At 40.0% G+C, this 72,089-nt stretch overlaps 8 protein-coding genes across 8 annotated transcripts in view; all 8 read right to left on the bottom strand.

The window, feature by feature from the left end:
• Positions 1–1,664, bottom strand: part of LOC139479742 (multiple epidermal growth factor-like domains protein 11) — a 3,826-nt gene extending 2,162 nt beyond the window's left edge. Inside the window, exons 1-3 of the mRNA XM_071262601.1 lie at positions 1,619–1,664; positions 691–1,071; positions 412–603 (exon numbers count right to left, since the gene is read on the bottom strand). Of these exons, the coding sequence (XP_071118702.1) occupies positions 412–603; positions 691–1,071; positions 1,619–1,664 (619 nt within the window). The remainder of the gene's footprint in view (positions 1–411; positions 604–690; positions 1,072–1,618) is intronic.
• A 12,215-nt stretch (positions 1,665–13,879) lies between these two features.
• On the bottom strand, positions 13,880–18,808 carry LOC139479574 (cell death abnormality protein 1-like). Its single transcript, XM_071262410.1, has 4 exons — positions 18,784–18,808; positions 17,493–17,919; positions 15,317–15,455; positions 13,880–13,894 (listed from the first exon to the last, which is right to left on the bottom strand). The coding sequence occupies exons 1-4, from the start codon at positions 18,806–18,808 to the stop codon at positions 13,880–13,882; spliced, it is 606 nt and encodes a 201-aa protein (XP_071118511.1).
• A 2,535-nt stretch (positions 18,809–21,343) lies between these two features.
• LOC139479573 (multiple epidermal growth factor-like domains protein 10) lies at positions 21,344–24,897 on the bottom strand. Its single transcript, XM_071262409.1, has 4 exons — positions 24,819–24,897; positions 23,179–24,144; positions 22,588–22,699; positions 21,344–21,941 (listed from the first exon to the last, which is right to left on the bottom strand). The coding sequence occupies exons 1-4, from the start codon at positions 24,895–24,897 to the stop codon at positions 21,344–21,346; spliced, it is 1,755 nt and encodes a 584-aa protein (XP_071118510.1).
• A 2,802-nt stretch (positions 24,898–27,699) lies between these two features.
• LOC139479572 (multiple epidermal growth factor-like domains protein 10) lies at positions 27,700–32,958 on the bottom strand. The gene is made up of 5 exons (XM_071262408.1): positions 32,923–32,958; positions 30,401–30,491; positions 29,391–30,176; positions 28,481–28,595; positions 27,700–28,249 (listed from the first exon to the last, which is right to left on the bottom strand). Exons 1-5 carry the CDS (start codon positions 32,956–32,958, stop codon positions 27,700–27,702), a joined length of 1,578 nt encoding a protein of 525 aa, XP_071118509.1.
• A 5,354-nt stretch (positions 32,959–38,312) lies between these two features.
• Positions 38,313–39,289, bottom strand: LOC139479747 (uncharacterized). The gene is made up of 2 exons (XM_071262608.1): positions 39,177–39,289; positions 38,313–38,900 (listed from the first exon to the last, which is right to left on the bottom strand). Exons 1-2 carry the CDS (start codon positions 39,287–39,289, stop codon positions 38,363–38,365), a joined length of 651 nt encoding a protein of 216 aa, XP_071118709.1. The 3' UTR covers positions 38,313–38,362.
• Positions 39,290–39,467: 178 nt separating this feature from the next.
• LOC139479571 (scavenger receptor class F member 1-like) lies at positions 39,468–41,326 on the bottom strand. Its single transcript, XM_071262407.1, has 2 exons — positions 40,291–41,326; positions 39,468–39,496 (listed from the first exon to the last, which is right to left on the bottom strand). The coding sequence occupies exons 1-2, from the start codon at positions 41,324–41,326 to the stop codon at positions 39,468–39,470; spliced, it is 1,065 nt and encodes a 354-aa protein (XP_071118508.1).
• Positions 41,327–47,226: 5,900 nt separating this feature from the next.
• LOC139479746 (uncharacterized) lies at positions 47,227–50,757 on the bottom strand. Its single transcript, XM_071262607.1, has 3 exons — positions 50,462–50,757; positions 48,705–48,810; positions 47,227–48,402 (listed from the first exon to the last, which is right to left on the bottom strand). Exons 1-3 carry the CDS (start codon positions 50,724–50,726, stop codon positions 47,835–47,837), a joined length of 939 nt encoding a protein of 312 aa, XP_071118708.1. The 5' UTR covers positions 50,727–50,757; the 3' UTR covers positions 47,227–47,834.
• A 16,799-nt stretch (positions 50,758–67,556) lies between these two features.
• LOC139479570 (scavenger receptor class F member 1-like) overlaps positions 67,557–72,089 on the bottom strand; it is a 6,580-nt gene continuing 2,047 nt past the window's right edge. Inside the window, exons 4-5 of the mRNA XM_071262406.1 lie at positions 71,007–71,106; positions 67,557–68,259 (exon numbers count right to left, since the gene is read on the bottom strand). Of these exons, the coding sequence (XP_071118507.1) occupies positions 67,911–68,259; positions 71,007–71,106 (449 nt within the window). The 3' untranslated portion in view covers positions 67,557–67,910. The remainder of the gene's footprint in view (positions 68,260–71,006; positions 71,107–72,089) is intronic.

Below are 72,089 nucleotides of genomic sequence, written 5' to 3'. Positions count from 1 at the left end.
ATAATAATATTATTATTAATAATAATAATAATAATAATAATAATAATGGCGCTACATTATTATTATCCTTGCTATTGATCAGTGTGCTCTCAATTTGCATTCTCAACGCCCTGGGGAGTATTCAATCCATTCTCCCGGCTGTTTTTGGTTGACAATCACAGCTACCGTCTCACCCTACCCGATACCCATTCATGGCTGGCGGGGGGCAGGGGCGGTACTGGAATAGGACCAAACATGTTCGATAAAAAAAATTATATTCGTGGGTGTAATGATATGATACAATCATTTCTGCACTGTGATTTCATAGTTAGTATAACTGTCATCAGAAACGATTAGTTACCTCCAATAACAAAAACAGTTATGTTATTCCTGGTCTTAGAAATTTTAGAAATAATTACTCATCTTTTTTACCTGATTTACATAGTCCAGACTTGCAGGTAGCGTTACAGAACTCCCCTCTGTTACCTCGCTCACAGCTGTCGCAATGGCCGGTGTCTTTCTCACATCCTCCTACACAGCTGATGGGGCAGTCTTCCTTACAGTACTTCCCTCTGTACCCCTCTTCACAACTATCGCACTCCCCAGTTTCTTTCTCACATCCACCTACACAGCTGATGGAGCAGTCTTCCTTACAGTACTTCCCTCTGTACCCCTCTTCACAACTATCGCACTCCCCAGTTTCTTTATCACACCTATCTCTACAGTTGGAGGGGCATGACTTCCGACAGTTCAGTCCATAGTAGCGGCTGTTGGAACACTCTCCTGTACAACCATCACCATAACGTTCACACTGTGTACAGGCTGACGGACAGTTCACTTCACAGTTATCTCCCTTTTTGCCAGCCACGCATCCCTCTGTGCACACAACACGAGAGTTATTTATCTGACAGCGAGAGTTGATACATGTGCCTGGACACATGTTTTTACACTGTTCTCCATGGAACCTGGAATCTCGACACTGCAGACACTCTCCAGATGATGTCAGGTTGATGCAACGAGGTAGACACTCACCGTCGACGCAGGTGGAGTTGTTTCCGTCGCAAATGGTGCAACCTGCACCTGAAGATGTAACTGTGTTAAAAAAAAAGATGTAAGAATGTAATACAGGTGTGGATGTTCCTATTGATATCATGTACCATTAAGGTACACCCTACCCCTAAAAGGCAGTGTTATTTCAGAGGTGTGAAGTTGAATAACATTTCATTTATGGCTGGTATCTAGAGCTATCCAGTAACAAGAGTGATGAGGTAAATCCCAGGGAATCACACAGGAAAATAGTGTTCCAATGATCTTATGAAAGGTGATCTAGATTTGATTGGTAGATGGTCTTCATCTTGTTATTTAATAGTATCAAGCATCATATTGACATATGTGATTACTTGCATGTTTAATAGTTGAACTGATTTGTTATTTTTAATACTAATGCTATTTTACTTCCTTCGTGAGGTAATAAATGAAGATTTAAATATATTTACAAGCCCTGTAAGATGTGATGTAAAATGTTTACCCGCTTACTCACTCACACCTACTCTTAACAACATATGCAGCAAAAGGTTAGTCTACTTACACGCCTTACCCTACAACAATAAAAATACCAGAAGTCACAAACATCACAAACCTGCTTTTAGAAGAAGAAGCAAACTGAACGCCATCAGATAAGCCATTGTGTGACGGCCCTGGTCTTATTCATAGGCGGAAGCGGGTACAAAGTAAAGCTTCATGTCTCAAACTGCACTTTTAAGCTGAAACAGGGAAGAGAGAAGACACATATATATGTGTAAAACTAACTCAAATTGGATACCGTATGGTAGGTAGTGTTTTACATTCACTCTAGGTTTAACATGTGTCGTTAACATTCTTAACAGTACGTTAGTATACAGTCTGTCATGGGACTATGAAGAGTGCAAACCTACAATTCTTGAAGAGTAGAGATGGTCACTAGTGGATACAAACGGTTCTTACATAATGGACTGCATTGTTCGCCGTGCAACCGTTGGATTTATCATTGTCAGGATAAAGTAATCATGGACCGAGGAGTAATGTCCCTTTGTACGTATGGAAGCGTTCCGAGACGATGTTACCTGATGTTCGGGCGATATTACAATGTACACATTAAATAGCCATGATTAAACATATATTACTTCTATAAATAAATATAAAGAAGCTATGTGAAGATTCCAGATTCTCAACACTTTCGTCCCCACTCCCCTTTGACAACCTCTTGATAGGAGTATATGTAAGTTAACTTTTGATATTTGCATGCAGTGCAAAATATGTGCATCTCACTGGATAATGTCAGACAAATACGACTTACTATTAACAATAATTTTCCACCCAAAACGAATCAATAGGCTCTACTGGCAAAATAAAATATGAATATTGACTGACCTTCATGAAGCTCTGCACACATCAGAATCACCTTGTGGGCAGCGGGTCCCCGTCATACTGAAACTGAAAGGTCAAATCGTATGAGCGTTTCAACACAAGCTCCACACAAGCCCACCTGATACCTTTCTCTTTAGTTGTAGCAGTGTGTATTCTTATATTAGAAATGCATATCCTAACCAGTTGAGGGGATTTCAGTTATTATTTGTTTCATAGTGCGTATGTGCTCTTTTTGCATTTTCATTGAGTGCAGGACCGCCTCCGTGGTCTAGTGGTAGAGCGTCCGCCCCGAGAGCGGAAGGTCCGGGGTTCGATCCCCGACCGCGTCATACCAAAGGACGTTAAAAGATGGTACTTGTTGTTACCCTGTTACCTTTAGGGGCTAAAACAAGGACTGGTCTGCTCGCAATCAATATACTGAGTGGGGTATTCATGTTAAACTGCGGCATGGTATCTCAGTGAGCTAGCACTATAAATCGGCAACGGTCCGGACAAGTACAAGCAGTACACACACGTGCATGCACGTCGCTATATAAGTGCAATAATCTTGGACGCGACGTTAACCCCATTTCACCTCACCTCACCTCATTGAGTACAGAATAGCATTATTATATGCCAGATTCCATAGTCCATAGTTTACAGTGAAAATGGGAAGTCATTGTATTGTCTACTACCAACTTGTTATGGGGTCTGTGGGTGACTACAAATTGGGCAATTTAAATGAGCATGACACATTTCCTGACCGATGTGATTAACAGAACGAGTGGGTAAATAGGTCGTTACTGCATCACATCATCAACATTTTGACGGTGATGATACTGATCTCAAATGACGTTAATTGATGAGTATACATATGAATTAATAACAGTAGCATCAAATCTTGATATACCTTGGTAGTATAACCTTATGTCAAACAGAGACCGCCTCTGTGGTCTAGTGGTAGAGCGTCCGCCCGGAGAGCGGAAGGTCCGGGGTTCGATCCCCGGCCGCGTCATACCAAAAGACGTTAAAAGACTGTACTTGTTACCCTGTCTGGCGCTCGGCATTAAAGGGCTAAAACAAGGACTGGTCGGCTCGGAGTCAGTATACTGTGTCTGAGTGGGGTATTCATGTTAAACCGCGGCATGGTATCTCAGTGTGCTAGCACCATAAATCGGCATCAATCCGGACTAGTACAAGCAGCCACGCTATACAAGTTCAATTAAGTTCTATATCGCCCACTTAGGGTGACGCCTAGTCATGTTGGTATTGCTTGTAACACACGAGCTGATGCTGCAGCTAAAGCAGCTCTTGATAAACCAATGTCGCATCTTACCCTTCCCTACAGTGATTTTAAACAAGGCATCAAGGAATATATTCGTAGTTTGATGCAGAAAAGATGGGACACCCAAGTAGGTATAAATAAACTTCATGAATTTAAACCCAAATTAGGCTATACCTACTTGGGTTGCCAGTCCAGACACGGCGAAGTTGTCCTGAGACGATGTCGCATTGATCACAGTCGCTACACCCACGAGTATTTATTGAAAGGTGAGGATCCTCCGTTTTGTGTCCCTTGTGATGAAAGAATCACGGTCAAGCATGTCCTGCTTGAATGTGTTGATTTTTCCATCACAAGGGATCAATATTTCAAAACATCATCTATTAAGGATCTTTTTACTAGTATCAACTCTCGTTTAATTATAGATTTATAAAACTTATTGAATTGTTTTCAAAATTTTGATTAATAATACTGTATAAACACTATGTTTTAAACTTGGTAGAATAAATTAAAAACTGTGATTGTAAATGGCTGTATCCTCGAAGGGGGTTGAAGTATCGTAAAACTATTGTCCCCTGGAGAGGATACATAACTTCCATTTCTTTCAAAGTAAATTTATAGCTATCACATTTTTAATCGTAGTATATTTGTTCGTTTTAATTGGTGGTTACTCTTGCCTACAATCACCAGCGACTGAAGGGATGGTGTAAATCCTGCTGGGGAGCCGTGCAGGTAGCAAAAGCATCGTAAGTCCCCTCGGTCCCTAGTGTGGTGGCCTAACTTTTGTTGCTGGCGATCTATAACCCGTTTTTATATTGTGTTGTTGAATTGTACCATTGTTCTTTTATATACTCTCAAACTAGTTTTAACTAAAATCTGTGATACTCTAGTAATTGTACTGTCCTTTGTCGACAGGTTTTATAGTTCAGTTTTGTGTTTCATGACTATATAACTTGATTTAGTCACGATATGGCTGAAATATTGCCGATGTGACTATAAACCATAACTCACTCACTTAGGGTGACGAAAAGCTTTCGTACGAAAGAGTTCGCTTCAAATTAAATTCAAGTGACACCATACCCACTCACTCACTAACTCATGCGTAGGTCTAGAGTACCATGCCAACGTACACTACTGCCTAAAAGTTCATTCCCCTAACACGCGTTGAGAACGCGTGTAACACGCATGTGACACGGGTGCTCAACGGGTTGCACACGGGGTGAGCACCCGTTGGACACGGGTGTGCAACGGGTGTGCGTCGCGTGTGCAACCCGTTGCACACGCGTGTGCCACGCGTGTAACACGGGACCGGGTTCCAGTTGAAGTTGACAAATTTATCAAATGAATAGTGAGATAAAACAAAACAGTGAGATGTGAAATTTGAGTTAATGAGCGGCCATTGAGCTGTGCTCACCAGACCGTAAATACAAGGTCGGCCCATCTTAATTAGTGTTCGGTTGCTAGACTTTTATGGCATGAACCATTCCACTAGGGTCCAGTCTAGCCATTGTGGCTAGCCGACAGTAGAACAGTAGTGAATTTAGATGCGAGTTTAATGCTAGGGGAACCCCCGTGTTGACACGATTGTCGCGGGTTGGTAAATGTTCGCCATTAATAAAATGATTGTTTGTGGATTGCGAACATATTCATTTGCCCACACGAGTCATTCCATTTGATTGCAAATATAACGTTTTTCGTTCGCCAAATTTATGCTTTAGACAGTACAATTATGATATAGCCGTCACCACTACTAATGTCTCATTATTTCACGTAGGAATATGTCCCATTTCCCCACACCCCACTTTCTTTTTTGTATTTTGAAAGAATAAATAAAAGAAGGTTTTGTGTGGGACACTTTTATACTATTTATAAGAGGATGTTGTAAATGAATATGAACAGCCATGCTGTCTGACAGTTGACAGAATTTGAGATCTTCACAATCACCGGGTGTGACCATGTTGACAGAATCTCGTTAGGGTTTGTGATTTTTACATTTGCCCAATGACCATGGTGAGTATTGCTGGGGATACCAAACGTAACAGTTTATTATTAGAGGTTGTGAGTACCTATACCACGTAGATAGGATATCTTTAGGATTTTAATCCTTCTTTGAGAGGCATTTAGAAGTTGGAGTACTACGTTAGGAGAAGATTTATGGGTGACTTTAATCCTTTCTTTCTCTTTGGGTAATCCTTTCATGTTGATTGGAGGAAGTCACTCAACCAGGTCATGACAGGTCGTGAGTTTACTCACTAACTACTGTGAGCGTTTTTGGCATGACATCTTTTCTTGTGTAAACATAGAAACGATGCTCACTCACTGTTAATCTTCTGCAGTTTGCTGGCAAAGTGGGGATAAACCTCAGTGTCAAAGACGATCAAATTTATTTCGAATCCTTGTTTATATGTGACATCTCCCAAATGGGGACATTTTCATAAACTTGGCAAGAGATGATGAATTTTAATATTAATATTATTATAGTTTATGAAATTGTTAATAAAACTTTAATAAAATTGTGCTTCACTCTCACGAAAAATATATTGTCTGTGAGTAAATTTATATGTCACGTTACATCGGCATTTTTCAGTGATATTGGGACTACATGAAACATGGCTGGTTTTACATTTCTGATACAGGTGCTTGACTGACTGAGTAGTTCATGATCAATAAGATATGTTTAAATCAGTCAAGTTTGCAACAATAGATGAATAAGTTGATACATTTGGACCGCAGTTACCGATTACCAACTTAAGACATAGAGACAGGGAGGAGATATATAACCAAACCTATGATCCTGTTGAGACAGTTGACAGTTAGAACGTTGGATTAAATGACAGTAACTAATTTGAACATTCCCCAGTTATATCATAAAATACATCATAACTCATAACAGTCCGAGAGACAGCTTCCAGACTTATACTAGTATTGAAGGGACAATAGCTTTTGACAGTTTAAAAGTAAACTCACCTTAAGGTGCTTGGCAAGTCAAAACTTACCTCCCTGTATATGTTTTTTAGGTTTGACAGCAACTATGCTTGTAGATTTCATAGATAGACATGACTGGTTAGCTAGATGTTATTACAATAAGCGAAAATGTCTTAAAAGTCCACAGTTTGTTTAAAAGTACAAAAAGTGTGTTATAGATCTATCAACGTTTTCTTTTATTGAACATAATATTTGCACTATATTGCTGTAAGCTGTAAATAATCTAGCCTCCCGATGTACGTAACTTACATATATTTATGTATGACCAGAACAGCAAATAAAGTTCTGGTAGATAGGTACCTCGGAGATTTAACGTGCGCTTTCCGACTTTAGCCTATCTCGCACACGGGGAAGCGTAAAAAAGCGTAATGATTAAATAAAGAAGTGCAAACACCCCCACCCCCCCCCCCACACACGCAAAAATTAAAAAAATTAAGTTTAGTCCTTGTAGTAGTCTCTTGGTCAGCTTCTCATCCTGGGGGTCGGGATTCTGGTAGAGACTCTTGGCAAGGAGGGCGGCGGTATTGGCGACGAAGTGGTTTGAGGTCGGTACGCCACTACTCTGGAAGAAGTGGTACAAGTCTGTGTAGTTTGTGATGTCGTACTCGATGTCCTGTCCCCCCTTCTTGTGCACCATGACGAAAGGGACTCCTTGTTTGGCGTAGAGATATTCCTTTGGGGTGTTGATCTGGTCAACCTTGAGATCCGCCCGGGGCTTGTAGTGGTTGATCGGAATGTCTGATTTTTCCACTAGTAAATAAAGTTCTTTGGTATGACCTCTTTTATCCCTGCTGACGTTATCCTAATGTTCAATATCAGTCTGCCTCACCAAGCGTAAGAAAGCATTGTACATGATAAACCACACTGATGCAATTTTCTATACATATATTTGTAGATATGAAGCATTCTAGTTAATTGTGGATACACTGGGCAGACAGAATTGTGTTTATTTCCAGGCCATCCTGATCGTCGTTTACTACTATAAGATGTATGGTTGGAGGCAAGATCAAAGGCGCCGCACAGCATTTATTAGATAACAGACGGGGTCGTCCGTTTCGCTTTGAACAACCACCCCACCTGTCTGTAGGAGTTATATAATCAGTGCGCAAATAACTGTGTCAAGTCCACTGCCGGGCTGATGCGGTGTCAGTGTCAGCGATGAACATGAATGCCCAAATCATAGACCTGTAGCACTCACAAGTTGCTTAGCCAAAATATTTGAAAAGTGTATATTCAATTCTCTGATAACAGCAAATATAACCTTAGAAAAAGATTCAACATACAAACAATCAAATGTAGAACACAGACCTATGCTTATTATCATTTCTTCTGGATATGATCAACCTGCGGAACCCTCTATCCGATGAAGTAACTAATGCTCGCTCATTAAAAGAAATCAAATCCTTAATTCATCGTTCTGATGCAATTATTAATAATTTTGACTTCAAATATTTTCATAGATCATGCCAAATTGTCCACTGTCGCCTTAGGCTCGGCTGCAGTGACTTAAACGCTGATCAGTTTAGACGACATGTATCAGACATACCAGACTGCACTTGTAGATATCACCTTGAAGATGCAATTCACTTTTTTTTTCTATAACTGTTAAAAAATACGATAATATCAGAAACACTATGTATTTCTACACACATGGGTATGGTCTAAACATGATATTACATGGCAGTAGTTAAGCAGTTCTACAAACATGACTCTTCTTAAATCAGTTCATGACACCATTGTCAAAAGCAAAAGGTTTGAGTAGCTTAATTTTATGCATGTAGTAAAGGAAAACTGCATTACCTTATTTCACAGACACCACTTGCTTCAGTGTATTGGCTTCGTGTATTTCATTTGTGCATTTTGTATGTTTATGTTCATCACTCTCTTATATATATATATATCCAGCTGTTGTTAAGTTGTTACCTGGAGAGGTATTACATAAGCAAGTTTTGCTTGTTTACCGATCCAGATTTCTTTTCAAATAAAAATACGTTTAAGCCAACACAGCTAACCCTAAAACACATGATTGTAAACTATTCAAAAAGGAGCACTAATCTCTGGCTTCTTCTCGGGTGTCGAACTCAAACTCAAACTCATTTATTCTTAGAATAACATGACATACAATTATCTACAATTTTTATTATGTACAATTTAACTAAAATAATAAAAATAGGATACGTGGATACTAATACAATTTACCAATTTTATTGTACACATTGTTAAGGAATTTAGATAGGCCTTTTAGATTTCTTACACTGTTAGTGGTCATAATTTTCTTAAATGTTTGGAAACTTAAGATATTGCTTATTTAAGAGTTCATATCGCCGTTGGTGTAAAGCTTCACATCGGAATGAATAATGCAATTCATCTCCCACAGCGATAGAATCACAGAGTGGACACTGGCTGTCTTCCCTGGGAATGTTCAGCCATCGACCAGTTTCAACTGGTAATCCTTGGTTAGAAAGTTCTGAATTTTAGTATTGGGAGAAATATTGATTTTAAGAGCAGTAGATATTTCGCAAATGAAGGTTGATTCTTCAGGTAATACGACCTTTGGATTTCCGCTTGGGCTTACTAGCTGCCGTGAGTCAATTTGCTCGTTAACGCAACCGAGCGTGACAAGAGACTGGGCTACCAGTCTGCAAGGACAGCTAAATAAACTTACGCATTTTTGAAAACTGATTGGTTACCCGTGATCTATGAAGATTTCAACAAAGGGCGCATGGTAATTAATTTCTTCAGCCTAAACAAACAGACAAATAACGGCGAAAGCTCATCGGATGTCGTTATTTGGAAATACCCCTGATTGTTACAGTTTGATAATAAAAAAAAAAGTATCCCTGAGTGAAAGCATTTGCGGATTTTGGATTGCTTGGATGATACAATTACCACTCCCTTGTTGTCATTCACATTTTCTGGTATAACCCTACACTTCTGTATTTGTCGTAATTCACATGCTGCTCAGTTAATGAATTTATATTATGTATACTCAGTTGTAGCACCACTCAGTTTACCGGATAAAGGTTCAAATTTGGTCTTTCTTGTACCTGGGGTAATTATTTAATCTAAATCCAGGTTTGAAGTGAGGTGGAATGTGAATTATGCACGTGGCAGCCCAGCAAGAGATGTATGATCAGTTGATTTACTTTTTTTGTAAATCAACTGATCATTCCCAGACATCAAAGGATCAACAGGAAATACGTTGATTGATTAATTACTGTTATCTTGCACAGTGGATATGTCAAAAGTAAGTGTTTACATGTGAAGGTAGGGTTACTAAACCTAGGGAATACACTCATATCATGGCGTGAAGTACAGATGTAAAAACAACATACTTTGTTCAAAGGGTAAGCGATAATACACTGACTGGTTGTTCATTGTTATCTAACTCAATGTATGTTTTTAAGAACCGTGGACATTATAAAAATAGTTGTCACGTGTGCTTTCTCAGCTAACTTGGCACCTATGTGAAACAATTGAAACAAACTAAGTGATCAGTTAAGAAACAAACACGGGTTATAATATTCGATACATTTAAATAACGTTTAAAAACGATATATTTAAATATTTTAATATATTTCATATATATTCCAAATATTGTTTCCAAATAATTATTATTAGTGTATTTGATTCTCACATAGACATTTGACATCGAATAAGTATTTTTGTACAGCTGCAGACGCAATGGATATTGTTCCTTTATGTTGATATTCCCGGATACATTATAACTTTGGTAGGTTGTAATAATGATATTTGCATTTTGTTTTCATTCATTCGCTGCAGCTTTGAACAGAATCATTCTTGTTCCTTTCCGTTTGGTTAGGAAGTTTTTCGATGCGCGATAGACGTTGTTTTCACAAGTATTTTCTTTTGTAAGCGTGTATATGTTACAGTCAATGTGTAAAATATGATTCACTCAGGCAATTTATTAAATATCTAAATATTTCAGTCATTTTACAAATTGACTGAATAATCCATTCATTTATTTAACCGACTGACTAAAAATGATAAAGACGACCAAAAGAGCTTAAACACATCACAATATATTAATTATGCTAAGAAAAGAAGCCAAACAATACAGAACTGTACTTGGTGATGATATTAAACATAAACAAATATTTGGAATTCGTTATCATATTAATAAAGATGGACATATTTTTCAGTTAATTTGTAAAATAAACTGAATATTTAGGCTTTTAATACATTTCCTTAGTGAAATCTGTTTACATTTTGAATGTAAACATATACACACGGTAAAATAAGCAATGTGCAGATGAAATATTTACTTTGTGTTGCAAGTCAAAATAGTGTACACGAAGATCGCACAATTACAAAGCAAGTGACTTATCAAAACTGCATCACCATTACCGATGCTCCCCACAAATATACCTACATTTCAAAAACTGTATTTCATTTTTGTTGATCAGTGTGACCATATGTCCTTCTACTTTCAATAAAAATGCGCTTACGAATGGCGAGCACAGGTCGCGAACAAGTCTAGATTTCTGCTATATCATCCGGGTTCTCACTGAGAAAATACAGTAATGCACAGGTAACAACTACTCCCGCGGAATTGCTTTAGATCAGTGCTCTTTTGTACGTTGAAATACTATATATTGTGAATGCCAAAGTGATGTATCAAGGATCAAGTAGAAGATACATTGACCGTTGCACTGGGAGTTTATTCAACAGACCGTGAAAATAACACTGCTGTATCTTATTATTTATTTTAGATGACGCAGTCAAAGCTCACTTCTCCTGGCGGCCATTATCGAACGGCCAGCTAAAACACAACCCCGCGCTTACGTCTACAGGTCTCTTCCTGTAGTACGGTAATTAGTATTCTCTCCCTCAAGTGTATCCTCAATGATATAACCCACCCTCATTAATTACATGCTGCTCTTTTCCAGCCTTGGAGCTGTGATAAAGAGTCCAAGTCATCATAAAGTAATTAGGGTCCAATAAAAACAATGCGCCGCCAAACCTCATACATATTATCACTGAAAGTCGTACTACAGACGGTTAATGTCAAATCACAATAAAAGCATTTCAATTGCAATAACATGTTCCAGGACCATGTATTCTCTTAACACCATCGGATTTAGAAGCAATGGTCGTATAAAACAAAACACATCTATTTGATCACAACAGTATTCATGTTATTCCCACAAAATCACATAAAGAAAGGAGACATTAGGAAATACATGTGCATTATCATTTTTCGTCAGGATAACAAAATTTTCTCTCCTTGTTACCACCTCCAGGTTCAGCTTAAGACGGGTCCTCCTTTGGTCAAAAGTTTGTTCCCCCTCTAATGAGTGTGTCACGCGTTGCACACGAGTGGCGGACGGGGTGCACACCCGTGTGCAACGCGTTGCACACGGGTATCACACGCGTGACCAACCCGATGCACACTGGTTGCGTAACGCGTTGCCCATGCGTGTAAGGGGAATGAACTTCTAGGCAGTAGTGTATATGTGAATGCAAGTATGAAAAGGACTGACCTACCACTTAGGACAAACACGATCTTGTAAAGTATTGTTTCCGCATGCACAAATGAACCTGTAATACTCCTGTCCTTGACACACCATAGCATGTGTTTCATAGAGGTTTAAGGAAGAAGATAATAATTTCTACCCTCAGGTTAACACTAATGCAGAGTAACATTGTAGTCAACATAAAGCCTTCCTTCGTATTTGTTTTGCAGTTTTCTAAAAGCACAAGCTGCACATTATTTCCTTCTGTGGTAGTCACAAACGCTGGCTCATAGTATCCGGGGGGCACGGGTGGCCCAGTCGTCTAAGGCGCCAAAATTCGCTGTGCAGAGTTGCGTCCCTTGGGCACGCCAGAAACCTGTGATTGTGGGTTCGAATCCCGGTTCGCTCCAATTATGTTTCTAGGTTTGTCAGCACCATACCCGTGATAGTGGGTTTCAACGAAGTGGTAAACGTCTGAGACCTGCATCACTTCGGGCTTTCCTCCCTCATTAAGCTGACACGCCCTGATATAACTGGAATAATGTTAAAAGCGGCGTTAAATCCAACTCACTAACTCACTCATAGTATCCATGATGTATGGGACTATTAATAATTTTCTTGGTTTCTCTAGTCATCTGTGCAATAATCCAACTCTTGCGAATTGTTTTCTGAGAGGTGTGAAATACATAAGGGACAAGGTTATTGAATTAGGGTTAAAGGCATATCGATGAATGTTAGTTAAATGCTTTACTGTGGATAGGTTAAACATGAGTGTGTCTACAGAAAAAAGCAGTTGTATCTTAATCGTATTCTTATCGCATAGATGGAATCTTCGGCTAAAACAATGACTGGTTGGCTAGGAGTCAGGATACTGTGTCTGAGTAAGATATCCATGTTTAACTGCGGAATGGTATCTCAGTGGGCTAGCACTATCAATCGGCATCCGTCCGGACTAGTACAAGCAGCCACACACACACACGCACACGCACACGCACACACACACATACACATGAGCATGCACGTCGGTATAAGCGCAATAATTTTGGACGCGACGTTAAGCCCCGTTTCACCTCGCATTGCAGTTGATGTAATCATGTAAATTCGTAATTAAGATCCATTGAAACAAAGAATGCACAGATTGTATACCTGTACTACATTACACTATGCTAATTTCAATGCAAATAAAAGTTCATGAAATGAGTGAGTTCGTCCTGTCCTCAGAGGAAACCAAGTAACGTTGTAAGGTCATGACCACAGCTTAGGAGTCTATAATGAAAAGAGTGAGTGAGTATGGTTTTAGCGATACTCCGTCTTTAATTAGTTATTCAACATCAACAAGATTGCAATGCATAGTACGGTCAGCAAAACAAAGCCAGTGATTGTTAAAAATGAACACAGTTTATGGTTTTCCTTGGATTGAATACAATAATTTCCTTAGCTTACGATAACAAGTAAATATTAATACTAGGAAATATTTCAGTTTCCCTTACCTCACGAAACCTCTTTTTTTATATATGCCTTCAATGAATGCTTTGACATGATATTTATCATGCATGCAAGTGGGTTAGGTTTCAGGTTCTTGTGTATGTTGTATTATTGCCTCCAATAATAAAACAAACGATTTAGAGAGGGAAATAGTATTCATGCGGTTGTCGACATATCACTGAATGTATATTTAATCAATTAGTATGTGTATTTAAAACATGATTCGTAAAGATCCGGATTAGAATAGCTCTTCAACAACCCTATGCTTGTATAAACATTGCTACTGTTAATCCCTGGTGGCCTGGTGGCAAAGTGAGGATAAACCGTTTAGAGGCTTCTAACGGGATCGGGTGGTCAGGCTCGTATCCCTATTGCTTAAGATCGATGATGTCAATCACCGTATTGTCTGGTCCCGACTCGATTATTTACAGACCGCTGCATAAATCTGAAATATTGCCGAGTGCGGCGTCAAACAACTACACAACAACTTGAATAATGTTCCCAGCACATATACACCTGCAAAGGCGACCACAATAATGGAACTTAATATGTACCATGTTATTTGTGTCTACCTCAATCATTTTGTCATTAGATGCTATATTGCTGCTAATGCATAACATGAAATATTCATGGAAGAAGCAAGATTTGCTTTGATGTTTGCAACTGCATCCTCGTTGGGTTGTCAGGAATCACTGAGGACATTTTGCAAAGGTGATTACAGCATGGTGATTGTGTTAGAAGTTCTTCTATATATGTCGAATCCCGTTGAGCAAATTTCAAACATAAACGAAAGTGGTCGGTCGTTTTGTTTTACTTCTTAGACTAAACAGTATGTTCATAACACAAGACCCGTGAAGATCCGTGGTAGAATAGATCTTCAGCAAACCATGCAAACCAACCAATCATAACACTAATGTTTCAGTGACGGTAGTCCATGTTTTATTCACACATATAATCATGTGTCATAACATCCTGCATGTAGTTGTAAAGGCACAGGAAAGTGTACAAGTCATTGCCGAAGACAATAATAGAAGAACTCTTCCAGAGTCATCAAAACAAATCAGGAGGCGAGATCTTAGAATGGAATGATTCAACAGTTCAGATATGTCTGTATTTTGTTTTTGACCCAGGATGATCCATAAACTCTCCAAACAGGAATACAATTATATCTACCATTATTTAAAAAACAAACATCAATAACGTATTCAACAAGGTTTATACATCATTATTAAGGTCTGATTTCAGACTGGATGTCAACCTTCCCAGGTGTGAGATATCTCACATACTCTTGAGACAAGTCACAGTTTCGCTCTATTAATATGATTGAATTGGTCTTCCTGATCAATTGCTGGGTGTTTGATGATAGGCAGTTAAGACTAACATAACTATTTTGGACCAATGTCTCCCTTGATTCAACCAAGTCGGAAAGTGACGATGACTTCCACAAATACGGTTTTTGGATTGCTCGACCTCCAGACGTAGTATCAGGTTGACCTTCTGCAATTATGTTCGCCTCTGGATTCATATTCAGTCCACCATGCTTGAAACAGCCGTCCATAGTTTCCTTTTCCCAGTGATGTCTTGTTTTGTCCGAATCAGACTGCACGGCGGATGGGTCAGTTGACACAGATGGGGACTCTTGACCAGTGGACTTTTGCATCCTCATGACGTCGCTTTCATTAACACTGGTCACTGTTAGTCCATTTAAAGACAAAATGCTTACATACGAATCGGTATCTGTGGCTTTATCGTGTATTTCCCAGTACTTGTGTGCCCAGTGACCACTGCCATCGCTCTTCGAGACTTTGTGGTCGGCCTCATCTCTCCCGTCTGTGGCCTCTTCTCCGGACTGGGTGGTCTTTCTGTAAAACAAAAGGTTCACACTCTTAATTGTACAGTTAGATTGTTTATATAACAAAGAGGTATTACTCAAGGCTTGCCCTCATCTGGCCTACACCTTATATCGCCTACACCTCATATGGCCTTCACTAAATATAAATGGTTACTTCCACACCCCTGTTGTGTAAAATGGTACAGTCCATTAACCCATTAATGATTTCATTCATTAATATGAATTAATGACCAGAGTACATGGGCCATTGAACTAATCCGATGTGTTCATAGTGGTAGCTGATCCTTGAACTTATTTTGACTGTTTATACAGGATTACTGTTATAATCCACTTTGATCATTTAACAGGTCTACTCATCTCAAAAGTTTTGTAAGTGTGTATGCATTACCTTACCTGAAATAATCCAATCTGAGCATTTTAACAGGTCTACTCATCTCCGAATGTCTGTAAATTACAGTAATTTTGCTAGTAATGATGTAGCGCTAATGTTATAAAACATGAAGATGATGGATATAAATGTACATTGCTATGATAATACATGTGTACTTATGATATTTGATGTTGTGAAAACATTTGAGTTGTGAAGATGATCTCATATACAAAATGAAATTACGGTTTCAAAAGACATTTACATTCTTTGTTATCTTGTTGGAAGAGTTCATTTTACTTAAGGGATAAGGGTACAAGTGTGATGTGCACTCATCCATAAATTTGTTTTGATAGTAGTGTAGGCGATCTGAGGTGTAGGCCAGATGAGGACAGGCCATTACCAAGGTTTAGACACAAGTGTGTCGGCTAGTCTCAGTGTCAGGCAACTTCTGTCCCCAGTACGTCCCTTTCTCTCCTCTTCGTTTGATAACGTGATGGTTATCATGACGGCGTATGGGTTTCAACGCATGGAGACTAGTCTTTGGACAAGCTTTTTCAACTTCAGTTCGCCGTCTAGAGACTGTAAGATGCTTTTAAAACTTAGTTATTATTAGAGGTAGGGAAAGGGTTAGATAACACTCGATTGACGCAAATTGGCATTTGTTAACATTTATCATTAGACATAAATTATTACCTCTTTCGACATCTGGTCTTTCGTCTTGCTAGATTTACCACAACGCAGGCTGACCCAATAAGTACAATCACTGCGAGGATTCCCGATACAACTAGTAGGCTGTGATATGTGCGTCCTACATAAAGAACAATATACATGATAGAAACATTATACACTTACAAAACAAGATCTCAATTCACAATGCATTATTGACAAAATATTTAATTTGTACAAAATGTTGGAAATTGTTTCGTCGTCTTTGTGACTAGTTGTTCAGAAATGGATCAACTTTGACAACGACATTTTTAAATATAGAATTCTTAATGATTGTAAAATCAGGTATATAAGAAAATAATAATGAAGCTTATGATGAGTTCAATAAACATTACTATGTCATTCCGTATAAACGATCTAATAATAAAGTTTACCATGATATCTGCAATAAAATAAACTAGTTACGTGTCCCACAGGGAGAGTTGTGGCAGTTGTCGCCAATGCACTGGAAGCACTGTCCGTCACAGTAGAGGAACTGGGGTCCACATCTGAGACACATCTCTTCACTACTGACAGATGAATTTGACAGTTTGGTAATTTCCAACAAATTTAATTTTGTAAACGATAACGTTAAATATAAAACTAAATAAGTTATCAAATGACGTATTCCATATACTTTTCCTTTGTTTTGTTTGCTGTTTAACGCCTCACTCAGCAATATTCCAGCTATATGACGGCGGTCTGGAAATACTCGAGACAAGACAATCCAGTGATGGACATCATGAGAATCGGTCCACTCAATTGGGACACGATGGCATGTATCAACCAAGTCAGGGAGGCTGACCACCCGATCCCGTTAGTGCCTCTTACGACAAGCATATTCCACATACAATTGTTTATATTTTATCTTTTGTATAATGAATGCCGCGTACTTGATCAACGATAATTTATATCTATCTGCATGAAATACTATTCAAAAGAAGTTAAAGTTTAATATACTTTATCTTGTACCTTCCGTTGTAGCCTGAATCACATTTGTCACACTCCCCTGTGTCTTTATCACATCCACCTCGACAGCTGGAAGGACAAGTCGTCCTACACAGGGGACCGTAGTACCGAGGGTCCTGACAACGTCCCATACAGTCATTGCCATAACGTTCACACTGCGTACACGCGGCATCACAGTTCACACCACAGTTATCTCCCTTCTTGCCGGTCACACATCCCTCTGTACACACAACACGGGTGTTGTCCAGCTGACAGCGAGAGTTGAGACAGGTGTCTGGACAGTCCTGTTCACACTGTTTACCATAGAACCTGGGGTCCCGACACTGGAGACACTCTCCACTGACACAGCGAGGTAGACACACACCGTCGACACAGGTCGCGTTGTTACGGTCACAGTTGGTACAAGGTTTACTCGACGAAACAGCTATGGCTACAGTGAGAAACATATCTTCATTAGAACTCCACTCAAAGAATAGGAAACATGTATTCCTTGATATACTCAGTTTATACAACACCTTCACTCTTATCAGGGGCGATGTGGTAGCCTAGTGGTTAAAGCGTTTGTCGTCACACCGAAATCCCGGGTTCGAGTCCCCACACGGGTGCAATGTGTGAAGCCCATTTCTGATTCCCCTGCTGTGATGTTGCTGGAATATTGCTAAAAGTGGCGTAAAACAATACTTATTCACTCACTCTCTCTCTCTAAAGTTCCTAACTGCTCTGAAGGTTTATACAACGGAAATCTTGTGTATTTATATTAGTTTACCTGTCACATGGACAGTAAACAGATTCCAAAAAAATGAACCCTCACAATACATGTACATAAACTACTGTTTCAATGTCGATTCCAAAACTGATGTTATTTGATCGCATCACCAGGTACACGATCATTCAGTAGTTCTAATTTTAAGTTGGTGTTATCCCAAACTCTCTTGTTTCGTTCACGTTGCAATAACGAATATCCTTTAGGGGCTTGTTTTTTAACGCCGAACTCAGCAATATTCCAGCTTATATGACTGTGGTCTGTAAATAATCGATTCTGGACCAGACAATCCAATGATTAATATCATGATCATCGATCCACGCATTTGGGATCAATGACATGCATCAACCAAGTCAGCGAGCCTGACCACCCGATCCCGTTAGTCGCCTTTTACGACAAGCATAGTCACCTTTTACGGTTAGCATTGGTTGCTGAAGACCTATTCTACCCCGGAATCTTCACGGGTCGAATATCCTTTAGGGGTTTGCCGTAAATGCAAAGCAATAAACTTTTCTGCATCAAAGTACATACCTGTTATGAAAAACAGCAGCTTCATTATAACCAGCATGGCTGACATGAAACTTATCTTGTGCACCAGGTCCTGTAAGTGCTACATACGGGTTTCTGAAACGGTCGTGAAACTAATGACGAGGAAGATTTAATGAAATTATTTAATAGGCGAGTAGTCTAGATCTTTTATGTTGTAATCCGCCAACATCTGTTCACACTCTTGAACTACTGGGGCGGTCGGGTAGCCTAGTGGTTAAAGCGTTAGCTCGTCACGCAGAAGACCCGGGTTCGATTCCCGACATGGGTACAATGTGTAAAGCCCATTTCTTGTGTCCCCCGCCGTGATATTGCTCGAATATTGCTAAAAGCGGCGTAAAACCATACTCACTCACTCACTCACTTGAATTACTTGTTGTCATATATTTACTTCAGCTTCCAATTATATTCATGGTAGATACAGCTAGCTGTCGGTAATGCTTTGTTCAAGTAACAATTGGTATCTCTGTGAAAAGAAATCAATAAAACTAGTTTTTTAAGTTAACGTAAAATATACGGAATGAATACGATAGTCCTACACACAAAACACTTCTTCTAGAAACATATACATACGTGTTAAAATGAAGGGGTGAACAAATGATATGGACATGTTGAAACGAGCAATGCTAAGTGCTACGCACATTTACAAAATCAAACTGATTTCGTGTACTTTTAAATATGTGTACAAGCAACTTTCAACTGTGTGATAACTAACATTAGACAAAAGAATCTTTTTTAATTGATTTCCTGAGTTAAAAATGATTTAAATAAGAGGATGGACGTACCTCGTCACCACAAATCTAGCCACGAATGTTTCTGTTTCCATGTTTTTATTCATGTTTCATATTCATGCATACATGGTGATTAATCATATACCAGGAAATAAATTATGTAGTTGATGTGCATAACACGTGTTAATGCTGACCTCAACATCATCTTGTATGAATAATATTAGCTGATTATGTAAATCAAAGCCATATATATATGCATTGTAAGTTTTAAAAGACGGTTTTAAAAAACATCGTGTCCGGTTATTGGGTTAATTTCTTCCTTGTTTCTTGTGTTATTTCACTATGCACTGTTTGAGATACTGAAGTACTTTCGTGAGTTTACGTTGAAATATATAATGTCTACTGAATAAATTGCAATGAGGTCTTTATCTATATGTGTCACTGATATTCGGATACATCCCTCGCCATCAGTCATGCAGATAATATACCCGTCTTTCATACCATGTCGTATGGTTTAATTCAGTCTTTGAAAGGCATTTAGAAGTGATACACATAAGGAAGAGAATTTATGGATGTCAAGTTCTTTATTATGATGTAAAGTTCTTTATTATGATCATAATAAAGAACTTGACATCCATATGCAGTGAAAATGAAATTCAGTGTGAAGACATTGACAGGTGTATATTATTATATCAAACTTTGCTACAATAAAAGTCCATTTGTATTACGGATTTTTCTTGCTCAAAGTGCACACTTTCACCGCGGTCATTGGATTACGGTGCATTCCATTTTCATTCTCAGCTCCCTGGCGAGAGTCCAACCCAAGCTGGGCCCGTGAAGATTCCGAGATAGAATAGGTCTTCAGCAACCCATGCTTGCCGTAAAAGGTGACTATGCTTGTCGTAAAAGGCGACTAACGGGATCGGGTGGTCAGGCTCGCTGACTTGGTTGATATATGTCATCGATCCCAATTGCGTGGATCGATGATCATGTTATCAATCACTGGATTGTCTTGTCCAGACTCGATTATTTACAGACCGCCGTCTTATAGCTGGAATATTGCTGAATGCGGCGTAAACCAACCCAAGCTGCCGGTGATGCGCCAGGTTACCATGTCATCCTACCGGGTACCCATTCGCTGCTGTGTGGACAATGGCGTATTTCGAACAAAGCCACCTGTATGCTTCATGTGCTTCAATGTGAGGCAGGATTAAAATGATAGACACCCAGGCGTCACAGGCGCCGAACACGGTCACCCATCCAACTACTCTCCGCAACCAACGTCGCCTAACTTCGCCTGGTGACCTGACCACTTTGCACAGAGACTATTAGTGGCAAAATGTTTCTTGTTCTGTTTGTATGAACTAGCATAGCATGTCGTAGCTATGCAAAGCATTCTGTCACAAGGGAAATAAAATCGTGATATTTCTCCTCCTCTACTCGAACAAAGTGTTTCTTGATTGTTTCGCAAATTTAACACCAAAGTTCGTGGTAAAACTGGCAACATCATTTTTCTCTTTTTGAGAAAAAATTTTAAACCTTGTTGCCAAGATTCTAGCCAAATGTATCGTGTTCTGTCATTAGCCGATATACTAACGGTGAATGTCACATAGAACGCAATGTTTTGGGATAGGACACAGTTCTCTCATACCTTTTATCCATGGTATTCATGGTATCCAACGTGGTAAAATTATTAACAAAAAGACAACAACTTAAATAGCATATGACGTGATTATATTTTATTTTATATTTATAAGTATACATTTTCTATTTCTCTCTGTACAATGTAAAGGGACACGACCATGGTTTAAGTGTTAAGTTTTGGACTTTGGGGTCAGATATTTGACGTTGACTTTGGACATGTCACAGTTTTGCTCTATGAATAGGACCGAATCAGTCTTTTTAATCAACCTTTGGGTATCAAGTGACATATGACAATAATCAATATCATTTTCACTTTTGGCTGAGACAAGTATTGGATCGCCTTCAGTGTTCAGAAAAGAGATGTCCTCTACTTTCTCAGCAAAGGGACACAAGCCATCATCATTATCATCATCATGAATTACTGTAGGGCGTGCTTCGCAGTAGGAAGCAGTCATTGTCAATCCTGCCCCAGTGTTAGACCCCTGAACTGTTTCAATGAGAGTCCCTGAGACAGATATAGAGTTGGCGTTTTGTTCCTCTATGTTGTCTGACACCCGTCGTTCATGTTCCGGTTCCTCTGGTCTGCCTTCAGCGTGGGTTGTTCTTGCCATTGTACGGGGATTACGCGAAGTGGGCCGAGCTACTTCCTCTAAACATTGATCCGAGTTCACATCCTGTTCATTTATTTCCCAGTATCTGTGTGTCCAGTAATCGCCACAGTTGCATCGACGTGTTGGTTCAGCTCGGCAAGCGGCGGCAGGAACTCGACTATCAAATACAAATATAGAATGTGTTCAGTACTTGTTTCACAACTGCTTTATCAGTTAAAGTCACCAGACAACTTATCTAACCAACTGAATACTAGTCAAGGAACGGAATAACGTTGGTTGGTTGGTTTGTTGTTTAACGCCGCACTCAGCAATATTACAGCTATATGACGGCGGCCTGTAAATAATCGAGTCTGCACCAGACAATCCAGTGATTGATGTCATGAGCATCGATCCACGCAATTGTGATCGACGACATGCATCAATCAAGTCAGCGAGCCTTACCACCCGATCCCGTTAGTCGCCTTTTACGACAAGCATAGTCACCTTTTACGGCAAGCATGGGTTGCTGAAGACCTATTCTACCCCGGAATCTTCATGGGTGGAATAATATAACGATTAAATGGAACATGTATCATTGTAAAACTATACAATGTGATAAATATCTGTATTGAAAGTATCTTCTAAATTTTCCTGACATAATATCTAAAGTAAGATCAGAAAAGCGGGTTAGTGATATAAGTAGGGCACTGATATGAACATGTTTAAAGTATAGATTATATGATGTAGTTGAATCGTTTTAAGCGACACGCCGATTTAATGAGGTAATGATGTTTAACTTATATGACTACAGACCATATACCTACCTATGATGGCTTCTATAACGCTTCATCAGCACCGACCCAGCTATAGACATGCCCAGCAGCACCACCACAGCTAGTGCGCCACAAACGACTTTCGTAGTCAGCCTCGGGTCACCTAAAATGATATATATGAATGAATAATCATTGCTAGTTGAAAGTTCAATAAGGATTATATATTCACAAATATTTCGCATCAATTAGAATGACAAACGGAACCATTGCAATAACATTAAAAGCGACAGCGCCTCCTCCATATTCAATAGAAATCTCTTCTAAAAGCAGAGGTGGTTGTACGATTCCTACTATATCACGACCATGTGTTTATGAATCTCTATCAAATAGTGATGATACCAGGTGTTCGCGAAAAGGTGAGCGCATCTTGCCCCATCAGTGACACCAGTGACAAACACATGCAAGGGCGCTGGTGCCATTGCTGTAAAAAGGTAAAAAGATTATATTTCCAATTTGTTTATCCCGTTTAATCTTTACTGCCTGCATTACATTCATTTTTAACAAAAAATGAATATCAAATACGTTTTAACATTTCTAAAGAAAATCCAAAGGGGTGTAAACAGTATCCTGTAATAACTTCACCTGGATTACATGCTCCATTGCTACACTGAAGCTTGCAGTATCTCCCTCTGTAACCAGGTTTACAGTTGATGCAGTCGCCCGTCAGTCTGTAACAGCCATCCTTGCAGTTGACTGGGCAGTGGTGTTGGCAGGATTCTCCATAGGACTTACGATCAGTACAGGGTTCCACACACTCATCAGCAAGACGCGTACACTCTGTACAGTTTACTGGACAGGTAACGTTACAATATGTGCCTCTAAACCCCGGTACACAACCATCACATTCCCCCGTCAACTTCTCGCACCTCTCTCTACAGTTGGATGGGCATGAGAGATTACAATATTGACCGTAATTCCAAATATTCACGCAAGCTCCGATACACTTATTCCCATGGCGCTCACACGCTGTACATAAGGCTGGGCAATTAATGTTACAGTACTTCCCGCGGTACCCTGACTGACAAATGTCACAATAATCCCCACTGTACCATGACCTGCAGCTGTTACATGCCCCTGTGACCCGATGACACCCATCCTTACATCCCGAGGGGCATACAGTGGTACAGTGCTCCCCCATGTAACCTACAGAACATGATTTGCATTTCCCTGTGTTTTTATCGCAGCCACTATTACAGTCCTCGGGACATGGTGTTTTACATTTAGGACCAAAATACCGGGGGTTCAAACATGGACCTATACATTCATCCCCTACACAGTGTGTACAAGATGGCGGACAGTCCACGCCACAGTTATCTCCCTTCTTGCCAGCCACGCATCCCTCTTTGCAAACAACATGGGAGTTGTTCATCTCACAACGCGAGTTGAGACAGGTGTGTGGACAGAGGGTTTCACACTGTACACCGTGAAACATGAAATCACGGCACCTGAGACACTCTCCAGAGGACGTCACATTGACACAGCGGGGGAGACAGATACCGTCAGCACAGGTCACGTTGTTACTGGTGCAGGAGGAGCACACTGCAGAACCTTTCACAAAAAGTGATAAACTATATTAAAATAATTACTCTTGATAGGTCCATATGCGAAAACAAGGACCCGAGGATCTGACCCCTGAGATCGTCTGGGCAGATCGACGAATGTGCCGGGTCCGAAGCTCCTTGTTGTCGCATAATGACCTTGTCAAAAGTAATCAGTTGTTTTGTTATACCGAAATTCACTTTCAAATTTATGAAGCCATTAAGCCGTTATGTGTTCCTTTACAGTAACTTAGCAAAGCGGAAAATGGTAGTATACAAGACGCCATCTTGTTTCTAGCAGAAGAGTCAATATTCATCACGTGAAGGGTCAATACTGATCATGTGACAAGTCAGACGAGACATGATTTGGAGGTCTACATTGAAATGCATTGTTTCGGCACCTGGTACTTTTTTAATCAATGGAATTTCACAATTCTTAATAGAGGCATAACAATGACACTTTGTACATTAAATCATTAAATTGTCTCCGTTGAAAATACAACCTTTGAGCTCGGAAACCAGAAATGACTACAAATTGTTTATGTATATATCGCAATCTGCAATATTTCGAATAGGCAATATGAACCATATATTTGTAATTTTCAGCTTTAAACATTGTTTACTAGAAAGTATTCATGATCGTTTCTCTCCATTTATCATAAATTATTGGTGTTAAAAACAAACCTGCTGTGACGGGTACCATGCAGATGGCCGCTATCACACAGAACACCGGGTGTCGCAATATCGAACCGAAAGGCGCCATATTTCTAAACGAAAACACAGTAATACACGTCAAGTAACAGAACTATGATCGTTTATATCAAACAGTTTCATAATAACACTGCCCATTTCTGGTGTCCCCCGTGGTGATATTGCTGGAATATTGCTAAAAGCGGCGTAAAACCGAACTCATACTCACACACTCATAATAACACTATGATCATGAGATCGAATACATTTTGTCCTTTTTTGTTTCCTACCCGTGCCTGTGGGTTTCATAAAAGAGGTTACCGTACGTATGCATTCCTTCGTGTTTCCTCTCACGTTAATTTTACTAGCCGTGATATAACTGAAATACTCCCCAAAGCGGCATTAATCCAAACTCACTCACTCACTCACTCATAAAAGAGGTTACCGTACGTATGCATTCCTTCGTGTTTCCTTTCACGTTAATCTTACTAGCCGTGATATAACTGAAATACTCCCCAAAGCGGCATTAATCCAAACTCACTCACGAGTTCAAAATTTAAAACTTTTCCAAAAATATGTTATCATCCCAAATCAAACGCACAAAAGGTTCTGTCACAAAGCAATCAGAAGGTTATTTTCACCATCTTATTCACTGTATTTGTTACTTGAATATACCCGCAACAAACCTCATTATATTATACATAAGGGGGCACGGTTGGCCCAGTCGTCAAAGGCGCAGCGATTCGCTGTGCAGAGTTGCGTCCCTTGGGCACGCCAGAAACCTATGATTGTGGGTTCGAATCCCGGTTTGCCACGATTATGTTTCTAGGTTTGTTAGCACCATACGCGTGCTCGTGGGTTTCACCGAAGTGGTAAACGTCTAAGACCTGCATCACTTCGGGCTTTCCTCCCTCATTAAGCTGACACGCCGTGATATAACTGTAATACTGTTAACAGCGGCGTGAAATCCAACTCACTCACTCACTATTTTACATAATACTAAGTTATAATTACCTTCATCAATCTGATGTATCCAAATGGTTACTGGTAATTTCAACTAGTTACGACTGGAAGTGAGCAGCTGTCTTCTTAACAAACTAGTTGCTTGTTTTACTTTCCTCCTCCAAAACAAACATTGTGAGGAAACGGCAAAGGCAACCACTGTCAGGAGAGGCATATGTTTGTTCAAATACACAAATCTTAAAAAAAATATTGAAGCCCCATTCTGACGCAATTTTTCTACGTGCCTACAAGCACATATATGACTCATCTGAACTTTTGTAAAACTATTCTGTCCGTTAGCCTGTGTGACCTTCGTTGCAAGGAAATCCGAACTGAAACTAATGTTTTTATGTTCTATTAATGTAATATTATCACGTGAATACACATCAACAATCAATAGCTGTTGTATTGTCTTTATTATCTTTCAAGATTGATCAAATTAAGTGTCGACATCATTACATCATTATGTATACAGTCAATGTGGGATTATTATTAAATGCATTTTATATGCTACTTTCCAACCAGTGAGATATGACTTAACTCTGAAATAGTGTTCGTGTCAGATGATTGTATTCTGAGGTCTTCCTCGTGTAGTCTGATAAGCAGTGGAAAACATATGCAGTCAATGTGTAAAATGACAGAAATATTAAGGCATTTTATATATTGAGATCACATTTTAAACACCAACTGTAACATAAACACTATGGCATGTTCATACACCCGTGAGATATACACATATTATGGTTAAGTATTACATACCTTTGTGTGTGAGTGTGTGTGTGTGCACGTCTTATAAAACATGGCGTTCGATGATATATAAAAATGTATGTTTCACAAGTTTCATTCACTTGGTAAATGTTCAGGTAAATGTGGGCCTCTTGAAAAAATACATCACATATCATTGTCAAAATTATGGTAGAGCCTTGAAAGTAGTTTAAAATATGTAGTGTTTAACATTTCAGAATGAAATTAGCGTAGTCATCGTTTTCATTGCCTTGTCAAAGAAGAACTTGCAACAGTGACTGTTTCGTAAATTACACACTACAATGGAATACTTCCGGTAGTAATGGAGATTATAAGGGAGATGTATGACATACACAAAAACTGTAGTTTTAATTGATAAGTTGTTTAACGTCTTATCATGTTCGTGTTTGCGGATCCTACATCCAACCTACATCAACCTTATCTAGATTTCAAGGGATAAGAAGCATTGGTATTTCCAAATTTGACACATCAGTGACAAAAGTGATGTCCATTGCAATTCCCTATTTTGATTTGTACCTTATGTTCCCGTGTATTTTCCGGTGAATATTTGACTTGTCTTTACATGTATTTATGACGGATGCCATCGGTGGGACAGGATACGCTCACCTTTTCGCGAACATCTGGTATCATCACTATGTGATAGTAATTCACATGTTTGTGATATAGTCGGAATCGTACAATGGACAATGGATTATGATTATCGAAGGGTTTTTGTTAGATGTATATGGAAATGCATATATCACAAACTTAGTACAAAGTATAATATTGTACCCGTGAAGATGCTTGTGTTAAGAAGCGACTATGCTAGTCGTAAGAGGAGACTAACGGGATCGAATGGTCAGGCTCAATGATTTGGTTGATGCATGTCATCGTATCCCAATTGCGTATATCGATGCTCATGATGTCAATCATTGGATTGTCTGGTTCCGACTCGATTATTTACAGACCACCGTCATATAGCTTGAATATTGCTGAATACGAGGTTAAACTACGAACAAAAAAGAAACAGTAAAATATTGACAAAGATTTATTGCAACGTATGAAGATACTCAAAACAAGCATATTTTGATAGAACATCTAAAATGGTTCCACGATCCTTTTGACGCAATTATAACGTATTTGAACTGGTGTTAACTTTGTCAGGTGTAAGATATTTGACATTGATATTTGCTAAATCAAGATGTTGTTCAATAGCTATTATGGATTCCGTCTTTCTGATAAGGTGCTGAATATGAGGTTGCATGGGATTCTTCATGACTCCGCCCCCTTCCTGTTTTGTCCGAGGACCAGAGTTACTGAGTGTCGTACCCATGATGTCCTCCTCTGCTGCATCAGCCACGACACTGTCCACCACGTCTACCTGTGGCGATTCCACAACAAATGGTTCATAAGTCGAATCATGTCCATCCTGGTGTACCACAGCCGCCGGTGACACGTCAGTATCATACGGCATTGGTTTCCTTACTGTGACATTTTCCAGGGGGATATCCTTGGCTTGTACAGATCGTCTATAGGGTAACTGGGGCACAGGTGAGATGTTGGACCCAGATTCAGAGCCAGATTCCTTGTCATGTATTTCCCAGTATTTGTGGGCCCAGTATTCATTGCTGTCACTCTGACCAAGATCCTGTGGAATGTCTGGACGCGGAGACATCTCACTATTGAGAAGAAAAGTGCAGTTTAGAAAATAGTTCCCTTAGTGTTGATGGATTTTACACGAAACATTATTCAAGCACATTATTCTGAATAATTTAAACACTTTCAATTCTCAAGTTTCAGGTTCACATTTACAACTGTGTCTGCATATGAGAAAACAAGAAGCTAATATTATGGACGTATTCTGCACATGTATTTGCTATGTGATTTTGATATTACATCAACATTCTTACCGGTGTTGACATTTGCTCTTGCGTCTGACCAGAATGACCACCGCCAAGATCGTTCCAAGCAACACAGCCATCGCCAGCACTCCAGCTGTCACTTTCAGAGTCAAAATCGTGTTACCTGTAGTAATACAAATATGAGTACAACGTTTTTTATGTTCGAAGCGAGGTGTAGCCTAGATGTAAATAAAGCTACAGAATCCCTTCCATATCCAATAGAAATCTCTGCACAAAGCAGAGTCGATTGTTCCGATCCCTACTATATCATGAGCATGTGTTTATGAATCACTATCAAATAATAATGACACCAGGTGTTCGAGAAAAGGCGAGCGTATCCCGCCCCACGGGTGGCACACGTCACAAACACATGCAAAGACAAGTCAATTGCAAGTCAATAAAGACTTGCGCCCGTAACGCAGAAAGCCCAGGTTCGATTCCCAACACGGATATAATGTATGCACTTCATTGTAATATTGCCCTCCCTTTTTAATGCAAGGACAAGGTGAAATATTTAATTTATCGCACATCTAACATTTGAAACGTCTTAATAGAAAAACGGTTACATGTACATTGTACATCATATCACACACATGTATACCAATGTAAATAATATTATATCGGAGACAGTGACAGTAGGTACTTTGGTTATATTCTAGTCATTTTGTTTCTTTTTAAAGGCATCGTTTTATCTTAACCTGTTTGTCAAATACTCACTAAAACGAAAATTACATATCAGATAAAATAAAAGCGACAAAACCCTTTCCGTATTCAATTGAGGGCGTTTCTTCGATTCCGACTATGAGTATGTTGATATGAATCACTATCAAATAGACGTATGTCGAGATCCTTTAATATGATATTGAATAGCATATGAACATGTTTGATGTTTAGGCAAAAGTTCATGTGTACCACCCACCTGAGTCACAGTCACCCTTCTGACAGAGACCGTCTGTACACTGTGTGTAGCCATCGGCACAGAGAATGCATCTCCCTGTCGTCTTGTCGCATCCCGCACAACTTGCAGGGCATTGTATAGAACAGAAAGGGCCGTAGTACAGGCTGTCGGGGCATGGTCCAATGCACTGCCCAATATGTTGCTCACATGGAGTACAGTTGGAGGGACAGGTTTCATTACAGAACGTCCCCGTGTAACCTGCCACACAGCTGCCACAGTCACCCTTGTCTTTATCACATACGTCCCGGCAGTTTTGAGGACAGGCAATGTTACAGGACATCCCCCTGTAGCTCACCACACATCCATTACAGTACTCTCCTGTGTAACCGTCAACGCAGCTTTTGCAGCTTCCCATGTCTTTCCTACAGCCATCCAAACAGTTATCAGGACAGGGAGTTTCACATTGTGAACCGTAATACAGGTCGTTTTGACATGGTCCAATACAGGAATCTCCTGTCTGTTCACATTGTGAGCAAGACGAAGGACAAGAAGAGGCACAGTTATCTCCCTTCTTGCCGGCCACACATCCATCTGTACACACAACACGGGTGTTGTTCATCAGACAGCGAGAGTTGAGACAGGTGTCCGGACAGTCATGTTCACACTGTTTACCATAGAACCTGGAGTCAAGACATTGGAGACACTCTCCAGATGACGTCAAACGGACGCAACGTAGTAGACACACGCCATTGTCACAGGTAACGTTGTTACCGTCACACTCGTTACACAGTGTCGTTGATGTAGGAGCTGTCGTTGCAGTGAGAAAAAGGCAGAGATAACACAGGAAAGAGATGTCAGCACAAAAGAAAACACCTTGCAAAATGGAAAAATAAAATAAATGTAATCAAACTATCTAGCATCCGTTTACTCCTTCAAATGAAACACTATTTCACTCCTCGAAACGTTTGAATTCATGAGTCCATGATCTACCAGGCTTCTGACTACATGTGAAACATTATTCCTTTACTAACCTTCAATGGGAAATAACAGCAGAATACATGTCAGGACCACTGAGTTCCGGACCACCGAGAATGTTGTCCTTGATGGCATCACTGAATTTCCCTTCAATGAAAGGAATAATCATGATGTAAGATTGAAACATTACATTTCAAATAATGCCAAGCACTTAAAATATGCTGTCATCAGCAATCGATGCCACTACATGCACCTAAGCATTTTAACATAATATATCCAGAAAGCAGAGATCAGATTATCACAGACAAAGCGGTTTTCAAAGGCTAGATTGTTCTAGCAGTTTTCGATAAAGTCTTGATGTACATGAAGAAATACTTTTTTCAGGATAAGACATAGATGGGTTGGTTAAGGCAAACTGCAAAAGCAAAACTATGCAAATGAATTCATGTGGGTACTACATTTAATGCTCACAAAGAAACATGGCATCGCCTTTGTCTATTTTTGATCGATTGAATTGACTATCGGAGATCTGGACATATTATGAGAATTATGATATGCCCTATATCACAACAACAAATTTAAATTGAAACTGATGTATCATTTACCTTGTTAGCTACTATATCAATGTGCACATCCCAGAAACATCTGTACTGCTTAGGTACCGTATGTGAAAGATGCGAATACTTTTGTCGACGATATAAAAACAAAACGACAAAGAAGAAGTGTGTTTTGTGATGGTAAATATCCTGTATTAGAAAACAAACTATGTATTTCGCTTTAAGGTTCACCAGATAAAATTACTTGTTTGTACACTGAGTATTTAAAATTCATTGAGTTATCGTTAAGAACAATAAACAGTAAACAGTATGTTTATAACTCCCTAGACTGTGACGTATTGTCCGCAAAACAGTGCTGCATATTCCTTGTGATTTATTACAAGATATAACTTTCCACTTTTCTCAATTGAAATAATAGCACTTCCTGATATGTTAGTGGTAAATATTGTTTCACTCAATTGATGCATGTTTAAGACAAGATTAGAAAGTGTTTTTCTTATAAATATATACTCTTTATACAATTCAAAACGTTCAAAACGAATAGGAATAGGAATTATCTGCCGAAGCATATTCCATTTGCCATTTATGAAAATTATATGTAAGATCACTGAAAAAAGCGATGACACCAGGTGTATTTGCAATTACTTCTAATATAGAAATATAGACTTTCACTCTCTGACATTCGAGGGCCAGGGTCCCGTTCCACAAATCTATCTTAACAATACGACTATCATAAGCCTATCTTAAAGTATAGGACTTCGTTTTAGTGATATGGTCGCTTTAAGGAACGGGTCCCGTGTATATCAAGAAATATACCGTATTCGACGTAATCAGCGCCCCTCTCTAATAAGCCCCCACGGCGATATTTGCTAATATATTGGCTAGAGAACAATCCCAATTAGCACCCCTTCCGATTGATCAAGGTACAAAAGACTTATTTATTACGCACTCGTGTGTTATATGCACCCTTAATTAAGGGCAATAAAATTCTGGAAAAAATATATCTGTCGTATTTAAACATTTCAGGCTGTCAGCATTAACCACAAAATTTATATTTCAACTCTGTTGTTTTTTTCAACAAAATAATACTTAATAAGAGCCCTGGCCGCTTATTACGTCGAATACGGTACATCATCTTAACAAATGCCAAACGCCCTTAATACACATTCTAAGACATTGATAATTGCACTAACATCCCGAGAAAGGCAAGCTTGATTAGAAAATGGTTTTGAAGGGGTTTACTTACCAACTGTCAACTGCAACTGTCATTCATTCAACAGGTCGCTTATGATACTATCTGAATGAATCGCTGGACATTGTCAGTGTAGCCAAGTGTGTCAGCCGGGACAGGTCGAGGTGTATAGCTGGTTTCCTTTATATAGGGAAGTTAAACGTTTACACCTCAACTGAAACACACATGTTCTATTTAGTACGTCTTATAACGAAAGTATTATTCTCGTTTCGGTTTTCGCTGCATGTGTACCATAAAAGAATTTTATCAAAATATGCATTTTATCAATGTGAAATAGTCTTTGTGTAGGTATTACATGTTGAGATTTTGTTAAACTTTAAAAGTATAATTATAATGTTGTGATTGAACATATCAAATCTATCCTGGTTTTAAAGCATGTTGTTACATCAGTTCGATTCTGTGTAACTTTGATGAAGACCTAAACATTGTATTGCAGCCAAACTATGAGCCATAAATGCATCACCTCTATGGCATTGATATTCGCCTACATTTTATGAAGCATGCATGTTTATTGCCAAGAATGCACACAAATGTGAACACGTAAATGTTCAGTAAGGTTCGTTTCCTTGATTAACTTCAAAATCATCTTGAAAGCTTGATTCACGAACATGTTAATAATAAAAGAAGCTAAAGCAAGAAAAACTACATTATATACATATACATAGTTATCATACCAAGAAGCGGGTTTTATTCTGAAACATCAGCATGAACTTAGCTTAGGTTACTTAGCTATTTGGTGTATATGCGTGTTTAGTTTCATGGGACATACCTGTGCCAGAAGAACGATTTGACATAGAGATGGCATTTACGTTTCTATCCATTTATGACTTAACGGATAACTTCACGGACACAGTCAGAAGACGTGAATATACTGTATACATTTAGGCAAAAGGCGGTTATTAGAAGTCGCATTGTTTCGGCATCATGTGGCAATCTCTAAGCCAAAAGTGGCAATATTGTTCTGAATAAGTATTAAAAGAATGTTTAGAGAACACGCGTTGGTTGGTTGGTTGGTTGTTTAACGCCTCACTCAGCAATAGTACAGCTATATGACGGCGGTCTGTAAAATAATCGAGTCTGGACCAGACAATCCAGTGATTGACATCATGAGCATCGATCCACGCAATTGGGATCGATGACATGTATCAACCAAGTCAGCGAGCCTGTCCACCCGACCCGTTAGTCGCCTTTTACGATAAGCATAGTCACCTTTTATGGCAAGCATTGGTTGCTGAAGACTTATTCTACCCCGGAATCTTCACGGGTCTCAGAGGACACGCGTATAAGGATTTGATTTACACACATTCAAGAGCAAACATGGCAATTGGGGTTTTGTGGCACATGTTATTGTGTTATTGTGTTTGGTATTCCGGGTTGACGACGGAATATGATACAGAAGTTTCGAGGTCCCCAGTTATGCAAGCACATCGTAAGAGCTAACTTCAGACAGAGCACCCAGATATTGAGATCACGTAGACACATGGCTGGGTGAATATGACATCACACTGCGACAGGAAAGTTAAGCACTTGTTTGACTTTTTATACCTTAGTGACAGTTTCTTAAAACCCCGTTGACTAGTTATATAGCCTCGATTCACATAAGAAAATTATCACATTTATAAACGTTTCTGAATAGAGACGTTATCTGAATCCATGTCATCGTAAGCATGCTGAATAACTGTCAATATACACATTTTTTTCTTTCGCTAAATAATTAGATATGTGATGTGATTGTGAAGGATAAATCTGCATTTATTTTTATTTGTGAGTGAGTGTATGAGTGTGGTTTTATGCGCAATTAGCAATATTCAAGCACTATCACGGCGAAGGAGTAGTAGTAGTAGTAGTAGTAGTAGTAGTAGTAGTAGTAGTAGTAGTAGTAGTAGTAGTCAATAAAGACTGTATCTATCAAATGATGTGTAAGTTCCATATTCGTTGAAGTGTGTCTCGTTATAACATTTATATGTATTGATAAAGTTAAAGTTATTTATCGTCATACCTTGCTCGCTAATACACTGTGGTAATATATACTTCCTGTGTCTGTTTACAACGGGAAACAGCTCGACAGCACTGTGAAACATTGACCTCATGCATAGATCAGATTTATTTTACACAACAGTTTAATGATATACCTTTAGACCACATTGTTAATATAGACGCTACGATTTTGCTTGCATGGCATTGTAGACAGCCTCATGAACACAGCACAACAATTCGTTTCTGGCTGGAATATAATTATCCTATCTCAGTTCAGCACACAAGGTACATTAACTCGATACACTTTCCTCGTAAATTAAACAATGGAAGGAAAACAAATTTTAGAAGAGCGTCTGCCAATAACTTGCCGGTGTTTGACAAGTCATTCATTGAAACAGAACTGCACTTTGATTTTTCAGATACTGCATTTTTAGCATTATTATTTCAACCGTAAACCAAAAGCTAGCTATATATCAGGAAATAAGTTGAGTGAGTGAGTGAGTTGGGTTTAACACCGCTTTTAACAGTATTCCAGTTATATCACGGCGTGTCAGCTTAATGTGGGAGGAAAGCCCGAAGTGATGCAGGTCTCAGACGTTTACCACTTCGGTGAAACCCACTATCACGGGTATGGTGTTGACAAACCTAGAAACATAATCGGGGCGAACCGGGATTCGAACCAATCATAGGTTTCTGGCGTGCCCAAGGGACGCAACTCTGCACAGCGAATCGCGGCGCCTTAGACGACTGGGCCACCCGTGCCCCGAGGAAATAAGTTGACTTTCAAGACTTTGAATGACACTTAGAAGTGATACACATAAGAAAGAGAATATATGGATGTCAACTTCTATATTATAAAGGAAACACAACATTTCCGAGTATATGCTTACTGCTTCATCAGGTGAATGAAGGCTATGAGGCACAGAGCATATTGTCCAGTTGTTCAGTTGTCCATAACCATGTGTCCAGTATCTTTTGCTTATCACCCATCAGCGGAAAATATCTGTTGGCTTCCCCTGTTAGTTTCCACCGTGGTTATCTCATTACTTTTGTTTTCCTTACATGTACATTTATATCCTCTCTGCCTCATGGCATTCATTCACCTGATGAAGGAGTAAGCATATACTCCGAAACGTTGTTTTTCCTCATAATAAAGAAGTTGACATCCATAAACTCTCATGAATGTAGCTTCCCCTTGAGCACAACAATACTCCATGTACATCGCAAATTGTTCGAATGGTGTGGACGATGGCGCTCGGGAATACTTTTTCACACTAAAGTATCTGTAAGAATATTCGGCATTAAGGGGCTAAAACAAGGACTGGTCGGCTCGGAGTCAGTATACTGTGTCTGAGTGGGGTATTCATGTTAAACTGCGACATGGTATCTCAGTGAGCTAGCACTATAAATCGGCATCAGTCCGGACTAGTACAAGCAGACACACACGTGCATGCACGTCGCTATATAAGTGCAATATACTCTTGGGCGCGACGTTAAACCCAATTTCACCTCATCTCACCTCAATGAAAATGTACCACAGGGTCCATAGGGTTCGTTCAACTACTTTGATCTGGAAACTGTTCTAACAAACCTATTGTTTAGTTGCTTCATGTTGCGGCCAAATGTGATTCGACGTATACGTCATACATGCATTTGGATCAGGATAGTTCTGTTTTCATGTTAATTACCCATAAGGTTAGAAATAACCGAGTTCATAAAAGTCGTATGTGCACTAGTGCAAATATAACTTTACGCCCCCAGTGCATTGTTTACATCATCTGGCCGGCATTGTTGACGTCATCCGAATCGTATTGTTACGTAAGGTCAGAATGGCGTCACACGAGAAACGACGTCATAGCTGAAGATAATTGACGTCATTCGACAATTGTAGCTTTCTAAGACGACGATCGTGATCAGCAGACTATTCTTAAAGGGGAACTCAAAAGGATTAAGAAATAATGAGTAATGAAGAAATTATAACACTCGTACTTATTTTACGAACTTCGAGTAAGAATTCGTATATTACCCTGACTCTCACTCTCGCTCGGGTAATACACTCGTTTCGTAACATTAGTATGACACTCGTATCATAATATCACTATGACACATATGCTCGTATAATAACCTCTATGTAACACCATCTAGAAGACGCTTTTTGTTCTTACTAATACTTTTAACGGGATTTATAAATGCGTGCATTTCAAACACTGACTAATCCTACACAATGATAATATGTATTTCCTTGATGGATCAAGGCACTCAAAACGGAAATCTTCACACTGTGGCTTGTCCTTAATATTAACATTTCGATGTCAAAGGCCGTGATAATGGCTTCAGCAGTGTCATGTGAATTACGAACCATGTACATCCTGATTTTAATATATTCAGTGTCTTTTTTTCAAAAAGTTAATATCTGGACTTGTGAGTTTAGGTGTAAATATGTACTGAAAAAATTACCTTCAGTGTTGGAAGAAATGTGAATGAGCCAGTTTTAGTGATTGATAATGGCTTCAGCAGTGTCATGTGAATTACGAACCATGTACATCCTGATTTTAATAAATTCAGTGTGTTTTTTTTTTAAATAGTTAATACCTCGATTTGTGAGTTTAGGTGTAAATATGTACTGTGAAAATTACCTTCAGTGTTGGAAGAAATGTGAATGAGCCAGTTTAAGGTGTTGACCGGCATTCGACTTAATTTAATGCCTGTAGCCCCCAACTCAAATATAAATATACTATAATGTAATAGCCGTATATTCATTGATTCTGTGAGCTTGTGCTATGTTTTCTCTATTACCTCGGGATTGGACGAAGGTAATTTGAATTTCGATCGAACGCGCATATAATAAGTTATTAATCAATTGCAAAATTGATAGTAAAACGTTTTTCACAAAGAATAGATAGATGTTTATTCTGATTAGTCACTACACTGGTAGAAAGAAATAATACAAAGGGAATTTTATACATTTGTAAATAGCGAACTCATGAGATGCAAAAACAAATAAGAAGACAAAAATAATATACATGGCTCAGTACATTTCATTAGTTCAATTGTTTATCCCATGATCACTTCAGACAATCTTGAAAAACAGATATAAATACACGATAAGAAGTGGCTTCTAAAAACATAACTTTAACCCCCAAATAAATGTTGGTAACTCCCAAAAATATTGCAATGGATGTTACAGTGATTAATATAAACGGGTTCGTGAACCAAAGCGTTATCAAGATATTTTAGAATAGTTCATGTATTTTTTAATATCGCTGTTTTACCTGAAGGTATAAACTGGGAACGACTCAATGATTGAAAAAGCAATATAAGTGATACATGTATATAAAGAGAAGTTAAAATCATGTGTGCATCCTTTATGGTATGCACCACGTTTGGATTTCGGGAAGTAATATATCCCAAACACCCAATGCTTGTCATAAGAGGTGACATAATAGGTGTCGTGAGACTCTTTTAAATTCGGTTGATTGCGAGTGATCGTACCCGGGGACGTTGATAGTTGCTTATGCTTTTAGTCTCTGGTTTTCCTAGTCCACATTTGTCAATTACAAAGCCATCAAAATACAGATGACATTTTACTGGCTGCGGAGATCGTTGCTCATGCCTTGTGTCACTAGTACTGGTTTGCGTAGTCGATGCTCGTTTGTTTCAAGAGCGCCTCCGTGGTAATTAACAACATCCTGGTGACGACTGGTTTAAGTAGGGATTGACTTCGAGTATTTGCCATATCTTTGTAAAACAATGATGTCTACACTAAATAACAACCCTTTATCCAAAATGCCAAAAAAGGAAATGATTTTTATTGTTATTAGGGACCGCCTCCGTGGTCTAGTGGTAGAGCGTCCGCCAGGAGAGCGGAAGGTCCGGGGTTCGATTCCCGGCCGCGTCATACTAAAAGACGTTAAAAGATGGTACTTGTTGTTGCCCTGTCTGGCGCTCGGCATTAAGGGGCTAAAACAATGACTGGTCGGCTCGGAGTCAGTATCCTGTGTCTGAGTGGGGTATTCATGTTAAACTTCGGCATGGTATCTCAGTGAGATAGCACTATAAATCGGCATCAGTCCGGACTAGTACAAGCAGCCACACAAACACACACACGTGCATGGACGTCGCTATATAAGTGCAATAATCTTGGACGAGACGTTAAACCCAATTTCACCTCACCTCGTTTATTTCAAAGACATCGTGCTATAGATGATCATGACTTATTGCTAATTGCGGCATCAGTCAGTATTCCCTAACTCATTTGTATGATGCAGTTCATAACACGTGTCAGCTTTTGGACTTAAATAAGTGGCACTCACTTTTGACAAGTCGCAGTTTTGCTCAATGAATATGATCGAATCAGTTTTCTTTATCAATTCCTGGACTTCTGGCGATATAGTGATGTTACATTCATCATGGACTGACTTTGACCTCAAACCGTCACCTTTGACATGTGATGTTGCACCCAACAACGGCAACGATGATGTTTTGCTAGCTGTTGGCTCTGAAAGGGGTCTCTTGTTTGTCCTTGAGCGTCCAAGAACGTTCGGTTGTTCATCAATTGTTAATGGTTTCCTAATTTGATCATTCTTTCTTCGTAGTTGTATTACTTCGTTGTGAGTCGTCTTTGAGCAGGATGATGTGGAATTAACATCTCTGTCATGGATTTCCCAGTACTTAGTTGTCCAGTCATTACTGTCGTGGTCATTCCCAGAATTGCCTGCAGGTCCTGGCTGTGTAATAGCTTCTGGAGGAGGCGATGTTGAGGAACCATGTCTGCAAACAATAATGTCACAATGTTGGCAGATGTTGACGACAAGATGAGGAAGCATATGAGCCATTTTGGACCACCAGATATAACTTTTATAATAAACTTATCATAACTGTAAGAAAGTGTCTTAAAATGTTGACAGATCCGTTCATATGAATGAAGATTATCCTTTTAAAGACAAGATTGATACAATGATACAATACGTTTATGTTTTGAAACTCATGGTACAAAAAGTTAAATATAGCCTGAATTTGGCATTGTGGGTGAAATGATCTTCTCACCTTTCCACACATATTGGAAACCTTCGCAGGATGAATACCACAATTCCTAGAGAGATAACCATCGCCAGGATTCCAGTGGTAATTTCGAAAATTGGTTCTCCTGTAGATAACATATAGGTAGAAAAGGGCAGTTTTTATCATAATACAGGTGACCAATGCTCTAATAATAAGTTAATAGATTATCCAGAGGGGTATTCATACCCTGATCCACGTCAATCTCTCCGTCTATAGATACCTCATACTACTACTTCCAGACAATGACAGATGTTGTATTGTCAAACGTGTTATGACTTATACTGAATCAATCTGCTTCAATGATCCTGAATACAATATCAATCATTTTCACATTCTGTACAGCCAGATCCTTTACCAAGTTCTGTTATATCGAATTGGGGCCTTAAGTTGACTCATGGTCAACACTGTAAATTCTTTCTGGTCCATTAAAAAAACACAACCACAAGCGCACTATAGCTCCTGCATATTGCTTTTGAACAACACGAGACGTAACATATTGTGACGGAGATAGCAAGATAGGCAGCAGAGGACCGAGTCTACAATAGAATAACCTGCAGTGCATGTTTGAGAAAACAAGAACTAAATACTGGCTGTTAAATATCTAATGCCTCCCAAATAGTTGCTTTTGGTTCCACTATGGAATACCCCTTGACCTTGACTTATTTATATAGTGTATTTCACCTTTCGTTCTAAAATACAACCTGCTGAACAACATCAAAATCAGAACGATCTCCCTTGGCTGCCTCACAATGACCTATGAAGATTCGGGTTAGAATTGGTCTTGAGCAACCTATGTTTGTCGTTAGAGGCGATCAACGAAAACGGGTGGTCAAGCTCACTAACCTAGCTCACAAACACCGGCCGTGTATATAACGGCGGCTGACATCAAGAATGTGTTTCACACATTGTACACACGTGGAACATCTATAAGCCAACTACATTGTAACTACTCCACGGAGCAGCGTCCGATATATTTGGAGAATGATGTTATCGAAGTGACGTTTTCGTCTGTTATTTGTCACACTGTGTACCATCATGATTTAACATACTGTTTCTATAAATTCTCCATTTTTATTTTAATGATGATAACAATGCTCACCTGGCTTTATACACTCCCCCGTGTCTTTATCACATTCATCCCTACAGTTGGGAGGACAGGTAACATGACACTTGTCCCCTGTGTAACCTGGCTCACAGCTGTCACACTCCCCCGTGTCTTTGTCACATCCTTCTCTACAGTTGGGGTGACAGGTAACATCACACTTGTCCCCTGTGTAACCTGGCTCACAGCTGTCACACTCCCCCGTGTCTTTGTCACATTCATCTCTACTACAGTTGGGGTGACAGGTAACATCACACTTGTCCCCTGTGTAACCTGGCTCACAGCTGTCACACTCCCCCGTGTCTTTATCACATTCATCTCTACTACAGTTGGGGGGACAGGTAACATCACACTTGTCCCCTGTGTAACCTGGCTCACAGCTGTCACACTCCCCCGTGTCTTTGTCACATCCTTCTCTACAGTTGGGAGGACAGGTAACATCACACTTTTCCCCTGTGTAACCTGGCTCACAGCTGTCACACTCCCCCGTGTCTTCATCACATCCATCTCTACAGTTGGGGGGACAGGTAATATCACATCTGTCCCCTGTGTAACCTGGCTCACAGCTGCCACACTCCCCCGTGACCCTATTACATCCATCTCTACAGTTGGAGGAACAATGTGTTCTACAGTGTGGACCGTAATACCGGGGATTCTGACACGGTCCTGTACAACCATCACCATAACGTTCACACTGTGTACAGGCTTTAGGACAGGTCGTCCCACAGTTATCTCCCTTCTTGCCGGCCACACATCCCTCTGTACACACAACATGGGTGTTGTCCAACTGACAGCGAGAGTTGAGACAGGTGTCTGGACAGTCATGTTCACAATGGTCACCATAGAACCTGGAGTCCCGACATTGGAGACACTCTCCAGATGACGTCAGATTGACACAGCGAGGTAGACACACACCGTCAACACAGGTCACGTAGTTACCGTCACAGTTGCTGCATGGTGTACTGGCTGCGGAAGCTGTGAACAATGAGGTGGTTGGCAATAAGATGTCAGATATTATTGAAAGACGACACATTTGGTGTTCTGACACAGCGAGGTAGACACACACCGTCAACACAGATCACGTTGTAACTATCACAGGTGGAACATAGTGTGCTGGTAGAGGAAGCTGTCGATTGCGAACGAAATAATGTAAAGTACTGTTTTCAATTAATACACTAAATATTATGATGGTTCAGTTTTCACATTTTCTGTATGTGAAACATTCACAGAGGAATAGAAAAATTACAGAGACTGTCTATGGTGTCAAACCAAAGATAATGTATGGTTTAGCTCACATTAGACAAAATGAACATGTCTTATTTGTAAGTATCGTGAGTAGTCTTTTCTTTTTTTTGTATAGAGTAGGATTACCCTTTGGTGGAAAACAATCGTCTTTCCTCTTCCTTCTCAGTTGTCCACTATGTAATAGATGATGCTATCTATCGAGGCTATCCACACAATACACATGTACTGAATACTGAATACTGAGAAAGCTTAAGATATATCGATGTGCCTATGTGTCATATACAAGAAACTACGGGACCATTGATACTTCTTCTATATAACCGTAGTTCGTTATAAGCATATATACAGCATATATACAGCAAATGGCCGGGACAATAAAAATGTTGGTTATATTCGTCAGTTCGTTATAAGCGTGTTTTAGTTTACTGTACATGTATTTGCATTTGGACGTAATGAAGCGTAACCATATTCTGGAGAGTGGCATTTAGGAAAATCTATTATAATATTGTAAATTTGCCAATATGTTGAAATGTTGCTTTGAAAAATACTGCTATTTACTTTTATGATAGCTACACGTCAATGGAAGTTGTTAATAAACTGCTTCATATCTACGTGAGCAATCTAACCTTCATAAGCTTTCTGATAGTTTCTAATCTGTCCATAAGAGAGTATAGGAGGATTATTGAGATGCATTAAGATGGTAGGACAGGTATTATGTAGAGTGGATTTTTGTAACAAGGTACATCCTCAGCATACAGTTGATACATTTGGATTTCTCTATAAATGAGTCAGAAAACAAACCTGTTACTGTGGATACCAGAACAATCAGCGTAACAGGCGTAAAAACTCCACGTACGAAGTCTGTCAGGAGCATCATACTCATTTTCTAAATGAACAAAGAAAAACGGTTCATCAAGTTAAAGCCCAACACAGCTGTCCTGTTTTGTCAACATCGACTTCTGTGTTGTGTTGATTGTGCCAGTCTCATCTAAAGATCAGTAAATAAATATATGCTTGGTGATGGACTAACAGTATATTTGTTTCCTCGTTCGTGTGAACAACATTACAACAACAAAAAGCAATATTCTTACCAGTTTTTTTCTGGAACTTGGACAAACCATAGCGTCCTTTATAACCTAGAGCAACTTTTGAATATACAGAATCATTGACATACAAGAATGCAGTTCCAACCTTTAGTCAGTGACGAATTACGCTCCCAGTTTCTATTCAAAACTTCGTATGAATCACGCAACTAGCACATGAATGAATAGTTGGCACCGGAATGTTATTAATAACTTAAAAGACATATATTCCCCTGTTATACAAAGTGATATAAATCTAGGCCAGTGACAGGCGGATGTGTGCATTTCCGTGCATGTATACAGTCATGTGTAACTGCACACCATTGCACCACTAAAATCAAGACTATTCCATAGCCCCGAATTGTCATTACGCGTGCCTGCACATCTGATGATTTTTCGGATGTCAAATGAGTAACATTAACGTACCTTAATTAGACGACCATGTTTACGTCGAGGATGTAAAAGGGGGTTAAACGTTTGAATATAAATACAGTGAGAGGTGCAAATGATCTTTGTTTCTTTTGTTGATTAACAGTCGTTTTAGACACGTGATACTTATGTATTTATGAATTGACGTGAGGCAAACTGTAAAGCTAACATTCTAACAACAACTGACAACTGTCTTGTGAACTAACTTCCAGGCTAGTGAAATATATTGTTTTACTAATGGTTTACCATGGATCATATTTGATCTCAACATGCATGTGTTAACACTAAGGTCTTGTATTCCCAATAAAACAATATGAATGAAGTACTGGGTTAAGAAACAATACGCATGTTTTCGTACTCACGAAACAGCAATTACATTGTGGATTTCCAAGAGAATATATTGATTGATTGTTGTGTAACGCCGCACTCAGCACTATTCCAGCTACAGACGTGATTGATACCATGAGCATCGATCATCGGTCCTTATGAATGGTATCCTTATTGGGAGCCAATATATGTGTATCGTTGTGCGTTTAACTAACCCTTGCAGTCGTTGTAATGCTGCCGCAGACCATTATAAAGAGCATCTTCCCGAGGCAAGGGGGTTAATTGACTATAAAAGTCCAGTTTCCACGCTTGCCGAACTAGGCTGGTATTATGGAGTTACATTTTGGCTGGACTAACGAGTCTACGCATAGTCCAATCGAAATCCGGTTCGTAAACTGTCGTGCACATTTCGGTCGATTGCGGGATTTGCAAAGCATGTACACCGCCAACTCGTTGTCAACAGATATTTTCCAGCCTTTTCGTGTTTTTAATCAAGGTGCTCGCGTGATTTGATAATATTTCGCGATGTAAGACCTGTTTTATCACAAAATTGATCCTGATTATCGATCAGATCGTCTTGACTAGACGCCGCCATTTTGCTTGAAATAAATGCAAGTGATGGAATTGGATTGGTCCATAGGAGAGGGACATAACTCATAATAACCTTTGGTTGCGCTACGGTGGAGCCCAGGAATTCCAGCCTATTTCGGCAAGGGTGGAAACTGGACTTTTAAAGTCAATTAACACCCTTGCCTCGGGGAGATGTTCAAAGCATTACCAAATCTATTATTAATTAATTATACGCTACAGCAGCTTACTCAATACATTCCTGGCGCCGCCTGTAGACACGCCTACATCACTGAGAAAGGCACTGAAGCTGCTCTCATATGATATCAGAACTGACGACTACTAACGTTGATGAATTGGCTTCACGTGATGTCAGTGGTGACGAATTGCTGGACCAGCAGAATGTGACCTGCTTTTTATGGCGGTCATGGCAGATATGGCGTATATGGCATTATCATGTTCGTCTTCATCCTGCATCTGTGTTGTGACGAATAGTATTTTTCCGTAACGAATGGTGTTTGAGCATATACAAATATAAGCGACAAATCAAGGCTATCAGAAAAAGTGTCAAGTCCAACAACCACCTGACCTTCCTACTCCGTTGCCGAGATTGCAACCTTGTTCCCAGAGGTTTTAAATTTTCTTCACCCGTCCACAAGATCCTCCATCATGCGAGTTGCAGAATAATCAAACATCAGATCCAGCACCTACGCAAACAAAAGGCCCACTTCCATCAGTGCTAATTACCTCCGGCCTCCAGTTTGCCCAGTGTCCGTTACCTATTACTTATCTATAATAACGTCCATACCATCAGCGCTAGTTACTGTAAATTGTTGGCTTCCATTGTCTATTGCTAAATCACCTCCAGCGCCATTCATCTGCCGGCTTCCCTTGTTAGTTTCTACCCTTTGTTATTTTCCACCTTTTGTTATCTTATTAATGTTCTTGTCCTTACATGTACATATATATGCTCTCTGCCTCATGGCATTCATTCACCTGTTGAAGGAGTAAGCATATACTCTGATACGTTGTGTTCCTCATAATAAAGAAGTTGACATCCATATATTCTCTTCCTTATGTGTATCACTTCTAAATGCCTTTCAAAGACTTTTCCATGTTCGTAAGTAATCTCTGCCAAAACGAATTCGATTTACGATTCCGTCTATATCAAGAGCAAGTGCTTGTGAATCCCTATCAAATAATGATGATATCAGGTGTTCCGGAAAAGGTTAGCGTATCCTGCCCCACCGGTGGTACCCGGTGTACCGCTGCCACAGCCTCCCGATAACGAGTTTATAACGGCACGACGCGCTGCCCCGTTAATACTCTATTGTGTGACTGGATGTTTGGTCTATAACGTGATATGTCTGATTTGTTTACTTGACGCCGTCGCATAAAGCGACAAACAACATTTCCATAATGATAAGAAAAGCAGAATTCATTGTACGATTCCAACTAACAACTAGTGTTTATGAATCACTAACAGTATCAAATTGTGATGATACCAAGCGTTCGCGGAATCACGACGTTGTGTCTGTATATGTTGGTTTAAATGCAACGTGATACCGAAGGCTTGGATTGTCTAAGAAAATATCGAAAAACAGGCTCTATACATTAAAAGCCAATTTAACACATCTTTACAGAATGAAAATACCCCCAATCTTAATTCAGCCTCGTTCGTAATCTCGTGGTAAAATCATTACTACCTTCAATTGCTAAGTAAATAATACTTTTAACATGAGCTCTGAGAGTGTTCATATACATGGATAAAAAACATGGACAGGGTATTTAATGTGCACAGTTATTTTATTTATCTCTGTCTACTCACAGTTCCTGCTCAAAACGTCATTTGAAACAAACCAAGCGTTTTCAGGTAAGGCTTTTATTTACGTAGGTTACATTAATTGAAATAACACAGAACATAAATTCAGCGCATATTTTTTTAGGAAAGGGTATGGGCACTCGCATTTTTAAAATGCGCATTTATGTCTAAAATCAAGAGCTCGCATTGTTTTCATGTCGCATTAAATTCCTGTTTTACAGTATCCAATAAACGGAGCACTTGTTCGCTTTACTGTTACTCTTAACGAGATATAAATATATGCGTGTTTTTCAAAGACAAATGTATTCCTACATAGTAACGGTATTGATTTCCTCAATGAATAAGTGAACTCAAACAGGAAATATCCACACTGCGGCCTGTCTGTCCTTCATAAATAATTACGCGATATGTATGTAATGATTGCATGTGGAATGTGCTTCGATATCAACGGTCCGTGGTAACGACTTCACATATAGCAACGATGCAGAACGTGATGATTCAAGTCAAGATTTGGCAGTTCAGGTGTAGATATATCCTGGGACAAACATCTTAAGTGTTTGTATAAAGTTGAATGGTGGCACGTGGTCCTGTGCACGGCGCACAGGTCACAAATCAGGTGTTAAGAAACGTCGGTCGCGGAGGGTCCTTGGATGGGTGACCACGTTTCGGCATCATGGCTTGCTCACCCAGCAGTGAATGGATATCCGGTAGGATGAGATGGCAATGTGGCTGTTAACCTTCTGGCGCCTAACAGACAGCTTGGGTTGAATACTCCCCAGGTAGCTGAGAATGAATCTTGAGTGCACAGTGATCCCGCTTTGAGCATACCCAAGAGTGCGCAATATATAAATAGCCGCCTATTATTATTATTATTATTATTATTATTATTATTATTATTATTATTATTATTATTATTTTATTCTATTATTATTATTATTATTATTATTATTATTATTATTATTATTATTATTATCATCATCATCATCATCATCATTATTATTATTATTATTATTAGCATCATCATCATCATTATCATTAATGCATCATTATCATCATCATCATTATTATTAATGCTCCAGTTTGAGTAATACTCAAGTTGCATTCCAGTACCCCCCTACTCAAATCCAAAGATTGTTCAGATCAAAAACCACGACATGTCCTGCATGTGCAAGCAGGTGTGTTTAGACGTGATGCACATATGCCCATGGACGTTTTGAGACAATGTCACCCGCGCCGGGATCGGAGATACATTGAACACAGGTTCAGACACGAAGTAATACAAAGGGTTTTAATAAGACATATGTACATTGGCGAGAATATTAAACGCACAAACAGGTTATACAAAAGTGCATGGCTTAAGACAATGCATTCAATTTAATTAGTCCAGTTGCTAATCCCATATTCATTTTAGGCATTTTTGTAAAATAAACCATTCAGCAACCCAAAAACATAACTATGATAAAACACAAGTATATTACGATGGAGGTCACAGTGACTTATATATACAAGGTCGTGAATCATAGCGTTATGGTGACTATTTCAGACTATTTCAATTAATTTCATATCGATTTTTTTGTATGAAGATCTTGACTGGGAAAGACTCGTATGATTGATATAACAAAATGGTATTTACATTTATACTTAGAGAGAGTGAGAATGGTTTTACGCCGCTTTTAGCAATATTCCAGCAATATCACGGCGGGGGACACCAGAAATGGGCTTCAAACATTGTACCCATGTCGGGAATCAAACCCGGGTCTTCGGCGTGACGAGCGAACGCTTTAACCACTAGGCTACCCGACCGCCCCTTATACTTAGAGATCCTGGAATCATGTTTGGATTCCGTGAAGGAATAGATCCTAAGCACCCCATACTTGTCATAAGAGGCGGAAAATAGGGATCAGGTGGTCAGGCTCTTCTAAATCTGAGTGATTGCGTGGCATCGTTACCGATGGCGGCGATTGTTGCTCGTGCCTTCAGTCACTGGTATACGTCGTCAATGCTAGTTTATTTACAGACATCGTGATATAGATGACATATTGCTGACTATGGCTTTAATTGTTGTTCCCTCACTCACTTGTGTGATGATGACATGTGTCAGCTGTTGGACTAAGATAACTTGCACTCACTCTTGACAAGTCGCAGTTTTGCTCAATGAATATGATCGAATCAGTTTTCTTTATCAATTCCTTGACTTCTGGCGATATAGTGATGCCTCGTTTATCATGGGCTGACTTTGATCTTAAACCGTCACCTTTGACATGTGATGTTGCACCCAACAAGGACAACGATGATGTTGTGTCAACTGGTGATTCGGAAAGGTGTCTCTTGGTTGTCCTTGCGCGTCCAAGAACGTTCGGTTGTTCATCAACTGATAATGGTTTACTAATTTCATAGTTCTTTCTTCGTAGTTGTATTACTTCGTCGTGAGTCTGTGAGAAGGATGATGTGGAATTAACATCTCTGTCAAGGATTACCCAGTATGTGGTTGTCCAATCATCACTGTCGTGGTGATCCCCCGAGTTGCTTGTACGCCCTGGCTGTGTCCCTCCATTACTGTCATGGTGATCCCCCGAATCCCCTGCAGGCCCCGGCTGTGTCCGACCTTCCGGAGGAGGCGACGTTGAGGAGGCACGCCTGCAAAACAGTAATATCACTGTGTAAGTAGATGCTGAAAAAAGGATTAGTTATTATAGGAGCAATTTTGGCCCACCAGATGTATGCCTTATCTAATAAACATAATTAGCATAACTATCAGAATTAATGTCTTGAAATGTTGTCAGATGTGTTAATAAGAATGAGGATACGCTTTTTAAAGACACTTATCACATCGCCAAGTCATACAATGATGAAATACGTTTGCGATTTGGTACCAGTGACATGCCACAGTAGTTTTCTGTAGCCCCTATTTGTCATTGCTGGTGAAGTAATCTTCTCACCTTTTCACACATTCTGATAATCGTTGCAGGATCAATATCCCCATCACCAAAATGACAATCATCGCCAGGATTCCAGTGGTTATTTGGAAAGGGGAAATTGGTCCTCCTATAGATAACAAATACATAGATCAGAACTCAATTTATCATAATGCAGATAAGCAATGCGCTTCTAATAAGCTTATACAAAATCCAAAGGGGTATCCATACTCCGTTCTCTAGATCTATCACATGAAGGCAATGTCAGATGTGGTACTGTCCAACTCGTTATGGTATATACTAAACAGGACTTACACTATGATATCGTGTTGACATTTTATACCGTCAGTATATACCCTGTTATTTTGAATTGTACCTTTAAAATTACTCATGGTCAAAACTGTTAATTCTTCCTTGTCCATTAAAAAATCTCAACAACAATCCCAACAGAGCTCAATCAAATTGCTTAAGTATAACACGAGCAGCCGGATATCAAAACTAAAATAGAACTAAGGGCACCGGAATAATGTACGGCAATAAATGACAAAACGCATAAGAGAACATGGTTTGAGAACACAAGAGTAAACACTGTCCTCCTTCATAAAGGACGTAGCGATCAAAATATCGATTCTGTACAATCATAAATGACCTATTAATGGGTAATATTGATCCCGTTATGGAATAGCCCTTAACCGCGTCAAAAATATATTACATACTTTATCTTTCTTTCTTGTCCAAAATACAACCTGCTGAATTAACGTTATGTCAGATTAAAATCAGAAGGACCTCCCTTGCCTACCTTACAAAGAATTCAAGTTAGCCTGCTATTAGAATTGTTCAATGTCAACAATAGTCATCCGGACATATATTTGACATATAGATATATCCATCCCACTGGTCGACGAATCACTGTCTGTTATTCGTCATTTCAGGGCAATCAATATACCGATAAACACCAGACGAGGCATTATTTCGTTGCTTGGTGTTTGAAATGAGTGATTGCGTTTGGTTCTTCGATGCCATTTAGAAAGTTGAAACACGAAATTGTAGACAACTCTACTGAGTACATAGTGCATTGGAAATTGATACTGAATTGTCAAAGCGACGTCATGATTAAACATTGTTATCATTACCACAGAAGATTAACAGAAGGAAAATGCTTGGTCATGCATCACTTTATATACTCCCCCATGACTTTATCACATCCATCTCTACATTTTTGGATGTGGGTGGCAGGTAACATTACATTTGTTCCTAGTGTAACCTGGCATACAGGTGTGACGCTCTCCGATGACAATATGACATACATCCGCGCAACTGGAGTTCACAGAGTGGACCATAAGTTCGGGTGTTCTGACATGTTCCTGTACAACCATCACCACAACGTTCACACTGTGTACAGGCTGTAGGACAGTTCACACCACAGTTATCTCCCTTCTTGCCGGCCACACATCCCTCTGTACACACAACCCTGTGTCCTTTTCACATCCATCTGTACAGTCAATCGTACGATAAGCATATGTTGCTGCGGACATATTCTAACCCGGAATCCCAACGGATTATTCCATGTAGACTTTATGTTGATATGGCCCTCTTCAATCAGTATACGTATTCCAAAGTAAAGACAGAGAAACACAAAATAATCCCTATCGTATTTCAAGTATCACAACTGTCACAACCCCCTCTCTTTGTGACACCAGCAAGTGCACAACATAACTACTTTCAAAGTGGTTATTCCAATGTGGGATTGAAATGAATAAAATAATATGTGTACAACTTACCCGGCAATGTACACTGTCCGTCTTGATTACATCCTTCCGTACAGGTGATAGGACAGGAGATATTACAGTACTTCCCACTGTTCCCTGGGTTACAACTCTCACACTTTCCGATCTCCTTATCACATCCATCGCTACAGCTGGAGGGACAGGTATCATTACAGTTCTTCCCTCTGTATCCCGACACGCAGCTGTCACACTCCCCCGTGTCTTTGTCACATCCATCCCTACAGTTGGGGGGACAGGTAACATTACACTTGTCCCCCATGTAACCTGGCTTACAGCTGTCACAGTACTTCCCTGTGTAACCTGGCTCACAGCTGCCACACTCCCCCGTGATCCTATTACATCCATCTGTACAGCTGGAGGAACAAGGTGTTCTACAGTGTGGACCGTAATACCGGGGATTCTGACACGGTCCTGTACAACCACCACCATAACGTTCACACTGTGTACAGGCTGTAGGACAGTTCACACCACAGTTATCTCCCTTCCAGCCGGCCACACATCCCTCTGTACACACAACACGGGTGTTGTCCATCTGACAGCGAGAGTTGAGACAGGTGTCTGGACAGTCATGTTCACACTGTTTACCATAGAACCTGGAGTCCAGACACTGGAGACACTCTCCAGATGACGTCACACTGACACAGGGAGGTAGACACACGCCGTCAACACAGGTCACGTTGTTACCGTCACAGTTGCTACAAGGAGTACTGGCTGCGGAAGCTGTGAACAATGAGATAATAAAGGCAATAAAAAGTCAAACACACTGACACAGCGAGGTAGACACACACCGTCGACACAGGTCACGTTGTTACCGTCACAGTTGGTACAAGATGTGCTTGTAGGGGAAACGATTGGGAACGAAACAGCGTATAGTACTGAATATAATTAACAAGTAAACATCTTCAATACTATGATAGTTCAGTATTTACCTTTTCTGTATGTGAAACATTCATAGAGGAATGGAATAGTTACAGAGACTAGCCGTCTCGCCAAGGACAATGTTTGGTTTAGTTCTTGTCATATGTTAGAAGACAAAATGGACAGTATAGGTAAGTGTCGTGAATATCCTTTGATTATAATTTGTATAAAATAGCATTAACCTTCGCTTGAAAAGCAATCGTCTTACCTCTTTGTGAACAATGGCTTGGTAAGGCAATAACAAATCAGATAGTGCTAAATGCAATATGTCTGAATGACATATGATTTTGTTATAATAAAGTTATTCTGATCGATGTAAGTAACCATCTCTTTTAGAATGTGTCACAGTTGGTGCACAATGTGTTGTTTTTAACTGATGAGTGAGTTAGTGAGTATGGTTTTACGCCGCTTTTAGCAATATTCCAGCAATATCACGGCGGGGGACACCAGAAATGGGTTTCACACATTGTACCCATGTCGGGAATCGAACCCGGGTCTTCGGCGTGACGAGCGAACGCTTTAACCACTAGGCTACCCGACCGCCCCTTTAACTGATGAAGAATACACATGTACTGCATAACACATCTTATAGTGATGTATTTTATAGTATTAATATGTCATACAATTGCTTGTATGTGGATTGATGAAGCGTAACTATATTCGGGAGAGGGAAATTTTGGAAAGATATATACTAATGAAACTATTGAAATCTTCATACGATCAATGCTGTTATTGTGCTGTTAAGTGTTGCTACACGACAGTGGAAGGGGTGTTTAAACCTGTTTCATGCTTAATCTTATGTCCAAAAGAAGGAATCCCAGCTAAAATGTTTTCCACCACTTTCATAATGTTAAACTCAATATGAACTGAAACTTTAATATGTCGTACGAATACAACCAAATGTATACGGTGACGAAAAACAGGACAAATTGCCAATTTTTGTGAAAATTGTGCATTTTGCCACAATATCTTTGGGCAACGTAAAACAAATACAGAGGATAAAACTAGTGACAAAGCACGTTATGAACACATCAACCAAAAGCACCAAGAAAATATGCCACGTTTAACCGCTGTGTAGAGTGAGAAAGCCGTTTGGTATGGCGCAACAAGAACGTTTCGATGCTACTGTGTCACCGTTACCAGGTGCAACGTTTACAACAGACAGGACAGACATCAGACAGGTGTAGAAGCGAGACCACAGGTGACCACGCCCATTGAAGACTGCTATATCCCGACCATTCAACGACGGCAACGGCACCGACGGCACTGGAACACAGGGTGCGAGACTGAAGACGCGTCATGTTCTTCGATGAGTGTAGATATCATTTGTACAGAAATGATGGTCGGCAGGCTCGTTATTATTCAGGGATACCTGAATGCCCAGAGATACTGGGATGAAGTTTTGAGGCCCGTTGTGCTACCATTCAGTCGTCAAAGGCGCCGCGATTCGCTGTGCAGTGTTGCGTCCCTTGGACACGCCAGAAACCTATGATTGTGGGTTCGAATCCCGGTTCGCCACGATTAAGTTTCTAGGTTTGTCAGCACCATAGCGTGCTCGTGGGTTTCACCGAAGAGGTAAACGTCTAAGACCTGCATCACTTCCGGCTTTCCTCCCACATAAAGCTGACACGCCGCAATATAACTGGAATACTGTTAAAAGCGGCGTTAAACCCAACTCACTCACTCACTCAACCCTAAATAAGTAAAATCACAAACCTGCTATTGTGGATACCAGAAGTACCAGTGTCACAGACGTAACAACGCCGCGTACAAAGTCTATCAGGAGCATCATACTCTTTTCTAAATGAACAAAGAGAAACAAATCTGGTACATCAAGTTAAGGCCAAAACTGTCCTGTGCCTATTCAATATATACAAAACGTCAACGCCAAAGAATAACCAGTCTCGATTATCTGCTGAAACAGACTTCATTTGGCGAAAAGGCAAATGGTGGGGGGGAAACATACGACTGGATGACTGAAAATCAGTGATGACACCAGGTGTTAGCGAAAAAGGTAATGTTACTATGTTGTGTGTAATGTGTTCAGTGTGCTAGAATCAGTTGATCAGTAAATAGATAAATCTATGCTACATAATGGACTTATGTACTCGCAAATTATCATCACATCATATAAAGTAATACTCTTACCAGTAAATCTGACGGGTCTCTCTGTTGCGAGCGTCCTCAAGCGTTGAATGTACTGAATTGTGAAAGACAAGGATGCAGTCACTCCCTTTTTTCAGTAGCACATTATTATACAGTAGTTTCGATTGACGTATGGATCACACTGCTATCACATGTATGCATAAATTGAATAGGAATGTTATTTATAGCTATCTGCTTTCGGCAGAGACTTCTTATGAATATGTCGCTTATATTATATTATATATTACCCTCTATTACATAAGTTAGTATATATCACATGTCAGTGAGTGTTGTATGTATGCATTTTCGTGCACACATATATGTGTAACTGCACCACATTGCTTCACTAAAATCAAGAATAATCAAAACCCTATGATACTGAAATGATACATGAACTCACCTCTATTGAACGAGTATGTTTACGTCGCGGATGTAAAGGAGTTGAGTGAGTGAGTGAGTGAGTGAGTATGGTCTTACGCCGTTTTTAGCAATATTCCAGCAATATCACGGTGGCTTTACACAAATGGGGCTTTACACATTGTAACCATGTCGGGAATCGAACCCGGGTCCTCGGCGTGACGAGCGAACGCTTTAACCATGAGGCTACCCGACCGCCCCTTAAAGGTGTTGAAATTTTGAATAATATATAATCACTGCTGCAAAGTCCTACATAAGGATAAACGACTATTGACATGGATATTTCTGGAAAGAAAGTGTTGTATGTTATCGGAACGGGCCCCACTGGAACTATATACTCCAATATACATGAGACCAGCCTCACGTGGACGATTAAGCACTGTCTGAGTACAAACGATAACGCAATAGGCGTTCCGCAGGTCATTTCTAAGTGCGGTGGTAGTCACTAAGTGATGACGTCTTGCTTTTAACTGCCCTCGTGCGGCGATTCGTGTTACACAACATGACGTCAGAAACCCGGTGCAATGGACAAGGTCACAAGGGTAACCTGCCTCTGTGTTGTGACGAACAGATTTTTTCTGTGGCAAATAGTTTTTGAGCATGTGCAAAAGTTCCAGTGGTTTTGTACTGCTGCCACAGGTTCACAAATGCAATACCCAGAAATGGATGCATAGTTTAAAGTGCCTATTGCCATCTGTTACTGTTAATAAAACAATAGAGATTATGTTTGGGCGTGACGTTTTGTGACCATGCATACAAATCTTAAAGTTGTCACAATTTGGGTCAGTTTTTACATGATGTTGTATCATTTGTCCTTGGATACCTATTGTTTCCATTAATCTAAATGAATGTTCATCATCGTGATTATGGAAGGGTTTGTCGCTTATACTTACATAATAGGCGTTACTTGGACAGGATCTAATCCCTTATTCCCATTATTGAGACATGTTGTACAATTGAATGGACATGTCTGGTGACAGTTATCCTTTCCTTTATTCCCATCTATGCAGTCAAGGGAAAGTTGCGAGTGTTCATCACAAAGTTCATCCAAAGGTGCCATGCGTGGTGTTAAGATCAAGAGCAGTACCTCCCTATCTAACCTTTCATGCAATCTGTCAAACTCGTTAAGTGTCTTTGTCGCAGCCATCTCTACACCTTCCTGGACACCGTTTCGAATACAGGGTACCGCAGTAACGAGGATTGAAACACTTGTCTAAACACGCATTACCACGACACTCACATTGTCGTATAAAATGCGCCACACTGTGTTGCAAAATGAATATATTTCTCAACGTTTTTCAATCGACCCGGGGTAGAATAGGTCTTCAGCAACCCATTCTTGCCGTAAAAGGTGACTTTGCTTGTCGTAAAAGGCGACTAACGGGATCGGGTGGTAAGGCTCGCTGACTTGGTTGATGCAAGACATCGATCCCAGTTGCGTGGATCTATGGTCATGATATCAGTCACCGGATTGTCTGGTCCAGACTCGATTATTTACAGACCGCCGTCATATAGCTGGAATATTGCTGAGTGCGGCGTTAAACAACATACCAAACCAACCAAAATTCAACATAATCTGTAATAGAACTCTCGTGTCACTGGATTTTCTGGTTCATCGATCACTTGATTGTCTGGTTGGTTTACAGACTGACGTCGCATGGAAGGAGTACTGCTGTGCTGCATCAGGCAATAAATACTTACGTTTTTATGCAAATTGTATGAATGGCGGGTGCTACCGGTAGGGCAGGGCATGCTACTCTTTTTGCGAACACCTGGTGTCATCACTTATCTTCAGTCATCGTATCGACATTGCGTGGATCGATGCTCATGATGTCAATCACTAGTCTTGATTGTCTGGTCTAGATTGGATTATGTTCTCTCTGAACAACATTGGGGTCGCCAATCTCACAGCTAGATTTGAGATATGTGTATGAACACACATGCACACTGATTATACCTGTGCCCCCTCCCTTACGTTGCGAGACTAAATATTTTACTAAAACAGCAAGTAGGATTCAGATTTCGTTCAGTTTTATCACGTGTTTCAAGACATTCCACAGGTGTATTGTAAGGCCGAGTTAACACATGTAAACACAGCCGAAGTGTGTACAGCGCAGTAGTGTGTACAGAACAGTAGTGTGTACAGCGCAGTAGTGTGTACAGCGCAGTAGTGTGTACAGCACAGTTGTGTGTACAGCGCAGTAGTGTGTATAGAACAGTAGTGTGTACAGCGCAGTAGTGTGTACAGCACAGTAGTTTGTACAGCAGAGTAGTGTGTACAGAACAGTAGTGTGTACAGCACAGTTGCGTGTACGGCGCGGTAGTGTGTACAGCACAGTAGTGTGTACAGCGCAGTTGTGTGTACAGAACAGTAGTATGTACAGCGCAGTACGGTGTACAGAACAGTAGTGTGTACAGAACAGTAGTGTGTACAGCACAGTTGTGTGTACAGTGCAGTAGTGTGTACAGAACAGTAGTGTGTACAGCACAGTTGTGTGTACAGTGCAGTAGTGTGTACAGCGCAGTTGTGTGTACAGCACAGTAGTGTGTACAGCACAGTAGTGTGTACAGCAGAGTAGTGTGTACAGCGCAGTAGTGTGTACAGAACAGTAGTGTGTAGAGCGCAGTACTGTGTACAGAACAGTAGTGTGTACAGAACAGTAGTGTGTACAGCACAGTTGTGTGTACAACGCAGTAGTGTGTACAGCACAGTAGTGTGTACAGCGCAGTTGTGTGTACAGAACAGTAGTGTGTACAGTGCAGTACGGTGTACAGAACAGTAGTGTGTACAGAAAAGTAGTGTGTACAGCACAGTTGTGTGAACAGTGCAGTAGTGTGTACAGCACAGTAGTGTGTACAGCACAGTAGTGTGTACAGCATAGTTGTGTGTACAGAACAGTAGTGTGTACAGCACAGTAGTGTGTACAGCACAGTTGTGTGTACAGCACAGTTGTGTGTACAGCACAGTTGTGTGTACAGAACAGTAGTGTGTACAGTGCAGTACGGTGTACAGAACAGTAGTGTGTACAGAACAGTAGTGTGTACAGAACAGTAGTGTGTACAGCGTAGTAGTGTGTACAGCACAGTTGTGTGTAGGGAACAGTAGTGTGTACAGCACAGTTTTGTGTACAGCGCAGTAGTGTGTACAAAACAGTAGTGTGTACAGCAATGTAGTGTGTACAGCACAGTTGTGTGTACAGCACAGTTGTGTGTACAGCACAGTAATGTGTACAGCGCAGTAGTGTGTACAGCGCAGTTGTGTGCACAGCACAGTAGTGTGTACAGCGCAGTTGTGTGTACAGCGCAGTTGTGTGTACAGCCCAGTAGTGTGTACAGCAATGTAGTGTGTACAGAACAGTAGTGTGTACAGCACAGTTGTGTCTACAGCACAGTTGTCTGTACAGAACAGTAGTGTGTACAGCCCAGTAGTGTGTACAGCAGAGTAGTGTGTACATCCCAGTAGTGTGTACAACAGAGTAGTGTGTACAGCACAGTTGTGTATACAGAACAGTAGTGTGTACAGCGCTGTGCGGTGTACAGAACAGTAGTGTGTACAGAACAGTAGTGTGTACAGCGTAGTAGTGTGTACGGCACAGTTGTGTGTAGGGAACAGTAGTGTGTACAGCACAGTTGTGTTTACAGCGCAATAATGTGCACAGAACAGTACTGTGTACAGCAATGTAGTGTGTACAGCACAGTTGTGTGTACAGCGCAGTAGTGTGTACAGCGCAGTAATGTGTACAGCGCAGTTGTGTGTACAGCATGCACTATGTGTCTTCCCACGGAATAATATTCAATTCAATATTTTTCGTCAAAGAAAATCTTTCACCGATCGATAATTGATGTGAATGCGCCATCTTGATTGACATGATTGACAGAGCTATATCACTAAAAGTATACTTAGATTACAATGGGAAGTAAATTAACAGCTTGATGACGTCATTCTATTTTCACGTAATAAAAAACGTACTTTATCAAAGGATAGAGCACGGTCGTCGCCTTTGCTCTTTAGCGAAGCGTTTTAGAACTGAAGTTTACATTTACACTCAATCTGGCAGACAAGAGTCACTATCATTATTGTAATTTTCAAAACGTATCCACAATCAAGTACATAAGACTGCACTGAGGGTAGATGTGCGAGGTAAAATTTTAATACTGTTCAACACTATGTTAAACCCAACTCAATCAATATGTTAAGTGAAACTGGTGATGTCTTAGGTGCACGGGAAAAACGGAAATCTTTTTTTGCTAATGGCCTACAGTGATATGCACTTAATGCCATCAAACATTAAATAACTAACACATTATTTGCGGGAATATTGATTATTTCCTCATGAAATATGATTCAGTTTCATGAGGACATGTCCGTGAATAATAAGGTGGCTTTGATAATGGTTGTGCTGTTTAAATACATTTGCAAGTTAAAACGATTAACTGCACTGATGTACCTCTGATGAAAAAAAACAACTACCATTAACAACATGTATGCGGAAGACATTATTCAAGACACATTGAACATGATAGAAATAGATGTACATTTGTAGGTATACGAAATTTGATAGAACTATCACTAACAATATATTAGACTCAAATATACAATTTACCTTCATGATTTTCACACTAGTTCTAACTTCCCTGAAACGAAACAGTGTGAGGATGTCCTGTCCCCATTTCACAGAGTGAAATAACCCTACAACTTTACTCTAACATAGATTTGGGATATTCGTTGCACTAAGATTACCAGGGCAATATGTATCCCGCGGGGCTGCAATGTTAAACAAATTGATAACTACAAACTTGTTTATGAATTTACAAAATTCAATAAAAAAGCTAAATAAGGCACTTTCCTATCTCGAGGTCCTAATCCAGTTTGAACTGATCTATTTCAAATAGTTTGGCAAATGAACATGTAACTGAATATGATAAATCTATGTGTATATTTTACATTTCATCATCCAAAACAGGCTTCCACAGGAGATATCACTTCGATGAAATTTCTTCACAATGCTTGGCAGACTATTGTGACATTCATCTGTTACCATGACGTCGAAATCAAATGACATCACTAATCTACTTTCGACTGTTATAAACCCGAGACACTTGTTATTACTGTTTAGAAAGTGTATAAGGTGGAGGAATATGTTTAGATGATAAATAGAATGTCTCTTTTGATATCATATATATCAATACTCGTCCATAAAAGATAAAACGCCTTGTCAAGCTTAAACATTTAAACTTATCGACATATTTAGCACCAAAAGACACACGGGTGAGATTCTGTATTTATCACTCACCAGGGAGCATTGATATAATATTCACCATAAAATCAAGCGAACCAAGGTAGAACCATCTCCTGTATTTAGTCTTGAAAAGGGAAAAAATAATGTAACTTATGTCGTTGAAGAAACGTATGAGTAAAATTTTCTGAATTCAAATATTTGAAACACAAAAAGTTATGGATCATGAATATTTTAGGGGAAACCTCCTCCGCACGCCTATCGGGGACGGTATTATCAGCAGATTTTATAAAAGTGAATAATGCAGACATTGTGGTGAAAACAGACAACCTCAGTGACTCACACAACTGTTTCAAACACACTGTACCACCTGGTCATTTTTTGGCATAAAAAAACAACCCTGATCAGAACGTCTCAGGTCCATATCACCGCAAAATGGCCATTGGACGGTTTATCAGGAGCAAGTAGCGTTGAATCAATAAGGCTACTTGAAACACGGTGCGTTTATCAATTATTAATGTACTTACAGGTAAAGTGTATTATTTCAGAAAGTACCTTGGTGTTTTTTTACCCTCCGTTTCCGGACTCGTGATACATTTTTTTTTTTACACATATTCATTGTTATGTTCAACTAATTAAATATAAAACGTCAACGCCAGAACCATTTTGACCATCCAACGAAACGGACTTCGTTGGTTGGTTGGATTGTTGTTAAACGCCGCACTCTGCAATATTACAGCTATATGACGGCGGTCTGTAAATAATCGAGTCAGGACCAGACAATCCAGAGATTAATATCATGAACATCGATCCACGCAACTGGGATCGATGACATGCAACAACCAAGCCAGCGAGCCTGACCACCCGATCCCGTTAGTCGCCTTTTACGACAAGCATAGTCACCTTTTACGGCAAGCATGGGTTGCTGAAGACCTATTCTACCCCGGAATCTTCACGGGTCGAAACGGACTTCATTGGGCGCAAAACGGTGAAAAGTATATGAATGGACCACTGAGTATCAGCCATGACACCTGGCGCCCGCGGAAAGGGAACCATGCTCTGCCCTTCCGGTAACTCTCCTTCTGTGTAAGCAATAACTAATACTTTCTCTACTACCACTTTATAAATACTTGTGGGAAGATTTCTGAACGAGTTTTGCTTGTCAATTTTTTTCCATTATCATTTAGATAATCGTTGGATCTTCCTCCAGTAATTTCGCTTTGATTTTCATGTCTTCAGATAATTAACATTTTGTAAACTCTGAACAAGAAAGCGAAGAAAAAATATTTTGCTATATTAATAACTATTCCACGCCAGTGGCATATTCTACATACGCAGATTAGTGAAATTTCATCAACATTAGCTTGGCAATGTAAAGTGACACTCGATGAAAGATAATTATAGTCTGAATAGGTATACGTTATGTTTCGAAACAAGTTGTTTCGTGAACATCTCCCGCGTTAGTAAAACACTTTGTACCAGGTGCAGTGTAACAGGAAGTTTCATTCATATCATTTCTCTACCTCCCTTACAGAGGAGTGATCAACTACACAACTGTGCTGTATTTTCATATCGCAAAACTACTTGATCTTGTGAATAGCTGCTTTGGTTAGGCTTTTTCTATCTGCATAACGTCATAGTGATGTCACCACGATGAATTCGATATTTTGTGTGTTAAGTAGTAAAGCCATATACTTAAGGGCTGCTCCAAGTCATGCTTTCTGTGCATCAAAATATAATGCTACTTTGTGGTATGCCCATCATCATGCGGATATTTGTTTTGTCAACATGGCCTGAAATATGATGAATTACTGCCTTGCCTTACAATAGGCTTTTAGGATCCTGAGCTAAATTTATATGTTTAATATTCACTTTCTCCTCCGTTTAGATATTGATTTTTGAATACAGAACGCACCGAATGTCACGTTTCCCTTTAAACAGAGAGAAAATATGTTTATAAAGAACAAAGTTCACATCCAGCAGTTAATTTCCGGGATTAATATCCGGTTGAACATTGAATGCTACTAGATTACGACACGCTGACCCATTCGTTTGACAACATTAAAGAAAAACGTAATGTTCTGTGAATTAAACATTTTATTTGTTGAACCCCTTGTTCAATTTTATCAAGACAGCGATATACACATGTAGATACAATGATTCGATTAAGGGTGCTCTGCTTTAACAGGACGATACCGAGATAATAATCGTCACTATATTACATTGCTTGACATATAAATATGCTGATACTTGCTGTGTTTGGAGCATGTACTCATTACTGTTAATTTTAAATGCCTAGCAACAGGATAAGTACATACAAAAAAATAACGGATATAGTTTACATATTTACAACCATCTGTATAGAGCTATACCACAACATTTGACACTGGATATCTCACAACAAGATGAAGCAATTCTAATAGAGAGTACGTAGTACTTTCGTATCCATACCACACGACATACGTTTCTCATCACTGTAACATGTATGACACTGGTATCTCATCCACCTATGCATCATCACAACACTGGATAGTATGGACACATCACATATTATAGCGTTGTTTCCTCATTCATCACTAATGTCATCATGTGAGTCCTCAGAGCTCCGTGTTGTTAGATACCTCACATCTGCATTAGCAGATGCAGCGATTAATTCCAATAACTGGAGAGACTCACTGCTCATCTGCCTATCCTCGTGTGTGACTGTGTGTGATTGACCTTCAGCACCTTCCGACTTGGAGCCTGACACAGGTTCATAGATATGCTCGGGATGCCATTCTGATCCGTGACAGTCTACCGCATCTACCGGAGCAACATCAGTTGCAGTATCATCAACTTTGGGTTTAACATCCTGCACAACATCGACCTCTGCTTTGACCCTGTTCTCTTTGCTCGACTGTTCATATACAGATTCTTTGACAAATGCCACGCTCTGTTTGCGTCTGTTGGTCAACAAAGCCTGTTCCATACCAGGGCCTACGTCCTGGTCGTTGATCTCCCAGTATTTATGCGCCAAATACGTACTTGATCCACTGCCTTCAGCTTGGGTAGAAGAGTCTGTAATAGCATCCTGGTGGGACCTGCATATCAATGAAACAACCACTGAAGCTTATAGAGTTCACCATTTACCATTATAGTAACATTGTAAAATCCTCCGAATTTTTCCGGTAAATGTGTAATCTGTATTCTTGTAGAAACCTAAAATCACTCTTTTACCTTCTTCGTTTTTTACATTTCTTCTTAACAGCCTGCAGAGCCCCGACCAACAGGAGTGTTGACAGGACGGAACAAACAATCATTAAGATGTGGACAGTGGTCAAACCATCTGGTTTCTCTGGTAAGGCTGTGGTGGTATCTGAAACGTTCGATAAACTACAGTTCGTTTTTATTTATAGTGAGTGAGTGAGTTGGGTTTAACGCCGCTTTTAACAGTATTCCAGTTATATCACGGCGTGTCAGCTTAATGTGGGAGGAAAGCCCGAAGTGATGCAGGTCTCAGACGTTTACCACTTCGATGAAACAAACGAGCACGGGTATGGTGCTGACAAACCTAGAAACATAATCGGGGCGAACCGGGATTCGAACCCACAATCATAGATTTCTGGCGTGCCCAAGGGACGCAACTCTGCACAGCGAATCGCGGCGCCTTAGACGACTGAGCCACCCGTGCCCCCGTTTTTATTTATAAGTGTATCTAACTGCACATAATAGTTGCAATGAAATGGATCTCTGCAGTAGTGTTACGTTACGTCCATTTAAGTCGAAACAGATCTTAAAATGTTTTCAAACTGATTTGGATGATAATATGAAGTCAATCAAGCTAATCATAGGATAGATTAAGCTGCAGTGTTTATGTTGGAGACCTTATCATAAGCGACTATCTTGATATTGTGGGGGCGGTCGGGGAGCTTAGTGGTTAAAGCGTTAGCTCGTCACGCCGATTCCCGACATGGGTACAATTTTTAAAGCACATTTCTGGTATCCACAGCTGTGATATAGCTGGAATATTGCTAAAAGCGGCGTAAAACCATACTCACTCACTCACTGATATTGTGATTATTTCAAACATGTATCATGAGTGAAATAAACAGCGGTAGAACGCCTGCATTTAGACCCGATTAAATAATTGCCGCCAGGTGAACAACTTTATATTTCATGTACGGGTGTCTGGTCAACAAGAAGGAGTGAGTGAGTGAGTATGGTTTTACGCCGCTTTTAGCAATATTCCAGCAATATCACGGCGGGGGACACCACAAATGGGCTTCACACATTGTACCCATGTCGGGAATAGAACCCGGGTCTTCGGCGTGACGAGCGAACGCTTTAACCACTAGGCTACCCGACCGCCCCTCAACAAGAAGGAAGATAATGCTGAGATAAGTATAAACCAAAAGCTTTCGTTTGAATTAAATTTTACAAACATCCTCTGCCCTTACCTGAGTGGCAGGCTTCTCCCTGACATACACCATCGTTACACTCAATGTGGCTCTCGTCACATTGAGTACACTTCTCTCTGTCTGTGTCGCATGTTATACACGATTGGGAAGAGCAGGTAACATTACAGTACGTTCCAAGGTAACCTGTTATACAGGTACCACATTTCCCCCTATCTTTATCACATCCATCGCTACAGCTTGGGGGACAAGGTGTTCTACAGAGTGGACCGTAATACCGGGGATTCTGACACGGTCCTGTACAACCATCACCATAACGTTCACACTGTGTACAGGCCGCATCACAGTCCGCACCACAGTTATCTCCCTTCTTCCCGGCCACACATCCCTCTGAACACACAACCAGGCTGTTGTCAAGCTGACAGCGAGAGTTGAGACAGGTGTCTGGACAGTCATGTTCACACTGTTTACCATAGAGCCTGGAGTCCCGACACTGGAGACACTGTCCAGATGACGTCAGATTGACGCACCGTAGCGCACACGCTCCTCCAACACATAGTCTTTTATTGTCCTCGCAGTCGGTGCAGAGACTACTGGAAGACGCATGTGTTGGCACTGTGACGAAAAAAGAGCTAATTAAGAAAACGAAAGTTGTTCATGATCACATCTTTCGAAAAGTTTTATTCCAACTGCTTCTCACTGTCAAATCAATAGATTACAGTCAGTCCGAGATTGTGTAATTTATTAAGAACGCTTTCAGCTGAAATGTTGTTTGGTTGGTTGGTTGGTTGATTAACGCCGCACTCAGCAATATTACAGCTATGTGACGGCGGTCTGTAAATAATCGTGTCTGGACCAGACAAGCCAGTGATTAATATCATGAGCATCGATCCACGCAATTGGGACCGATGACATGCATCAGCCAAGTCAGCGGGCCTGACCACCCGATCCCGTTAGTCGCCTTTTACGACAAGCATTGTCGCTTTTTACGGCAAGCATGGGTTGCTGAAGACCTATTCTACCCCGGAATCTTCACGGGTTCAGCTGAAATGTCTGCTGGTGAAGTGATAAGAATGACTTGCGGGTAACCAACAGCAAATCAGCCACCAATGACAAAAACATATTCCCCTTTGCAGTTAATGTTACCTGTTTGTAACTGATACAGGGAAATACATTCTCCTTTACCTACGTGTACATACATTTCAGTGAGCGAAAATGACTAAAATCCAAGACCCAAGCTTATTTCTACTGATATATACTACTTCTAAAAATTGCAAATATGTACCTGATATCAAGATGACCAGTGTGATCGTCACAGCTAGGGTCGCCATGGTCACCTGCGAGTTGGATCACTGTTTAAATACACGCGTTTCATTATAGAAAAGAGTGACTGTCAAAAATGTATGCATGTGGAGACGGTCGACTATATGATGTTAATTATTGTAATATATAAAATGAAAAATCGGGTAAATCAGATTATCGAATTATCAATAAAGAAATGACGGATTATAGTATGCTTTGGACAACTATTACACTGCTATCTTACCTTGCAGCTGGGTCTAATATCGTTGCATCGCCCTCCTGAGCGAACTGTGAGCAGGGAATATTTCCCCCAGTGCCCTTGACCCAGGTCTGTATCGGCTGTGTGCAAGATCACAGATCAGTTTTGTGCACAATGCAAACTTACCAGGAAGTATATCAAATAAAGTGCGTGTTTGTTTCACCCGATATTTCTCTGTTATGCCAATTCAACGTGTGCACCAAATTGAATTTTATTACATGTTGGGGTAGGACAATGACGTTATAAGAACCATGTGTAGATATATTATATTACATGTTAGAAAGATAACATGTGCCTTCTGTATCCTTATCTCGTTCTTTATATATTATGAGTTGGTGCCACCGTAGGGAGGGGACATTCTCCCCCTTTTCGCGAACACCTGGTATCATCACTATTTGATAGTGATTCGTTGACACTTGCTTATATGGGGACACAGGTGGCCAAGTCGTCTAAGGCGCCACGATTAGCTGTGCAGAGTTGCGTCCCTTTGGCACGCCAGAAACCTATGATTGTGGGTTCGAAGGTTTGTCAGCACCATACCCGTCCTCGTGGGTTTCACCGAAGTAGTAGACGTCTGAGACCTGCATCACTTCGGGCTTTCCTCCCATATTAAGCTGACACGCCGTGATATAACTGTAATACTGTTTGAAGCGGCATTAAACCCAACTCACTCACTCACTTGCTTATACATGTATAATGAATTGATGGAGAAACATACTGTTCACAGAATAGCATCATAGTTATCATTGTCATGAAACCATTAGATCGTCAGCATACTCAAACACATGTACAATGATTCTGTTTTAGAATGATTGGCTAGATGATGGATGCGTTCTGTAACGATGACCAAGTATAGTCGTATTGTTATTACGCGCGCACAGAAAGTCCATAAGTAAATACGGAAGAAGAGCATAACAGCAATACACACGGGGAATATACATACAACATGCCCTATTTCTTTTTGTGAGAATACACATTTCAGATGTGTTTATATGTTTTTGAACTACCCCCACGAACTACCGCTACTAAAAGCATAACCGAAACTACCTGCCGGGAACTGTTGTTGGTGCAGTTAGTCACACACGACAAACCAGTTTTCTAAAGTTTTCATATAATCTACGTCTATTCAGAGTTTTCCAGTCAGTTTATGTGTACTCTTACACATTTCGGGAAGTTGGGCATGCAGGCTGGTTGTAACAAGCAAGTGCACGTCTACACAGAAGACTTTTTGGACTAATTAATCCTGTATTCCGGATCAATGCTACTGGAAGTGACTTGGTTGATGCATGTCATCGTATCCCAATTCCGTGGATCGATGCTCATGATGTCAATCACTGGATTGTCTGGTCCAGACTCGATTATTTACAGACCGACGTCACATAGCTGGAATATTGCTGAGTACGGCGTTAAACAATAAACAAACAAACAAACAAACAGGAAGACAAACGCTTAAACAGGTGAGTTTTGAGACGTTCGTAGTTCCATCGGAAGTGGGTTCAATTTTAATGCAGCTTGCACATCCAATGACAAGAAATCAAACGTTTTCAAATTCCATGTTGGAACATCTAGGTGCTTTTAAATACCAAAGGACAGCCTCCGTGGTCTAGTGGTAGAGCGTCCGCCCGGAAAGCGGAAGGTCCGAGGTTCGATCCCCGGCCGCGTCATACCAAAAGACATTAAAAGATGGTATTTGTTGTTACCCTGTCTGGTGCTCGGCATAAAGGGCTAAAACAAGGACTGGTCGGCTCGGAGTCAGTATACTGTGTCTGAGTGGGGTATTCATGTTAAACTGCGGCATGATATTTCTAGCACTATAAATCGGCCTCAGTCCGGACTAGTACAAGCAGCCACACACACACGTGCATGCATGTCGCTATATAAGCGCAATAATCTTGGACGCGGGGTTAAACCAAATATCACCTCACCACACCTTTAAATACCAATGAAATCATATCTGAGAGATATTTTGGAGCTATATTGTTAACACGCTGAAACGTAAGGGACATGATTTTATTATCCACTCTTTCATTCCCTAGAAGCCAGTACAGTAAGTTCAGCACAGGGGTTTATATGAGCAGATATTGTTGATTGAGTAGCAAGCTGTAGCTTCGCCTGTAGCCCTAGGTAAACTATTACAACAGTTTATTCCTTCCAGGACAAGGGATCTGATCAAGGCTGATACTGCTTCATTGGTTAAAAGATGGTGGATTTAAACACTATCAAAGATAACCGCAAATGACTAAATCCTGATAAATACAAAGTGTTTGCAAATCGTCAGGTTCAATCTGTGAATGTGGCGTTTCACGGTCAACAGACGAGCGAACTTAAGTGTACAATTGTGAATTCCAAAAGCATAATCAGAAGGGAATTACAAAGATTGTTATACAAATTTATTTCAGATGATGTACATTCGTGAGAGGCAGCGTGTATGTAACAGCAGTATTTACCCAGCTTAGGAACGAACTACATTTAAGGATTTTAATAACATGTTATTACGTAAACTATTTACAACTACGTTGACATTTTTGCTACAAGGTATATTGGTTCTTCAATACGGGAATTTCAGGGCGCAACTAGGTCCTCACCTTTGTTTGTCATAAGCGTCAGATTAAATGTGAATCTGGAGGTCACAAATTGTCCTTAGTCTGACTGCTTGACATCGTACCTCAAAGTTCTCCGCCCTACCATCCACTGATTTCCGATTGAAATGACAATTGAAAAGTAAAATAGAACACAGATGTAAGTCGCTATTACATCCACACTTAGCTTAACTAATTGTAATCGAGCAAACTGTCTTTTGGACTGGGCGTTGTATTGATATAGTGCACATGAACACTTGGTTTTGGCAGGAAGACAACTATAGTTTCATTGGAGAGGCGCTCTGAACCTCCTTCCATCACAGGTGCAGCGACGTATTCCTTGGGGTTGGCTCTCTGCAGCACTTCAGCGGATGCTCCTATGGGATGCGAGCTGCGTAGGGAACGTGTGTTGTTGGGATCGTCAACAGGTACAGCATCAGCTACTTTGTCTTCCATATCAAAGAATGTGTTTTCTTTGTAGTCATAGGAATGTTCGGATATGTCCTGTTCTATGTCTGGAGCAACAACCCTTGTCTTGGATCTGAAAATGTTGTCAGTAATTTAAAAAATGAAACAAGTTTACAAATCACTCTTGCCGTAAAAATAAATTTCAATTACTGCAAATCACTTTGACCGATTTATTTTAGACACACCATACATTTGAATAATGGTGATTATTTAGATCAGATATTAATGAAATTACTTTAATATTTATACAATCTCTGTTTTACTAATATATTCTACATAATGAGCTAGATGCTTGATTTCAAAACAAAATCAGGTAATCAAAACAAAGATCTTGGTCGGTGTATCTTCTATACATATCATATGATTGCCTTGACTTTTGCACTCGATGAACCAAAACATAGAACAACGCCCACAGCATTAACTAGAATATACTTAATCGAGATGATATCTCAAGCATTTGCTCCAAAAACCATACCATACCCATGGAAATGGAACGGACACCGTGCATTAACTAATATAAATATTAGTAAAACACCTCTTAGCAATAACAGAATTTATTTTTCCCCTATAATTTCCCCTGATCATAAAACAAATTCACGCTAAGTGTCGCCTGTGGGATTCGAATCCACCATGTTCGCGCCTAAGGTAAACGTTTGTTGTCTTCTGTGATGATGACATGGAAAATACTTACGTAAATAAACTAAATATTTACGTATATCCGACTGATAGTTTTTCCGCTTATCAACGGTGAAACATGGGTTTAGTAGTACATTTTATGTTATTTGTAGGTACGTGTGATTTGTTGGCTTTCCGTGCAAATGTGTTAGGTTGAAAATGCATCCCCAAAACATTAGAAAATTGCTGCTGGCAAAGTATGACTACCGTCGTGATAGCCTCATTTGGGTAAAGAGCCATTATGACAGAAGGCTTGAGTTAAGGCAAGCAGAAAAGGGAATCGATAGAGAAAGGACACTTACGAATAACAATCGTGATTGTTTTGATATTGTCTTTGTCATTCAATTAAACACAGGGACAGACCACATTAGTATGGGCTTGCCTCGTTGCTGTATTTGCTTGTTGATAAATAATAATATGGAGGACTTTGGAGATACAGAAGTAATAAGATATAGAATTCATAAGGTCATTAAGGGAATCAGTACATGGTGAATCACCAGAAAGCAAGTCTCAGTAATTTGCCATTACCATACAATCGCGTGTTGATACTGGTGTCTTGCCTTAGAGAATGATGTATTAGGACATGTGACAAGCCAGGCCGGGCTCGATCACCTTAAAAAGATACCTTTAGCACTAGCAGAGTAGTGCGGGTATTTTGGGCTGACTGAGGCACACTGCCATCGGTCCGTTTTCCCACTCTGTGACAATCCTATCCCGTCTTGTTTAGAAGTTGTATTTTGAGCGATGGACTGAAGCGGTAGTAAAAGTGTGTGAATTTATACCTTGTGTTGTGTCCATTATTGTGTGCGAGGGCCGGTAAATGAATGCATAGGGAGACAGTTTGGATTCATGGATTCAAATTGCTCCTTGACTTAAGTGAACCTTGGCTGATCGGGAGAGTTGTAGAGTCTTGGCTTACATTGACCATGACGGCGCGGAATGGCCACACTTTCAGGTAACTGCAGCAGGGTCGCCTTAAGCTCAAAACGCAGTTACGACGCAAACAGATAGAAATTAAATTGCTCTTATCTTGATCAATGATATGTTTGCTCCAACTAGGCACATGAAGGTGGGCAAGTAATATTTAGGTGATCGATGAATATGCTAGAGGTGTTCCCGAAAGTTTTTTAATAAAATATACTTGCCACAGAATATGCATTTCATAACCCGAGTCACCAAAGAGTGCGATTCATGTGTAAAAGGCTCAGGGTACAAAGTTAAGCATAAAGCTCTTGAATTGTTTTTAAATACGGCAATGAAAACAATGCTGTATAAACATTTAAGGTACAAGGGATCTTGTGAATGTTTACCATGGTGTAGATTGGTTAGGTCCCTCGGACACTGGAGTCTGATCCATGCCATGGACTCTAAAAAACAATTTCAACAAATAGTTTCCAGGTCCTAGTGCACTAACCTTTATATTTTTTTAGCATATGTGGTCTGTCGACATGACATTATTTTCAAAACATTATGTTAACTTCCTGGCATAGGTTGTAAATCTACATTTATGTCACAGGTGATACATCAAATCCGGGAACATGTGTAATGTCTGACTCTCGCAAGGAATATTCATAATCCCTAAAATATAGCAGGTATCATACACATTCCCTGATTTAACTACACGTTCTTTAGACATATTCCCTGAAACTATTTAATTCATGGTGTTAACATCGATTTTAACAGTGTTCTAGTCAGTTTTGTGTGTGTTGGGGGGGGGGGGGGGGGGGGAGCCCGAAGTGTTACAGGTCTCAGACGTTTACCTCTTCGGTGGAACCCACGAGCATGGGTATGGTGCTGACAAACCTAGAAACATAATCGAGGCGAACCGGGATTCGAACCAACAATCATAGGTTTCTGCCCCAAGGGACGCAACTCTGCACAGCGAATTGCGGCGCCTTAGATGACAAGACCACCCGTGCCCCCCATGGTGTTTAGAAGAATCTTTTCTCTAGTATCCATGTAACATTGTTAACGTGTTCAGGAAGTTCAGGAAGTGTCATTCACATTATGTTATCGATCTCAGAATCATTCACACAAGAGCGGACCTCAACTATTTCATATCATGGATAGTTGTATCATAATGTTGTTTTGAAGTAATAACACCAAATGCTGCATAAACAGATTTGATATGGTATGTACACAAACCTCTTCTGTACTTGATTACACACAAGCGGAATGGTCACACTCAGCACTACAAGGCCCAGGATCCCTGCTATTATCACAACAACAATAACTACGTTGTTTCCTAAAAATAGACATTTAAAAAATAGGTGAGGTGAGGTGAAATAGGGTCTATATAGCGACTTTAAAATATAGCACATACATAGATGCATAATGCTGACTATAAATACTTTACATCGTTATCTAATGAGAAGTAATATCTCAAATTATTATAACAAAAAAAACTCTAAAGGTTGTTGAGTGAATACCTGGGATAACTTTCAGCCCCTGTACTACGTTTTTTTACATCTGAAATATTGAAATACTGAATTACGTAGCTAACCTTTGTCTTTGGTATATGTATATGTACCTGGCTCACATTTTACTTTCAAAGATGATAACAATGCTCACCTAACTTTATACACACACACCGTGTCTATATCACATCCATCCCCACTGTTGGGGGGACAGGTAACATTACAATATGTCCCAGTGTAACCTGACACACAGCTGTCACACTCCCCCGTGTCTTTATCACATCCATCTCTACAGTTGGGGGGACAGGTAACATTACACTTGTCCCCTGTGTAACCTGGCTCACAGCTGTCACACTCCCCTGTGATCCTATTACATCCATCTGTACAGCTGGAGGAACAAGGTGTTCTACAGTGTTGACCGTAATACCGGGGATTCTGACACGGTCCTGTACAACCATCACCATAACGTTCACACTGTGTACAGGCTTGAGGACAGTTCACACCCCAGTTATCTCCCTTCTTGCCGGCCACACATCCCTCTGTACACACAACACGGGTGTTGTCCATCTGTCACACACTCCTGTGTCTTTTTCACATCCATCTGTACAGTCAATCGTACGATACGATAAGCATATGTTGCTGGGGACCAATTCTAACCAGGAATCCCAACGGATTAGTCCATGTAGACTTTATGTTGATATGGCCTTCTTCAATCAGTTCCCGTATTCCAAAGTAAAGACAGCGAAACACAAAATAATTCCTATCGTATTTCTAGTATCACAATTGTCACAACCCCCTCTCTTTGTGACAC

The sequence above is a fragment of the Haliotis cracherodii genome, unplaced genomic scaffold (assembly GCF_022045235.1).
Source record: "Haliotis cracherodii isolate W230 unplaced genomic scaffold, xgHalCrac1.p SCAF_4, whole genome shotgun sequence".
NCBI lineage: Eukaryota > Metazoa > Mollusca > Gastropoda > Lepetellida > Haliotidae > Haliotis > Haliotis cracherodii.
Note: the sequence above shows the minus strand (reverse complement) of the source record. Positions and strands in the feature narration are given on the sequence as shown.

What these genes read in the sequence shown, in the direction of transcription:
- LOC139479573 (XM_071262409.1), bottom strand. Translation starts at nt 24,897, where the DNA reads ATGGCGCCTTTCGGTTCGATATTGCGACACCCGGTGTTCTGTGTGATA. An exon ending in CAATGGAGCATGTAATCCAG is followed by an intron (nt 22,700 to 23,178) that starts GTGAAGTTATTA and finishes ATATCATTTTAG; the next exon opens with GTGACCCGAGGCTGACTACG. An exon ending in CGTTATAGAAGCCATCATAG is followed by an intron (nt 21,942 to 22,587) that starts GTAGGTATATGG and finishes TGTATTTGATAG; the next exon opens with TCGAGTTCCTGCCGCCGCTT.
- LOC139479574 (XM_071262410.1), bottom strand. Translation starts at nt 18,808, where the DNA reads ATGAAGCTGCTGTTTTTCATAACAG. An exon ending in GCTGCTGTTTTTCATAACAG is followed by an intron (nt 17,920 to 18,783) that starts GTATGTACTTTG and finishes TTCTCACTGTAG; the next exon opens with CCATAGCTGTTTCGTCGAGT. An exon ending in GATTCAGGCTACAACGGAAG is followed by an intron (nt 15,456 to 17,492) that starts GTACAAGATAAA and finishes TTTGTTTTACAG; the next exon opens with AAAGACCACCCAGTCCGGAG.
- LOC139479572 (XM_071262408.1), bottom strand. Translation starts at nt 32,958, where the DNA reads ATGCCATCTCTATGTCAAATCGTTCTTCTGGCACAG. An exon ending in GCTGTTATTTCCCATTGAAG is followed by an intron (nt 30,177 to 30,400) that starts GTTAGTAAAGGA and finishes CTGCAACGACAG; the next exon opens with CTCCTACATCAACGACACTG. An exon ending in GAAGGGTGACTGTGACTCAG is followed by an intron (nt 28,596 to 29,390) that starts GTGGGTGGTACA and finishes GTATTACTACAG; the next exon opens with GTAACACGATTTTGACTCTG.
- LOC139479571 (XM_071262407.1), bottom strand. Translation starts at nt 41,326, where the DNA reads ATGTGTCGTCTTTCAATAATATCTGACATCTTATTGCCAACCACCTCA. An exon ending in GGGGGAGTGTATAAAGCCAG is followed by an intron (nt 39,497 to 40,290) that starts GTGAGCATTGTT and finishes TATTGTATTCAG; the next exon opens with GATCATTGAAGCAGATTGAT.
- LOC139479746 (XM_071262607.1), bottom strand. Translation starts at nt 50,726, where the DNA reads ATGGGGGACAAGTGTAATGTTACCTGTCCCCCCAACTGTAGGGATGGA. An exon ending in CGGACAGTGTACATTGCCGG is followed by an intron (nt 48,811 to 50,461) that starts GTAAGTTGTACA and finishes TGTTATCTATAG; the next exon opens with GAGGACCAATTTCCCCTTTC. An exon ending in TTATCAGAATGTGTGAAAAG is followed by an intron (nt 48,403 to 48,704) that starts GTGAGAAGATTA and finishes ACTGTTTTGCAG; the next exon opens with GCGTGCCTCCTCAACGTCGC.
- LOC139479747 (XM_071262608.1), bottom strand. Translation starts at nt 39,289, where the DNA reads ATGTTATCTACAGGAGAACCAATTTTCGAAATTACCACTGGAATCCTG. An exon ending in TTTCCAATATGTGTGGAAAG is followed by an intron (nt 38,901 to 39,176) that starts GTGAGAAGATCA and finishes TATTGTTTGCAG; the next exon opens with ACATGGTTCCTCAACATCGC.